Source organism: Bos indicus x Bos taurus, chromosome 4, assembly GCF_003369695.1.
Source record: "Bos indicus x Bos taurus breed Angus x Brahman F1 hybrid chromosome 4, Bos_hybrid_MaternalHap_v2.0, whole genome shotgun sequence".
Taxonomy (NCBI): Eukaryota; Metazoa; Chordata; class Mammalia; order Artiodactyla; family Bovidae; genus Bos; species Bos indicus x Bos taurus.
In genome coordinates this window covers 28,081,102-28,142,049 of record NC_040079.1, presented here as the reverse complement: position 1 = coordinate 28,142,049, position 60,948 = coordinate 28,081,102, and the positions used below count along the sequence as shown (strand labels likewise).

Sequence of the window (60,948 nt, the reverse complement as noted above, 5' to 3'; positions counted from 1 at the left end):
TTCCATGGACTTTATAGTCCATGGGATCACAAAGAGTCAGACACAACAGAGAGACTTTCACTTTCACTAAGCCCTGCAGGGCAGAAAAGCATGTTGGAGGAACCAGCGTGGCTACATCATGGTGGGCAATGAGAGAGAGGAGCACAGATAGGGTTGGAGAGATAGGTAGGGGTCAGATTGTGCAGGACTCTGTGAGTCATGATTAAGGGTTTAGATTTTATCTTACAATTTACTCAATTCAATTGAGGAGTAAGGTCATTGTCACCACTCTATGAAGAATGTATTTAAGTGGGTCATGGGTCATGAGTGAAAGTAGAGACAACAGGTAGGCTGGCTGTCACAATAATCAAGTGAGAACAAACAGTGATTAGATTTAAGTGATGGCACTGAAAATGAAAAGAAGAAGACATTAAAGTACATTTGGGGGACAAAATGGTTGTATTATGCTGGTCTACTTGATGTATGGGAGAGATGAAAAGAATCAAACAGGACACATAGGTTTCTGGCTTGAGAAATTGGTTTTATGGTGACGCTCTTTACTGTAACAGGGGAAACAGGTTTGGGGTGAGAATGAGGAATTAGATTTGGGACATGTTAAGTTTGAAAGATCTGAGTCAATCAAAGGAAGATATTAATTAAGCAAGCAATTAGATATGTGAGTCTAAAACTTAGAGGAAAGATCAAAGTAGGAATCATAAATTTGTAACTTATTAGCATAAAGCCAGTACTTAAGTCCATGGCAATTGATAAGATCCTCCTGGGAAAGAACATAGAAAGAAAAAAGGGACCCAGTGGAGGTTTTAAAAAAACAAAAACCGTCAACATTTCCAAGTTAGGCAGGAGATAGAGCATAACATTAGGAGCAAACAGTGAAGCAGGAAGAAAATCTGGACGGAATAGTCTTGAATATGAAGAGAGAATCTTTAAAGAAGCAGGGAGTGGTCAAGGTGAAGACAGGAAAATATCCTTTTGGATAGGGTAATATGGAAACTCCAGGAGATGGTGAAGGACAGGGAAGCCTGGCTGCTGCAGTCCATAGGGTCACAAAGAGTCAGACATGACTTAACGACTGAACAACAACACGGAGGTGGGTAGTGGCTTTAACTGGGCACTTTCAGGAGTGGGGGTGAGGGTGTCACACTGTGAACGTGAACAGAAGATCAGAAAATGAAGACAATCTATAGGATAATTCCTTAAAGAAGCTTGGTCATGAAGGAGAGCTGAGAAATGGCTAATAGATGGAAAAGATGTGCCTGAGGGAAGGTTTGGTTAAGAATACTGGAGCGTGTTTGCAGGCTCATGAGAATGATTCATTCAAGACAGAAATTGACATCACGGAAGAAAAGGGAACGCCTAAGGAAAAAAGTCCTTGTAAAGGCAAGAAGGGTTGAGATCCAAAGTCCAAGAGGAGGAGGTGGCCTTTGAAACTTCCTCCATAGTCACAAAAAGGAAGTTGGTGGTTACCAAGGCAGCTGGGTTGGGAGTGGAGGGTCTTGTGCTGGGAAGATAGACTTTGTATGTAACATCTATTTTTCAAGGGAAATTTAAAGTAAACAGGGAGGAGGAGATTGGGAAATTCTGAGCAGAGATGAAAAGGTATAAACAGAAGTGGGAAACTGAGGCTATAGTAGGAACAATAGCACCAATCTGAGGTTTGAGATAAAGGATTCAAAGTAAAACTGTGATTTCCTTAAAGAAAATGTCCAGCTGTCGCAGTCAGGCCAATGGAAGGCAGACAGTAGGTTCATTCAGAGTTGAGATTTTACCAGGAAAGTAAACTGAAAAAAATTGAAGTTCAAGACTGCTGAGAGGACTTTATTTCAAGGATGATAATAGTGATGGGTCACAGGATCTAGGCTAGACAAATAAGTGACAAGGGCTGATAAATAGTGGGAAAAATGAAGTTAATGAATTGTCAGTGAACAAGGGATCCAGGCTGATAGGAAGATGGTGATCAGAGTGGAATGACGGATAAGGTGTTAGCTCAGGTCCTCCTTCAGGTCCTCCTAGAAGCTGGGAAAGATTGAGGGCAGGAGGAGAAGGGTGACAGAGGATGAGACGGTTGGATGGCATCACAGACTCAATGGACATGAGTTTGAGCAAACTCTGGGAGATGGTGAAGGACACAGAAGCCTGACATGCTGCAGTCCCTGGGGTCACAGAGAGTCAGACACGACCTGAATAACAACAACCACTTCTAGAAGCAGACACGGAGGCAGGGTTTAACTTAGAAGACTTTTATTGAGGGGACATCTGTGAAGCAAAGAGGGAAAGAATCAGGAGCAGGGCGCAGTCTTCATACCATAACGCAAGTCTGACACCTAGAAAAGGAGAGGGAGGTTGGGCAAGAAGAGCCTTAGGCTCATGTGGCACGGTTCTAAGAAAGTTTCAGTCAGGTTGCTGAGGAGTACGCAGACTGAAGTTGCTCGTTGGAGGAGTCTGGTATCTCACCCGACTCGACTCCGCTCAGTCACAGACTAAGCAGCCCAGGAGACGCACTAACCTCGGTGCAAACCCAGTAGAGGATGCCCTGGGATGGCAAATTAGAACCCGGGAGCAAGGGCTGATTCGGAGAGGAACAAATGGTCATTGGGTATGAAGTTACAAGGAGGGAACTGGAGGTTGGAATTCAAGTTTAACCACAGTATGGGTCACAAGACTCTGGACAGCGCGGGTCACCAGCCTGTGATGATGGGATTTGAGGTGAAGAAGATTAAAATGGGAACTAGGCTTTGAAGAACTAATGATGAAGGGAAATGACTAGGAACTCGACAAATTAGGAGGGAAGAGGATGGTACTCTCCGGTGGCAAGATTCTCAAAGAAGCCGGGATTATGGCAGACGGGATGAGGAAGTCCTCGCACCCGCCAGCCCTAAGGCACACGGTCCTCCTGAGGGGCTGCGTGGGACAGAGGTCGGTAAAGCGCGGGGTGACGGCAGGGCGCCGGCAGCTGAGGCCCCCGGGGAGATCGCCGACGCCCGAGTGGACTTGAGAGCTCCGGCGGGTGCGGCGGGAGGAGAGGCGCGACGGGCGAGGCCTGAGGTACTGGGCTGCGCGGGGCGCGGCGGCGTCCGGGCGCGGCCGGGCGGCGGCGCTCACGGGGCCGCCGGCTTCCCGAGGCCGCGGGCGGCGTGCTGGCGCTCCCGGGCGGCGCCGCCACGGAGCTTGGCGCGGCAGCTGGCGGCGGCCTGGCGCGTGGTGACGGCGCCCGCGGGCGGGCAGCGGCTCCCCGGGGCGGCCGGGCGCAGGGCGGCGGCGCTGCGGGGCGATGGCTTCCCGAGGCTTCGGCCCGCACGGGCGGCAGCGATCCCCAGGGAGAGAGACAAAGACACGCCGGTTAGAAACAGGCCGAACGCGCCGGCGCCTCCCCGTAATACAAGGAGCCGCCAACCCCAACTCAGCGCGATGCCATTTCCGCCCAACAGGTTGTTTGTCGTAGATCACAGGAGATAAACCTGTGCTCATCAGGGGAAGACAGCATCCAACTGAAGTGTCATTAAACATGTTCTTAGCCATTTAGGAAAAGGTATCAAAACCCTTAAATTCTTTTGACCCAGAAAAATGAAAACATGCAAAATTTTCATACGGGGTATTCACTGCAATATCTACAACAGCAAAAAAACAGGCAAAATGAAACAGCAATTTAAAGAAAAACTGGGACTATCCTATAACCAACAGTAAGATTAAAGTCTAAAGAGTTGATTCAGTTCAGTTCAGTCGCTAAGTTGTGTCTGACTCTTTATGACCCCATGAATTGCAGCCCGCCAGGCCTCCCTGTCCATCACCAACTCCCGGAGTTCACTCAAACTCACACCTATCGAGTCGGTGATGCCATCCAGCCATCTCTAAGAGTTGATACTAACCTGTTATTAAAAGAATACCAGGATATACTATCTATTCATATGGAAAGGTATACTAGATAGAATTAAAAAAATAGCTTAATCCTCATTTGTGGGGTGTGGGAATGGGTGTATACATGTGTGTACATGTGGATACATACACGACACACCATGCATGTATAAAATAATGGAAACACTCCAAACTGTTAAGTGGTTATCTTCAGGTGATGAGGCTGCAGGTAATCTTTACATATTTCCCAAATTATATCTTTATAATAAAAAATTCAAGTAACCTAATAAATGGCACTTAGTCTATTCTTATGTACCCATTCTTTCTACCAATTCAAAATTATGTTTTACATTGTGTAGCAAAGTGATGGACATCAAAAATTTTAAGAATGAATGAATGATTTCCACAGAAGTAATTTATCCTCCTCAAAAGTTCTGAGTAAATCACAATATTTCAGAGCAGTTTATGCCTTAAACATTATGCAGTGAATCAAAACCACTGTCTTCTATGAAGTTAGACCTTTATTAAGTATTCCTACTTCAGGTGAAAAAAAAGACTTTCTGAGCTTCTAATGAACCTAATTTGATTTGTAATCTCCACAGACTTGGGAACACAAGGTTTGCTGGAAAAAAAAAAAAGTTACCACACTTTTGGAACAAATGTTTTAGATAATACCAATTTTTAAACAATGTATTCAATAACTTGCTCTTCAACTTGAAGGAACTTAGTGGGAGCAAAACTAAAGTATTACAATAAACTAGTCAAAACCTTATATCTTGGTTTTCCAGTCATAACAAATTTAAGTTTTTAGCTCTTATTAACTAACATCAAGGGAATCTTTTGGGTGATAATAAAATTTTATACCACCATAACAAATGGAAGGAATTATAAGGCTTTGTTATTGAACTGATAGAAGATCCATTAATACATAAATTCCAATGATATTTTAGGCCAAAGGGACCTCAGATTTTTGAGATTTTCCTTAATTTTTCCATAATTTTGGATTTTCATAAATCCAAGCTGTTTATTGGAATGTTGCTTAACCAGAGGATGATCTAATCAACCACACCACCCTGCAAGTTTTTCCTTCCCTCTGTAGGTAGGTATGGGATAAAACAATCATGTCTAGAGACACTCATTTTTGTAGAATTTTAAAAAATTATCAGAAATAAAACATACAGAAAGAACAAATACTAAGTGGCCAAAAATTTGTGTTAACCAACTGCTGAACAAAAAGTGTGTATGAACTTTTTATAAAGCAGTGTCTCTCCAAAATCCTTATTTTACACCAAATGATTTAACATAGCAGGATTAAATGCAGGTAAGACAGAAGAACATTTATTTTTGATGCTATCATCCAACTTTCATCTGGTGTGTTGTACAGCAATTTCAATTCAAAATTTTTGAGTGTCTGTTATGTCTCAAGCACTGTGCTCAGACAAAAAAAAAAAAAAAGATAATTTGAGATTCCTTCCTTTGAAAAGCTCTATCTAGAAAATTACCTTCAGATTATTCAGATAACTCCAACCCTAAGGCTAACCTGAATCCCTAAATCACCCTTCAGTCCTGCCAAAGCTTTTCATCTCATTATTCTTCAGATGAGCTTTCTAATTTCCTGTCATTCCTTTGCTCAGATTCATCCAGAGCATCCCATTGTTTCCACACTAGCCAAGTTATTAGTTCTTAATCTTTCAGGGGAGTCAAAGACTAGTGAGATTCTGATTAGACATGGACTTTGTCTTCCAGAAGCATGCACAGAAATGCATACATACACCATATACTTCACTGCACTAGAAACTGATTTCCTGAACATAAGCAATATAGAAAAAGCAATATTTACAAAGAAAGGAATCCCTCCTTCATCCTTTCTTGCAGGAAAAATAGTGACTTCCTGAAAGAAATTTTTAAATTTTAACAGCTCAATAGTAAATCTCAGTAAAAACCTGGCTTGATTTGAAATTCTAATATGGTCTTTGATATAGTAACACATAGATAACCTTTGATAATCAATTGTAACTTTATTCTCCATGGCCATAAGTGTTGAATTCCTTGACTCACAAAGGTACACAGAACCAAAGCCGAATTCCATAGAATGCTTTGTCAGATTAAGGCAGCCTGTGTACTAGAACACTAAATTCCTCCCAGAGTTTCAAGCCAAAGTCAAGTCCCATTATTTCCTCTGCCTTCAATTTCAATTAAGACCTCTGGAAAGGCAGCAAATTTCTGTCTAGTAGAGAAAAACATCATATTCTGTTCCCATCTCTTGGCAATACATCTTGGAAAGGTGGTAACAGCTGCTGACATGGAAAGTAATGAGGCATGGCTATCCCTTCCAATGACACGTGGCTATCCCCTCCTCATCAGAGAAGGAAAACCATGATGCATGCCTGATGTCACAGGTGCACATCTGACCTCTGAGTGCTATCAAACTTTTTCTGCCATTTGAGTAATTATCAGACAGTAGGGGAGAGAGATTATTTTGAAGATGTTGACAGCCTTTCCAATTTCCAAAGAGTCCTAAAATGAAATTTGTGATGACATGAGAGAGCACATGAAAATGTGAAGCCTGATGTACCAAGAGACTTCAGTAGTTTTATCCAGTTACATGATGAATGGAAATGGCGTGGGGCTCATTTTTTTCCAACTCTGGAGTAAATGATATCATTTGACAAGCAGTGCCCCAATTCACCATGAGGTCACTAGGCATCAGACACGACTGAGCGACTTCACTTTCACTTTTCACTTTCATGCATTGGAGAAGGAAATGGCAACCCACTCCAGCGTTCTTGCCTGGAGAGTCCCAGGGATGGGGAAGCCTGGTGGGCTGCCATCTATGGGGTTGCACAGAGTCAGACACGACTGAAGCAACTTGGCGGCAGCAGCAGCCTCAATTCTCTTTCATGGACCATATTTAACAAACTTCACATCAAACCACTTGACTCTCCACTTCCCTAACATACAATGTTCTCTCCCTCCTCTCATGTATTCAAATGCTCGAGACCCTCAGCCATTGTAATAAGCTTTCCCTGATTAACTGCAGTCTGAAATGACCTCTCCATTTTTTTTAATGAATTCCTGCAATTTTTTCTATTTATGACTGTCCTAAAATGTGTATTATCATGAGACCACCAGTTTCAAAAATGCATTATAATCTGTATTTTTACAAACATTAGAAAGAGCTGTGGCAATTTCTCCAATTTCCCTAAACCTATTTTGCCATTTTTAAAAGAATAACTTATCCCCAGAATGATGGAGAGGAAAAAGCTGACAACAATTGTTGCTGGAGTGACAGATCAACTGACCTCAATTATTCCTTTCTGTACTCATTTTCACACACAAAATTTGATTTTTCAAGTCTGTATTTGCCAGATCCGTAACGTCAATGTTGACTGTTGAGTTTACCGCCATTGTTCCCCTACCCCTAGATTGTCCAACCATGCCTCCCAACTCCCATGGTCATCCTACTATTCTAAGAATTCAGACCACTTTCAAAATAACTTTATGAAAAAGAATTTAAGCAGATCTGAAATGAAGATAAACTGATTAGATGGAAAGGCCTACAACTGACATCACCTATTCAAACAAGATACAAAATTATGCTGAGCAGTAACTTGAAGACTATCTCTTTCAATAGATTCACATTATAAACAGAAGAACTGTGGGGAATGGGGTATTTTGGAATAAGAAACTTAAATTTTAAAAGTAGCAGTATGTCAACAACAAAACGATAGCAGAATCATACAGAGCCAAAAGGGATTGGCCTAATTCATTAGCTCATGGATTCAACACTAATGATAAATGCAATTAAGGAGTTAAAAGAAAAAGAAATTAAACAATGAAAGTAACTTAAAATGTGAAAGATGAGATTAATTAGTAACCCAAAGAAATGGCCCAAAAGATGGTCTTTGACATTAAAAGTATACCAAGGTAACCTGAACTTAACAACAGTTACACTTATTATCGTTTATTGTATGCCAGGCATTGGGCTGTTTGACATAATTAGTGCAATTTTATTAAACTCTGATGCAGAAAAACTTTGCTAAAGGAGAAAGAAATCAAGAAAGCAAAAGCTGGCCATCTGTCTGCATTGTGGTCTACTAGAAATTTGCTCTGAGAATTGATGAATATCTAGTCTGAGTGGCAAGTATATTCCTATGGGAAAACTGAACATATCCTACTACCAGAGCTTACAGATAAGGGTCACTAAGAGCTGATTCAATGTTCTTCATCAAGAAATCTTAAGATTAGTTTTCCATGTACATTTGTCTATTGGGGGAAATTACACTGAACCATAAACAGAAGTCAGTGTCCCTGATATATCTCACGACAAACTTAAAAACTAGTATTTTGGGCTTCCCAGGAGACAAAGGTTCATGTAGTCAAAGCTATGGTTTTTCCAGTAGTCATGTAAGGATGTGAGAGTTGGACCATAAAGAAGGCTGAGCTCCAAAGAATTGAGGCTTTCCAACTGTGGTGCTGGAGAACTCCTGAGAGTCCCTTGGACAGCAAGAAGATCAAAGCAGTCAATGCTAAAGGAAATTAATCCTGAATATTCACTGGAAGGACTGGTGCTGAAGCTCCAATACTTTGGCCACCTGATGCGAAGAGCTAACTCATTGGAAAAGACACTGATACTGGGAAAGAGGGTAAGAGGAGAAGGGGGCAACAGAGGATGAGATAGTTGGATGGCACCAATGAACAGGAGTTTGAGCAAACCCTGAAAGATAGTGAAGGACAAGGAAGCCTGGCCTGCTGCAACCCATGGAGTTGCAAAGAGTCAGACACGACTGAGCAACTGAACAACAAAGGTGGCTCAGTGGTAAAGAACCCACCGGCCAACAAGGAGATAAAGTTTGATCCCTGGGGCAGGAAGATCTCCTGGGGAAGGAAATGGCAACCCACTCCAGTAGTCTTACGTGGGAAATGCCACGGACAGAGGAGCCTGGCAGGCTATAGTATAGGCAGTCACTAAGATATGACTTAGCAACTAAACAACAACATCATTGTGGTATTTATACTTAAATATTTATCTATAAGACTGGCTAGAATGACACAGTCCTTAAGCACCTAGTCATCTTGCTAGTTGAATCAATAATGGCCCTAGATGAACCAATAGGACCAGCTTTAGAAAGCAGTGACCATGTCAAAGGTAAGTGTGAGGTCTAACAGGGAAGCTAGCCTGCCCTCTGTCTTGCTGTTCACCATCTTCAAATTACGATGCCATGTGATTTCAAACACATGCATACAAGAACAATTTAATTCGAAATGGGAATAACGGAAAAAGGAGGAACAAAATATAGCATTGTTTCTCCATGTTCCAGTGAACCTTGTGAATTTAGAGTTTAGTTTCTACAGCAGAGAAGGCTGAAGATTTATTTTTGTTTTTCTGGCACCAATAAGTAACTGTTTCATCTATTAAAAGAACTAGTCACCTAAGCAAAAAGTAAATGTTCAAGAACTTGGACATACAACTTTTACTGAAGAATAAATACCAAAACATTTCTCATGTCCACAAATATATGCAATAGGCAGTTACGTATGGGCTTTGTTCTGTTTGGGGTGTTTTGTCAGTTTTTGTTTCTGATAACATCTCCAGAGGCGAAAGATCTAATAATAAATACAGCCAGGTCCTAACATGACTTATCACAATTTTTGACAAGATGTTCACAGCATCACATCAAGAATTCCAAAGTCAGAATGCAGTTAGGACCCTGTGTCCATGGTCAAGGATAACACACACAGAAGTTGAACCAATGCTGTGAACCTCATGGATACAATTTTATTTGTACTACTACTGAATTTTAACTACTGTGGTATCATTATGAAAATACACTTTTAGTCTGATTAACTTTTTTCCAGTCAATAATGGAGTTATAATTAATACTATTTTCAAACAGCATTAGTGAATGATATGTGGAGAAGTACTGCCATCTTTAGGGAGAACGCAGGATTACTAGTAATCGAATATAAACACTTGGCCTCTGAACCCTATCATGGACACTTGGTATGGTACACTTTTTTTTTCAATGGATTTGTCTTCTGTGATACAGTTTGGTCCAAAGGATCTAAAATCAAGCAGTTTTAACAGGCCCCATTAATGTATGAAAAATAAAGCAATAATTGCACTGACAGATAAGCTAGCCAAAATAAAACCGTGAATGATCAAAATTAAGGATATATTTTTATACAGATGACATATAAACTGTTTTAAGAAACAAATGAAAAACTATATTTCTGTGATTAGCATATGAAGTTAGAGATTTTTAAATTTAGAAAATGAATATTTGTGGTTTAATATTTATAGCACCACTGCTTATCACTGGCACTGAGATATAAAACTGTTTGGAACATACCATACACGTTTTTACACAAGTTTAAAAGTAAATGATTTCCCTGAAAATTTCACCTACCATTTCTTTCTCATATAGAAAAGAAAATATCCCAATAAGCTCTTTTTGGTAACTAGCAGTAATAATTATTATGCACATCTCACTAATTTTTTAACTTTAATATTTATCATAAAATAAATCAATGACCATGATCTCTCTGAAAGAAATGTGAAACACCACATTATGTTGCACATGAGGTACTCAATCTGATATGCTAAAAGTAACGAATAATACTTTGTTCACAGTAACTAAAGTTAGTTGTCTGATAGGCTATATAAGAAAGTTCATGGACCAAGGCATAAAAATATATGGGTTCTACAATTTTCAGACTTAATGCTAAAAAGTGGGGGGAAAAAAAAACCACCAGGAACAGAAAAGTGTGTATAGTATGCTTCCATTTGGTAAAGGTGAATATATACATTTGTATGATTATATACACATAAAACATCATGAAAGCCCAAGAAAACTGGACTGGAAACTAACTTCTTAACTCATGGGAAGAGAATTCGAGAACCAAGAGATAGGGTAGGAAAAAAACTTACCTTTCACAGTACATCTCTTTGTACTGTTTAACTTTGTTAACATGTATACGTTATTATCTACTAAAATCATCTTTAAGAGATGTCTGGTCTCTATTCCTGACTGCTTCATTGACTTCATGCAATCACTTACCTCAGTTTTCTCCATTAAAATGAGGTTAAACTACATCTCTAGAGTTCCCATCTACAATTCAAGAGAATTCTGGCTCAAAAGAAGGTGTATACAAAATGTAAATACCAGATAGCTAAATAAAATAACTATGAGCCTTACTTTGCAGCCTGCTCTGTTCCCATTAGGCTACAAAAGCAGCATAGTAAGGAAGTCTGGGAAGAAAATTTATGTTTGTGAACTTGATAAAAGTTTGTCTTCTTTCTTTTTATTCTGTTCCAAAAGTAAACATCTGGTTAGTCCTGGGAGTTTCTTGATGGCCTAGTGGTTAGGATTCCGGATTTTTTACTGCTGTTGGCTTGGGTTCAATCCCTGGTGAGGGAAATGAGATCCCACAAACTACACCCAACAAATACATAATCTGGCTAGTCCTCCGTTTATAGACATGCACACACACATACTCACAACTCTCAAAACATTTTGATACATGAGTAAACATTTAAAAATAATTATAAAGAGGTAGAATCTTTGTGGAAGCTTTTTAATAGGATTCTGAGGCAGGAAAAAGCTGAAAAATCACCCCTGTATTTCCCTAAAATTGGCCCAAAAACCTCCTAAAAATCCTTCATAATCTTCATAAACACAAGATACCAGCAGACCCAGGATAGCCAAGGGTAGAGCAATAGAAGCTTTAGACCAGTAAAAACAGGACATGAAGAGAGGACACTGACATCTGAAGAACAGAAAATGGGGACAGGCCTGATGATCCATTCATTCATAACCTTACATGCTGCAGAGCAAAACTGTTAGTCTTGAGTCTCAGTAGGTTTAGAGTATAATCATGGGAACCCTGTAGTTAAATAATAATGCACTAATAACAAAGGATAAAGAGGGGGAAAAAAGATAAATGTTGCGAGTTCAACAGAGAAAGAGGTCACCATGGGCTGGAGCTACGAGGAACAGATTCACAGAAGAAAAAGAACTTAAAATCTGTGTGATAAGCAAAATGATGATGGAAACATGAACAAAATAAAGTTAGTTTAGTTTTAGTCATAGTCTGATTTTAAATAGTAACTTGGCAAAAAAAAAATTATGTTGCCACATTTTCTTGATAGAATACTTTACAGGAGTGATGACATGCTAAAGATTTATCAAAAGTGACAAACAGGCTCAAATATAAGATTAATATGCATCTAGATACAATTTTCAACAGGGCAGGGTTCTAAAGTATGAGAAAACCATACCTATTCCAGGACATTTGGCCACCCTCTTCCAGTATTTTCTTGCAAGTAACTGGTATTATTTCCTATCACAACCTTCACACTCAAGAGTCAGCTCCACCCAAAATGCACAAAATGAGGAAGTCAGGTGGTGCCAGTTCTACTTTTCCATTGATTAAAACTGAGTTGGATCTGGGTAATTGAAAGTGATGTGCGCTTTACTACATGAAAAAATGTCAAAACAAAACAAAAACTATCCTCTTAAGAGATTCTGTAACCATATGAACTAAGGAACTAATACAGAACTACATAATAACTTTAGGCAAAATATATAAATTCAAGGTATTATTTATGAATACAGTGTATGTGGCTTCTGCTTGATTTCCTCACCATAAGTCTTACCCTTATCCTGTCTCCAATTTAGTCTCCTCAATGCTATCAGATGCTCCTGGTTTTTAAAATCCTTCAGCAGCTACCCCTAATTTTAAAAGTATGATTCAAACTACTCGGTATGTAAGACCTTTCTTGATTTGGCTGTAATTCCTTTCCTTGGTTTATATGGGGTCTCATGTCCTCTGTACCTACCTGGAAAGTTTGCCTAGCTAACTCTTCCAAACTCAACTTAAAAATGGATGGATGAATTATGAAAAGCCTCACCAATCCCAGTGTGCCTTACAATTCCACTTCTGTGTATCTTATAATGTGTTCTTCTTTCATAGTACTTGAGAAAAGGAACTGCACTTCTTCTCTCTGTAGTCCTAGCACCTAACTCAGTGCCTCACACAAGCAGGAGCTCAAAATGTCTATGAAATGGATACAGTCAGCCTAAGACAGTGAAATCTGAAGAATACTTATGAAATTCTTTGACTTTTGAAACCTGAACAGGCTCCATGGGGAAGGGGAGTTTAATTTGCTTATTGTTTCTGGATATTTTAAAATAATTTTTTCATTTTCCATTCAATAGAAGTTTGCTAAATTAAAATCTTTAGTCTTTAACAGGCAAATAAATACCTCATGTAAAATACAACTAGTCCTTCAAGTAACAAACACTTTAATTAACATGTGGTACAAAGGCCTGAATCACTCAAGAGGCTAAAAAAGAATCTGGGTTAACTCAACTTAGCAAATACCTGTTTGCCTGCATGGCTAGGGCACCACCTATGCATTTATAACAGGTAAACAAAGCTTAGCTGCCACCACCCTACAGTCCCCAAATCAACTATAGTCATATCAGCATTAGCATGAGTGTGGGGTAATGCAACTGTTGACTCATATCCTTAGTGAAATAAATGCAAATGGCAGAAGGGAGAAGCCCATTATTTCAGAAAGGGCAGAACTACAGACCAAGGTCCGGGAAAATGTAGGAAGCTTCTAAAGCTTTTCTGCCTTTGCTATCTCCTGTTTTCCTATACTGATAAGCTATCTATTATTCATCCATTCAACAAAGATTTTTTTAATGTCCCAAGCATTGTGCTAGGCACAGGCTCTATACAACTCTCCCAGTCTCTTACATAAATCTCTCCAGTGGGAAGACACACACTAAACAAACTAATGCACAAATATAAACATAACTAAAAATTGTATTAGCTGACAATATGGGAAGGCATGTAAAACAGAACTACAAGGGACATAATTTTAGACTGTCTTTATTTAGAAATGAAATTTAAGCTGAGACCTGACAATGAGTAACTTAGTTGAGCAGTGAACATATAGTAACAACAGAGCTGTCTGTGTTTTACGAAGATAGTTCTGACAGCAGCGTGGAAGACAGATTAGAGGTCAGTTAAGAGATTACTGCAGCAGTGTAGGTAAGAGATAGGAGTCCTAACTAAACTATTAATACCAAAGGTGGAGATGGCAAGGAAAAGCCAAGTATGAGACACATCCAAAGGCAGGACGGACAGACACTGACCACTAATCAGGTAAAGTATGTAAGAGACAGAAAGAAGTCAAGGTAATTCCTAGGATTCTAATTAGTCCAGGTTACCAGGAAGGTAGGAGTGTAAATAACTGAAACAGGGAACACATAAAGGAGGAACAAGCTTAAAAAGAAGGTAAGTTTGGTTTACTGAGTTTCTGTTGCTTTTAAGTAAGATATGGAGAAATATCCAGGTGGAGATGCCTGACATGTAACTTTGAAAACAAATGGTCTAATTATCAGAATCACTAGACTAGAAAATAGGTCTGGGGTCATCTCCACAGAAGTAATAAGTGATACTTTAGGAGAGAGGAATCAGCAAAGGAGTATTAAAAAAAAAAAAAAAAAAAAAACAAAGAAAAAGGAGTAAGGAAAGTCTGATCATGTTTAAAGGCCTAGAAACAAAATAAAAAGTCAGTACCAAGAGAGGAAGAATCAGAACTCACAGAAGTGTTAGTTCAATAAATATTTATCAGCATCCACCATGTTCCAGGGCTTCCCTGATGGCTCAGATGGTGAAGAAATCTGCCTGCAATGCAAGACACTCAGATTCGATTCCTGGGTCAGGAAGACCCCTTGGAGAAGGGAATGGTTACCCACTCTAGTATTCTTGCCTGGAGAATTCCATGGACAGAGGAGTCTACAGTCCATGATGTTGCAGAGTCAGACACAAATGAGCAACACACACACACACACACACACACACACACACACACACACACACATTCCAGAGTCCTTAAGATGCTTAAAGACACAAATAGATAACTTCAATTTAGTTATATATGGGGCACTATAGGCACACACAAGAGGGACCCAGCCAAACCCAGATCAGGATACACTCAACGAAAAAAACGGTGTCTGAGCTAAAGTTTTAAAATTAAGTGAAATCATGCAAAGAAAACTGGTAAGGACAAAAAAAAAATGAAATCAAGAGAATGCCTCTAGATTTCTGAAATGCTGAACAAGATAAAAGGTTATAGAAAAGAGTAGGAAGAAGCTGAGAGGCTAACGTGAGTAAACTGGTAAGTGATTTAAATTGGTAAGAATAGAGTCATTCTTAGAAAAAAGAGGAGAACCAGATGGTGAAAAAAGTGGACAAGAGATTTTGGTAGGGGGATTCCCTGGTGGTTCAGTGAATAGGAATCCACCTGCTCATGCAGGGGACATGGCTTGATCCCTAGTCCTGGAAGATTCCACAAGCATCTAGCAACTAAAGTGTGGGCGCCACAACCATTGAGCCCAAGTGCTACAACCACTGAAGCCCATGCACCCAGGGCCTGTGCTCCACAATGAGAGAAGCAACTGTGGTGAGAAGTCCAAGCACTGCGATGAAGACCCAGTGCAAGCAAAAATAAATAATAAATAATTTCTAAAAAGAGATTATACCTATATTTTAAAAAAAGGTTTTGGTAGGAAATTTACAGAAGATTTTGGGGCAAATGTTACAGAAGGGAGGTTGAGTGAAGCTGCCAAGCTATATGAGGATTTGGGAAGAGATGGGAGAAAACTTAAATGAAGTCTGCTGAGTTTAATGTAACTGTACCTTTCTATCTTCTTAGAAGATTTCTGTAAAACTGTAAAAGGTTCATCATTTTCCAAAGCTTTGGAAGTCTGTCTGTTTCTTTTGGATGCAATACCATGCTGAGACCAGCCCAAAGTGATCCAGTTATAAGTGACCATGAAAATGTTGGAATCGTAAATTTTTCTAAGCATTAATGGTCATAGGGGCTTTCCTTGTGGCTTAGCTGGTAAAGAATCTGTCTGCAGTGCAGGAGACCTGGGTTTTATCCCTGGGTTGGGGATCCCCTGGAGAGGAGAAAGGCTCCCCACTCCAGTATCCTGGCCTGGAGAATTCCATGAACTATACAGTCCATGGGGTCACAAAGACTCGGACACTATTGAACAACTTTCACTTTTCACAACGGTCATAGAGGGATCAAGTACAACGGGAAGCAAGAAGGCATTAGGTTTAGCATTTATGTGGTCACTGATGCCCTTCAAGTGAACTTTCAACAGAAATGTAGGGGTAGGAAAAAACTACAGATGATTCACACGTGAAGGGTATAGGTATGGCTCAATATTGTCATTCATTCAATAAATATTTGCTGAATGCCTACTATGTACCAGGAACTGCCCTAGGCGCTGGAGAATCAATGATGACCAAGGCACAGGTCTCCTGAGAGTTTGACAGAGAGGGGAGACAACAAAATAGGCAACTACAGTAGTGAAATTAGTGCTAAAGTATTCTGAGAGCCTAATCGAAGTTTAAGAAAACCAAACTACCGGACAACTGCACTCATCTCACACGCTAGTAAAGTAACGCTCAAAATTCTCCAGGCCAGGCTTCAACAGTACGTGAATTGTTAACTTCTAGATGTTCAAGCTAGATTTAGAAAAGGCAGAGGAAAACCAAGAGAGTTCCAGAAAAACATCTACTTCTGCTTACTGACTATGCCAAAGCCTTTGACTGTGTGGATCACAACAAACTGTGGAAAATTCTTCAAGAGATGGAAATACCAGACCACCTGACCTGCTTCTTGAGAAATCTGTACGCAGGTCAAGAAGTAACAGTTAGAACTAGACATGGAACAACAGACTGATTCCAAATCAGGAAAGGAGTATGTCAAGGCTATATATTGTCACCCTGCTTATTTAACTTATATGCAGAGTACATCATTCGAAACACCAGGCTGGATGAAGCACAAGCTGGAATCAAGATTGCTGGGAGAAATATCAATAACTTTAGATATGCAGATGACACCATTGTTATGGCAGAAAGTGAAGAAGAACTAAGGAGCCTCTTGATGAAAGTAAAAGAGGAGAGTGAAAAATTTGGCTTAAAACTCAACATTCAGAAAACTAAGATCATGGCATCCAATCCCATCACTTCATGGAAAATAGATGGGGAAACAATGGAAAGTGGCTGACTTTATTTTTCTGGGCTCTAAAATCACTGCAGATGGTGACTTTAGCCATGAAATTAAAAGATGCTTGCTCCTTGGAAGAAAAGCTATGACCAACATAGATAGCATATTAAAAAGAAGAGACATTGCTTTGCCAACAAAGGTTCGTCTAATCAAAGCTATGGTTTTTCCAGTAGTCACATATGGATGAGTGTTGGGCTCTAAAGAAAGCTGAGTGACAAAGAATTGATGCTTTTGAACTGGTGTTGAGAAAGATACTTTAGAGTCCCTTTTACTGCAAGCAGATCCAACCAGGCAATCCTAAAGGTAATCAGTCCTGAATATTTGTTGAAAGGACTGATGCTGAAGCTGAAACTCTAATACTTTGGCCACCTGATGTGAAGAAATGACTCATTTGAAAAGACTCTGATGCTGGGAAAGATTGAAGGCAGGAGGAGAAGGGGATGACAGAGGATGAGATGGTTGGATAGCATCACCGACTCGAGGGACAGGAGTTTGAGTAAACTCCGGGAGTTGGTGATGGACAGGGAAGCTTGGTGTGCTGCAGTCCATGGGGTTGCAAAGAGTTGGACACGACTGAGAGACTGAACTGAATTTAATGGAAGTTTGACAGTGAAAGTAAAGAGGAACAGATGGCAGTAACTAGACTGAAGATAGTCTGGAGGGGAAGTTCACTTACTGACTAAAAGGGATTTGGGCCATGTTTGTAGGTCAAGGGGGAGAAGTTTGGGGAAAGGAAGATAGAAGTGGAGAGGAGGACAGAGAGAAGGATTGCTGGAGAAAGGTTTGAGGAAGACTGACTGGCAAAGGTAGAAGTGTTAAGTTTGGAAAAGAAGAACACGTCTTCCTTCAAAGAACCAAAGACAGAAGACAAAAAAAAATTGTGATGCCAAAGGGGAGAGTAAAGAAATGTTTCCTACTTTTGCCATGATATAGGCAAGGCTGCCTCTTATTAAGGAAGAAAAATAGGGCTGAAGGCTTTAAGAACAAGGTAAAAGTTCTGAAGAAGAGATGTGAGAATCTGATAACTGAAATAACTAATTCTAATTCCTAAGATAACATAAATAAAAGGAGAGGCGATCAACAACTGTATACTTTGTTTACATTTGGGAGTGGAATCTAAAAGTGAAATGTGAACTGCATTTCACAGAATTCCATAGACATGAATTAAACCAAGGCAAATCTTTAAAAAAATTATCAAAAAGTCACTAAATGTACATCCATACAGTGTGGAATTGATTATAGACCATTTGTTAGGGTACACAGTCAATACAGCACTCCCATGAAACTGAACCTGTCACCATTACTTAGTAGCAACGGCAGAAGTTGCTGCTGCTGCTGCTAAGTCGCTTCAGTCGTGTCCGATTCTGTGCGACCCCATAGACAGCAGCCCATCAGGCTCCCCCATCCCTGGGATTCTTGCTGCTGCTGCTGCTAAGTCGCTTCAGTCGTGTCCGACTCTGTGCGACCCCATAGACAGCAGCCCATCAGGCTCCCCCATCCCTGGGATTCTCCAGGCAAGAATACTGCAGTGGGTTGCCATTTCCTTCTCCAGTGCATGCAAGTGAAAAGTCAAAATGAAGTCGCTTAGTCGTTCCCTACTCTTAGCTACCCCCATGGACTGGAGCCTACCAGGCTTCTCCGTCCATGGGATTTTCCAGGCAAGAGTACTGTAGTGGAGTGCCACTACCTTCTCCGAATAGCAGAAGTTAGGAGGGTCAAATAAAAAAGTCAGGAAACAGAAGCCATCAGTAACAGAAACAAAGAGAAATACACAGGTAGAGAAGCTATACAGATTAGAAGATGAGGTAACAGGAAAATAAACTTATAAGCAAAGACATATTGTGGACTAAAATAAGCCTGAAAATAACTGATGTAATGTTCCTGCTTTCCTTCTTTCCTTCCTTCAACATTCTCTTAGCACCAATTATATGCCAGGCACACTGGGAGGCATCAGTGAATCAAAGACAAGATGTAATTCTTACTTGTAAACTCAGAATATGTTCTTGTACCCATAGCCTAATGTTTACAATAAATAATAAAACTGAAAGCTGTTCTGAGTTTTGCTACTAAAAATTATGCTTTGTTCTATAAGATATTAATCACAAAGAAGCAAAATTATATCAAAAAGTTTAACAATTTCTTGAACAATTAGCAAAAGGTGCTGCCAAAAATAAGCCACCCATAAAATAATATGCTCTAACTTAATAAACCGCTGTCCATCTTGACTTTATCACAGATTTTACATCTGACTTTTTCTTAAACGGTTGGATTAATACCAACGAAAAGGCAACAAATATCAAATGGCAAAGCAAGATAACAGGAACTATTTGCCAAGTGCTGGAAAGTATTTTGGCAGCCAACTCACAGCAATTGTAGTGATCACTGTAACCGAATTAACATATATTTATTGAACTCATGAGCCAGGCATTGTGCTAAGTATACTACATACATCATTAAACTTTTATAAATTCCCACAACAAACCTATATATACTATAGTTTCTAATACCGTCATTTTACAGACAAAAAAACTGAAGCTTAGGAAAACTAAGTAACTTGCCCAAACTACAGTTAGTAAGCAAAGGAGACATGGCTTGAACTCCAGTATGCCTGATTCTTGAAAATCCATGCTTTAACCACTGTGCGATTCTGTTTTCCCAGAAGGAAATGGTGCCAGACACATGATGACACTCAGTAGTGCCTGTCGTTGAAGGAATGAATGAGACGATATAAAGCAGCTATTGCAGAGTATGCCCAAATGTGGAAAATACAAGAGCAGAAGCAGTACTTTAAGGATTCACTAAATCACCAACTCAAATTGTGCAGCATAATTGTGGGTGTCTGGAAAATCACAGCAACTGACAGAACGGCCTAATATGCTGTTACAGGAAATGGAATGGCTCTTTTTGAGTGGAAACTCCAGGCTGTCTCTGAATCCACAAAGCCAAAGATGGCAACAGCACCAGTTCAGGAAAGGAACTGCAGGTGCTGATCAGAGAACTCTTCTCACATTTTTCTCACATTTTTCTCAGCATGGAAAGGATTGTTGATGCTATATTAACAAATCATCAAGCCCACAGGTTACCTTTAATTCTATAACCTTTAAAGTGGAAGAAAATCACGTAGACTGGAAAGGTTATAACATTCCGAAAGTGAAATACTGATCCCTCTTTTAGAAGACTGGCACCAAAAACTCCCCTTTACTGGGTCCAGGGCCATGTTTTATGGCACTGACTCTGCTATCACAATCACCATCAGCAGGACCAATGTTCCCAGGAACAGCAAAAGTATGGCCAGCAACCCACAAAGAGGCCTGGCATGGGAGATCTGCCCAACAAAAATGCAGCTAATGGAACCAGATCGTCTCTTTTAGCAGGCTAAATTCAAGCTATATGGAGAGGGAAAGTAGCTGAAAAACAGAGAAGACAAGCAGCAGAAGTAATGAGGCAGTTATGTACTACACTAAGATACCAAATGAGGTAAAAGGTTTTTTTTTTTTTTTTAAGGTAAAAGCAGAGTCTGAGAAGGGCTAATAGCAGCCGAGAAGCCATACTCCTGCTGCTAAGAGGGTAACACCCAGTCATTAGAGTTGCATTACTTTTTCCTGGTTTCTCTAGTACTTAGTTGAAATCTACATGGTGAAGCCAGTCTATACGATTATTCCTAGACTCTCTTAAGGCCGAGCCATTTCTCTCTTATCCCCACAATGCTCTCAAAGAAACCTCTCTTTACCAGCTATGGATCAATTTTAAAACTCTGTGCTTGCAACAATAAAAAGAGTAGCATGATGCTTTATAAAGGGTCACACATGTGCAATCAGATGACCTGGCAAATTGAGTGGTGGCTGGGTCTCACTTCCATCTTGCAGAATCTGTGGTTTGAAGACATTGTGTTCTTTAGCTCCAGTTAACTGTCTCCGAAAGAAATGACCTTCAAAGAAGTATCTTAAACCTTACAAATTAACAATTCATATCATTATAATTATACACTTAGAACCGAAGAGATTCAGGGCAGATAAAGGCAACAAAACCATCTCCTTTAAAAGTTTCTTCCTCTGGTGTATTTTTTTATGTATCCAAATTTCAAGGCAAATAAGTGATTTTGTCCACTTACAATCATAAGGAACAACAGGTAGCTAGTCAGGCAAAGAAAGGATAGGCAGGCAAAGAAAGGATAAATTGGAAAATCATGAAAACGTGGTGAGGAAAGTTTAACTTGGGGATATAAATATCGAAGATGACTCACAAATTTCACTAAGTGAGTTCGTGCGTAACTCTATGACAATCCCATTAGCCTATCTTATGTCCTCAGAGCTTGCCCATTCAAAGGAAAGGAGAATGAAGCTCAAAAGTCTCAAACATCTACAACTGTCCAAATGTTGGATTCCAAGGAACTCAGTAAATAATCTAATGAGCAAAAGGCATGAAAATGGCATGGCCACTCTCCTACAGAAGCTTATACAGAATGATCCCAACAATTTATATGTCAAAAACCCAAGAACACTACAAACAACTCTTCTCCCCGAAAGTTATTTTCTTCATATAATTCAATCACTTGTACACACAATGTTTCTAGTATTTAGCTTTTTTTTTTTTTTCTTAGAAGTATTCCTCACTTTTTCTTCTCATCCAAAATAAAAACTACCAGACACAACCAGGTACTTTGGAATTTAGGTCTACCAAAGCATCCGTATAGCCAAGAAGAGTCTCAACTTTTTAAAAATATTTTTGCACAGCTTAGAAAGAAACTCTGTCTAAAAGCCACAGTTCCATTTCTCAGAGCTAATTTCTTTTCAAGATAATTCCACAGATAGAAGGAATTAACTAATATTCAAAACCTGAGTTATAGTTCTATGCATTTAGGCTTCACCCTGGTAATTTCTCCTCTGAAAATAACATTAGTACACACTCTTACACAGAAAGTGTTACCAGATTAATATAGAGCAGGACACCCAGATAGGCTGCAAGTTATTCAAGCATTCAAAGTGGGATTATTCGTTTGTTTGGGTTTGGCTATTTTTTTCAACCACATCATTCTATTGCTTAAACATTACAATGTTTTGTATATCAGGAATATGCTCAGATACCTGACGTAAGAATTTGACTGTCAGAGTCATGAAGCCAGACAACCCAAGAATGGTAACCCTAGCACTTGATCTGCAGTTCAAGATATAAGAGTTTATCCAAACTGAGGGACAAAGGTTCTCTGGTATTGCAATTATCCCCATACACAAACATTTCTAAAATTGTCATTTTATGGTTAAAAAATCCATGATCAGTAACAGGCAGGTATGCCACTGAAATCTCTCAGCAGATAATATAACACTTCTTGGGCCTCAGGTGAAACGTGGAATACTGCCACTAATGACTACCACTGGCAAGACCTGTGAAAAGTACCGTTACTTTTCTCTTCACGACACATTCACCAAAGCAATTCCCGACCTGGCCCAAATCATGCTCTCCTGAAGAATCCACTTTCTACAACTAAATACTTGCTTTTAAATAATTAGTTCATAGTCTTTCAACTATGTTACTCAATATTTGCTCCATGTCAGTACTTCACACATGCCCAAAACCAAAATATTGTGTGATATAACAGATATTAATGAGAATTTTAGGACAGATGGGTTGTTATAAAAACAAGCCTAACTTACAATGAATGTGTTTAAGACTACCAATACCTTTTTCAAGATAAATGAAAAACATAGAAGTAGGAATGATAAGCCAATAACATCAGATTAGAAAAAAACTGGTAACAAGTAATAATATAGTTGGTCGTCATTTCCCAATTAAACACAAAAGCGGCAGCTAAAATCTAATATACAGCAATGAACTCTCTTCTAAGGAAACATTTTCATTTAAACTTAACTTTACAAGGTGATGAAAAAAATCCCACATTTATACTATGAAATCTCACATTATAGCAATCATATCTAACAATTACTGTAACATGACAAGGACCTTCTCTAAGCTTCTATTTTTCTGTTCTGTAAAGTGATGTTAATAAAGGAACAGTTCTTACTTCATAGAGTTGTTGGTGGATTACAGGCATCAGGCATGTAAAAGATTAACAAAGTACTTGGTATATAGTAAGCACTCCATGAATGCTAATTACTATTGGCTAATACTAAGAAATTCTCCTTATTACTATGAACTCTCATTTTAGTGCTGGTGGCACTTTCTAAAATAAATTAAATCTATCAATACTGAGATAACAGAAGTTTAGGAGATTAAGACTCAAACATCTCAAAGTATATGACAGCACAATTTAGATGGAAAAGGTTTTACTACTACTAAAAAGTAGTAACTTATTGTAACATCAAACATGTACTTATAGTGCCTGGGTATATATATAAAACATACAAGACACTAAACAAAATTATCAAGATGTAGTTAAAAATACACAATCAAGCAAATTAATTCTGCTGAGTGTGCACAGGCAGTAAAACCTCCAAGTCTGAAGCAGATGCACCTTCGGTATTCAATAAATTCCCCTCCGTTTGCAGCATGACAGTGGTGATTATATGCAGATAAAGAAGCTTGAAAAATAATAAACCTGACAAATTGAGTATAGATTGATAAAAACTCCGGAAGAAATGAGCTCTCTTTCCACCCTCTTACCTTCTTAAAAAAATGTTTTAGCGATCTTAGTACTAATGATCTGTTAATTAACCAGAAGAGAAAAAAGAAAAGAGCTAGAAGCTCAGCTCAGTCTATACCCCGACCAGTAATGCTGAAAAAGCTGAACAGTTATATGAAGACCTACAAGACCTTCTAGGACTAACACCCCAAAAAGATGCCTTTCTCATTATAGGGGATTAGAATGCAAAAGTACGAAGTCAAGAAATACTTGGAGTAACAGGCAAATTTGGCCTTGGAGTACAGAATGAAGTAGGAAAGGCTAATAGAGTTTTGCCAAGAGAATGCACTGGTCGTAGCAAACACCGTCTTCCAACAACGTAAGAAAAGACTCTACACATGGACATCACCAGATGGTCAACACCAAAATCAGACTGATTATATTCTTTGCAGCCAAAGATGGAGATGCTCCATACAATCAGCAAAAACAAGATCAGGAGCAGACTGTGGCTCAGATCATGAACTCCTTATTGCCAAATTCAGATTTAAATTGAAGAAAGTAGAGAAAATCACTAGACCATTCAGGTATGACCTAAATCAAATCCCTTATGATAATACAGTGGAAGTGAAAAACAGATTCAAGGGATTAGATCTGATAGAGCGCCTGAAGAACTGCGGACAGAGGTTCGAACATAGTTTAGGAGGCAGTGATCAAGACCATCCCCAAGCAAAAGAAATGCAAAATGGCAAAACAGTTGTCTGAGGAGGCCTTACAAATAGCTAAAAGAGAAGCTAAAGGCAAAGGGGAAAAGGAAAGATATACCCATTTGAATGCAGAGTTCCAAAGAATAGCAAGGAGAGATAAAGAAAGCCTTCCTCAGTGTTCAATGCAAAGAAATAGAGGAAAACAATAGAATGAGAAAGACTAGAGATCTCTTCAAGAATATTAGAGATACAAACGGAAAACTTCATGCAAAGATGGGCACAATAAAGGACAGAAATGGCATGGACCTAACAGAAGCAGAAGATATTAAGAGGTGGCAAGAATACACAGAAGAACTATACAAAAAAGATCTTCATGACCCAGATAACCATGATCGTGTGATCACTCACCTAGAGCCAGACATCCTGGAATGCAAAGCCAAGTGGGCCTTAGGAAGCGTCACTATGAACAAAGCTAGTGGAGGTGATGGAATTCCAGTTGAGCTATTTCAAATCCTAAAAGATGATGCTGTGAAAGTGTTGCACTCAATATGCAAGCAAATTTGGAAAATTCAGTAGTGGCCATAGGACTGGAAAAGGTCAGTTTTCATTCCAATCCCAAAGAAAGGCAATGCCAAAGAATGCTCAAACTACCACACAATTGCACTCATCTCACACACTAGCAAAGTAATACTCAAAATTCTCCAAACCAGGCATCAACAGTACATGAACCACAAATTTCCAGATGTTCAAGCTGGATTTAGAAAAGGCAGAGGAACTAGAGATCAAATTGCCAACATCTGCTGGATCATCAAAAAAGCAAGAGAGTTTCAGAAAACCATCTGCTGCTGCTGCTGCTAAGTCACTTCAGTTGTGTCCGACTCTGTGCGACCCCATAGACGGCAGCCTACCAGGCTCCCCCATCTTCTCCAGGCAAGAACACTGGAGTGGGTTGCCATTTCTTTCTCCAGTGCATGAAAGTGAAAAGTCAAAGTGAAGTCACTCAGTTGTGTCTGACCCTCAGCCTTCCAGGCTCCTCCGTCCATGAGATTTTCCAGGCAAGAGTACTGGAGTGGGGTGCCATTGCCTTCTCCAAGAAAACCGTCTACTTCTGCTTTATTGACTATGCCAAAGCCTTTAACTGTGTGGATCACAACAAACTATGGAAAATTCTTCAAGAGATGGGAATACCAGACCAACTGACCTGCCTCCTGAGAAATCTGTATGCAGGTCAAGAAAAAAGTTAGAACTGGAAATGGAACCAAAGACCGGTTCCAAACTGGGAAAGGAGTACGTCAAGGCTGTATTTTGTCACCCTGCTTATTTAACTTATATGCAGAGTACATCATGTGAAATGCCAGGCTGGATGAAGCATAACCTGGAATCAGACTGCCGGGAGAAATATCATTAACTTCAGATATGCAGATGACACCACCCTTATGGCAGAAAGCGAACAAGAACTAAAGAGCCTCTTGATGAAGGTAAAAGAAGAGTGAAAAAGTTGGCTTAAAACTCAACATTCAAAAAACAAAGATCATGGCATCTGATCCCATCACTTCATGGGAAACAGTGTCAGACTTTTATTTTTCATGTGGAAACAGTGTCAGACTTTATTTTTGGGGGCTCCAAAATCACTGCAGATGGTAACTCCACCCATGAAATTAAAAGATGTTTCCTCCTTCGAAGAAAAGTTATGACCAACGTAGACAGCATTAAAAAGCAGAGACATTACTTGGCCGACGAAGGTCCATCTAAGTCAAGGCTATGGTTTTTCCAACAGTCTCGTATGAACGTGAGAGTTGAACTCTATAAAGAAAACTCAACACCGAAGAATGGATGCTTTTAAACTGTGGTGTTGGAGAAGACTCTTGAAAGTCCCTTGGAATGCAAGGAGATCCAACCAATCCATTCTAAAGGAGATTAATCCTGAATATTCATTGGAAGGACTGATGTTGAAGCTGAAACTCCCATACTTTGGCCACCTGATGCAAAGAACTGACTCACTGGAAAAGACCCTGATGCTGGGGAAGATTGAAGGTGGGAGGAGAAGGGGACGACAGAGGATGATATGGTTGCATGGCATCACTGATGCGATGGATATGAGTTTGAGTAGGTTCTGGGAGTCGGTGATGGAAAACAGGGAAACCTGGCGTGCTGCAGTAGTTCATGGGGTTGCAAAGAGTTGGACACGACTGAGCAACTGAACTCAACTGAACTGAGAAGCTCACAAGAGGTCAAAGGAAAAGAGTGCAGAAACAAATTATAAGGGAGAAGAGGAAAGAATCTGGAAGTTAGAAAAGCCGAAGTTCTTGTTTAGTTGCTAAGTCATGTCCAACTCTTTGTGACTCCACAGACTGTAGCCCACCAGGTCTCTGTCCATGGATTTCCCAGGCAAGAATACTGCTGGGTTTGTAATTTCCTCCTCCAATCTCTGGCACTGGCAGGTAGATACTTTACTGCTGAGACACCAGGGAAGCCCAGTTTAAATGAAACATTTTTTCCTACAATTCTGTCATGGGCCAAATGCCTTAGAAACGAAACAACTACTAGCCAATCTTAAGACTGCTGATACTTACTCCTCTTCCATCTTGAGGTTTCCATTAGCTTTTAAAGTCAGAGAAGAGGGAAAGAATACCACAGAATAGAAAAGGATTTTGCCTAACAGCACAGCCAACTTTATGCTGCCCATATCTTACAGCTCAGCAAGAGGTCAACTATAAGACCCTGTCTGAATCATAATCCTGGTAATCTAAAGATTCCGCTAGAAAAGTAAATTCTAGAATTCCTAAGGATCTAGATTATTTCTCTAGGCCACTACAGGAAATCTGGAGACCTAATTTCTGCAGTTACAGAAGCATTTCAAATTTTTCTCAGTGGTCATGCCATTTGAAGACATCTTTTGTAACTTCACAGGAGGAAATGATACTTACTTGGGCCTGTATCTCCATATCTACTTGCCGTAACAACTACCGGGAAAGTTCTCTCTCTATACCCACAAGTTCAAACCCATAGCAAAACCATAAAACTTCCCCACTACTGCATCCATGGAGAAGGAAATGGCAATCCACTCCAGTGCTAATGCCTGGAAAATCCCATGGACAGAGGAGCTTGGTAGGCTACAGTCCATGGGGTCACAAAGAGTCAGACACGACTGAGCGACTTCACTTCAATTCACTGCATCCATAGGCTCTCTAAAGCAAACTGAATAGAACAGCCTACTGACCATAAAGCAATGTAACAAATACACATTCCTAAAGTGAAGGTACTTTTCAACAATACAAGCAAGGTGTCAATTGAAAATTTGGTGTGTGTATATATACATAAGCCAAATTTTATATATATGGGGGTATATATATATGAGCCAAAATTTATATACATGTCTGTGTGTGTGTGTGTGTGTGTATATATATGAGCAAAATCCTATCTTTATGTGTGTATATAAATAAAACTAGGCTAAAAATTAAGGATGGATAATTTATTATTATTTAAGAATGTACACACTGTTTAAAAAGGTTTTGTTCTTGAAGCAGGGAGAAAGGGTGGGGGTGGCGGGGGGAGGGACATGAACCGCAAAAATGGTTACTGTGCATTCAAAGTGTATCTGCAATGTTAAACAATCAACACCTGCTTAGGGAATTCCACAGCAGTCTAATGGTTAGGACTCCACACTCTCACTGCTAAGGGCCCAGGTTTGAAACCTGGTCAGGGAACTAAAATCCCACAGGTAGCACATCATGGTCAAATAAAAAAATAAACAAAAAAACCACCTGCTTAGTGTCAGCCATACTCATCCAGTTCTCACTTGCACTATACAAACTTAAAAAGTTGAAGTGCAAGCCATACCTTTTATTGTTTTTCCTCTTCCACCAATAGAATTTAGGAGTAAAAGATATCTTCAGGGAAGAAGTAAGTTGAATTCTATAGAAAAACTGTTGATCAAACAGCAGCAAAGGTAGATAATTTGTACCCAGAGATAGATCTTAAAGTAAGGCATTCTTGATAGTTCTTTACCTGATTAACCACTACTCCCCCTCACTCCACAACAAAAAGTGCCACAAATACTTGCTTATACAGCCTACATGCAAAAAGCTTCCGGCACAAATTTCTTAGGCCTTTTCTCAAAAGCCTCAAGCCTGATCCTCTTGAGATGACAAAGCCCAAGAGTCAAAATAAAATCAAAAAGTTAAGGATGAAGACCAGAAAGGAATACGAAGAACAAAGAATTTCTAATCACTTCTTACATGTTCATTCTACTCTTCTTAACTGGTCTGAGTTCTCTAACTCCTATGTCGCCCATGATCCATTAATTTAGCTACTATGATAAAATATTCTTAATCTCTCCAGGCCCTTCTAATTTGGACAAGTCCTGACATAGTGGTGTTTTGTTTTGTTTTGTTTTAACTCTATGACCCAGATGAAATCTTTTTATAGTCCTTGGAACCCTTGATGCTCCCTCCTAAATTCCTGCTCTGTGGCCCTAATGTTATGACTGAGGAGACAAACTATGTGAATGGTCCTGTGAAAACAAGTGAGTGGAGGAAGGGAATTGCTGCAATTGGGCTCCACAAGCATCAGGCTATTTCTCTTTCTTCCCTACAGGATTTAACAAGTAAAGTAGAAAGGAAAAGGCTGGCATACACATGGGAAGCTGCAGCAAAGAGCTACCCCAAGGTTTTTAGGAATCCTCATTATCTTTCCGTTTGTTATAGGCAGTTAAGTCTGGAAAAATATCTTTGGAATATGTCTTGTGTGTGTAGGAATGCATAAAAGATAACACCTTGCAAAAGTCAAACATACAGGTTTAATAATGTGCCACTAATGAAGATGGTTTATAAATGAAATAACACCTACACATTTAGTTCCCTAAATATATTATGCTATTAATCATTAAAGTTAGACCTATAAGTACAAGTTTTCCATATGTGGAAAAGTAAATCTGTTTTTAAATTAAAGAGAAATTATCACTCTAACTCTTAAAAATAAAACGATCAGGATAAATTTCAAGTGTAGCCGCTCAGTCACTGAATAAATTTAAATTTGATAATAAAACATTTAAGTTTCAACCAATGCACCTTCGCTGAAGCACATTTAGCTGAAATAACTTCGAGTCTTGTTTATTTCCATCACATATAGTACATTTTTCCAACAAGAGCACGTGTACATTCAATATAGAACATTTCCAGCAAGTTACAGTCTTTCTACTTTCCTTTCACAGTATATTTTAGTGCAAAGCACTGGGAAGGGTAAATGCTTTTCTAGCTATAAAATCATTTTATTATGACCTTGTGGATCTTCAACATTTTAAATTTTATATAAAAAGTATATAGATGGACAGGGTCCCTCCTAAGTTCACATGTGAACCTATATAAAAACATGGTATATTCTCCTGCTGTACCTTTTAAAATTATAATTTGACAAAAATTATTTAAAAATAAAGTATTCCCTAAAAAATACAGAATATTGATACACAAAAACCTGCCCAATATTTCATTAAAGATAGATGTACTTCTGTTTTCCCTAAAATCTTGATTACAAAAATGGACAAAAATTTATTATTTTTTAAATTTTTCAGTAGGAATCAAATATTATCTAAAGTAGTCATCTAAGATTTTACTTGGGAGAGGGGGAAAAAGCAGGGTTTACACCCCAATCTTCCTTTTTTAGCAGTATTTAAAGAAATAAACTAATATTGTAAGAAGTGGTTGTGCAGGGATTGTCTGCATCCATAAAATTTCAGTAAGCTATTTACTACTGCCTTCATATTAACATCAGTAAATGTGCGGTCTTTAAAAAAAAAAACTGAAAATTTAAGTTGCATCTATCATTAAAGTGCTTTGAACGAAATTTAAAGAAATACAGGGGAATGTTTAATTTTCATAAAAACCTCAGATGTTTACAAATGAAGAATGTGATGATCCATGGGTGAAAATGAGCTGCAACTTTCCTGTAGTATAAATTTTAGAATGAAACTTGCAAACATTTAAGTGCTGTAGAACAAGTTAGAAATAAATGGATGTAAAAATAATTACAAATATTTAGCAGGCTAAATATTTATAATGTGCTGATATTAATTTATCTTTTGGTCCTAACATACACTCACTAGGAAATTATGTATCTGTACAATCCAGATAAAAATTCTGCCAAATGAAGTGGAACAAAACTAAAATCACTAAGATAAAGTCTTTGTTAATTAAAAATCACCAGTGGTGATATTTTGTTCAGGTTGTTGATCCCTTTAATCAACAAACTGTTGGAAAACAAAATTTGCACCATTTGTGTAGAAAATGTAGACCAAATGCACAAGGGTGGTTAGTTGATGGATTGTGATGACAGTACTTAATGTCACAGCTACTTGAAAGTGCTGGAAGAGGCAGTGCCTTAGAAACAAGTGGTTAGATGGTTATTATTTTAGTCAGAAACAGCAGTTACAGTCATATATTTATCAAAACTTTTTCTTTTTTTCCTCATAGTACCATCTGAAGATGTTTAGTGGTTCTAACACCAATTTAAAGTCTTTCCACAAAAATGAACTCCAAACCTTTTCGTACATCACTTGAAGTTATCTGAGGAGAAATGGGAATAAATGAACACTTTTGAGTTTACCGATAAAACCTTATTTTTAGAATTTTACAATAAATGACTTCTAAAGAATGGTTTCGTCTCAAGTTTTCCACACAAAAAAAATGTGTGATAGTCAAACCACAACATTTAACCTACTCAGCACTCAAACTAAGTATACTGCTTTAGAACCTGAATCCAAAACTACCTTAATACTAATTAAATATATTAAATGCCTTAATACGAGGGACACAGGTACTAAAGGTAAACTTTAAAAATACAGGGAGATTTACAAAAACAAGTACAGGGAGTCTACGCCTTATTTTATATTGCTTTTTAAAAATCTACATTTGTTCCAAAACCCTCTAAAAAAGTAATATTATTTTCTTTTTTCCCAATAGGGATTTTACTTTTCAACACAAAACCATAAAAAAAAAGAAAAAAAACCTACTTAATAATATTAACTATGCTGAAATGATCACCAAAAGTTTATTTAAACAAAAAGGTAAAAATAAAGAGGATCTGGGACCTAAACAATCACTTTCCATAGATCAAAACTAAAACACGGTAACTAATACATACTTCCAAGGAAAAGGAAAAATAATCCAAACTTTTGTTTATCGAGTTTTCCCCTTTGCCTGGAAGCACTATGTTAAACGTAAATAATAAATGCTAATTGTTCTAAATTCAATTTGGGGGTTGTATTTTTTCTGAGTGCAGCACTTTATTTAGCCATCACAGATTAATTTTTACAATAATTACAGTGCCTCAAAAGACGTTTTTCCTATAATTATCGCCTTCACAAATTCATTCTAATATACTTAACTTTCCCACAATGTATTAATTAGTAGACTAAGTCACTGAATCAAATTAAACCTGTGCAAAGTTAGTTAAACAGAAGACTTCTATTGTAAACATAAGCCAATATTAATGTATATATTTTACAACATTGAGAGGAAATCACTGACCCTGTGCCATCTATCTATAACTATATTGCATTGTCCTGTGGAAGATTAAGTTCTGAAGTTAACTTTTGTTCCCAAGCCATTGGAATAAAGGTCACTGAAGAGGTAAATGCAATATGCACATTACTCTTGCAGTTCCCATTGCCATAAGATATATGGAAGCAAACGTGTTAAAATGGAACCAGCTATAAATTATGGTCAAATGATTGTTTTAGTTCGATGGGGGGAAATAAAGCAAAACTCTGTTAACTGTTCCTCACCAGACAAGAGCCTTAGATCTTGTACTTCGGCCTTTGGTTTTGTTTCCTTCAGGTGAATTGGAAGCATTTGCCTTATGAGTTTTCTTATGATGCTCAAGATAAGTCTTTTTGGCAAATGCCTTTCCACATTTATTGCATCTGTGAAGAGAGAAGTTTTTTGTGACTTTTACTTCAATACCAACATCAGCTACTTCGTACTTTTTACTAGGAGAGTTAGAAGTGCCATCATGTTTTGCATCACTATGTTTTGCTTCGTCTCTCGAAGGGCCTCTTTTTGTCACTTTATTTAGAACAAAATCAATGGGCTTTTTTATAGCTCTGATCTCTAAACTGGCTGTTATTTTCCCAAGATAACGGGATGACTTTTTATGAACCACAGTTATATGTCGTATCACATCACGCTTCCGACGAGTTTCATAAGTGCAAAGAGGACACTTGTAGAATTTAACATAAATGTTATTCCCATCTGTGTGCAATTCAATGTGTTTAGTCAAGTTCTGTTTCGAAGTAAACTGACGTTTACAAAGTTTACAGTAAAGTTGCTTAAAATCAAAGCCAGCTGAAAGTTTTGGTTTCCTGGTTTTTTGCTGGCCACCTGCAGCAGACAGACTAGTTGATTTAGGGCTTTCAGAGTCTTGTTTAACTTTATTTTTCTGTGCTGCCGGTGTGTTCTTTTTTTCATTTGAATGATTTGTTCCCTTTAATTCATTCTGTGGAGAATGGGTAATGGAAGGGGGTGAAGATTCTACAGAATCTGCTGGTTCAACTTTAACTTTTATTTCTGAACTGCTGGCAGTATTATTGGGGCCTTTCTCTCTTTTAGAGTTTGTTCCAGAAAGAGTTATCTTGTGGACAATTTGCATATGTCTTTTAAGCATTATTTGTGAACTATATTTCCTCTTGCAAAGAAGGCATTTGCATGCAGTTAAATTGTATTCAGCCTTTGAAGACGACTTTTGTTTTCGAGTCTTAAAAGATTTTTTAGGAGAAACAGAATCCAGGAACAAAGGTTGCCCAGGCTTTGTTGCTATATCAGGAGTAATTGAATCCCTCCTTAGTCCTCTATGAACTTCATCAAAATGCCTCCTTACATTCGCTTTTGTAGCAAATGATTTATAACATACTGGACAACTCCTACTTAATGGAACTAGAACATTCTTACTGCGTCCTTTAGTGGACTGGTTTGGATTCTTTCGTGTTTCAATGTACTTTTTTAGTTCTTCCATCTTTTTCTTGTGTACTTTTCGAATGTGACGACGAACACCTCGTCTGGAATTGAAATCTTTTCTACAAAGACAACATATCAACTGGTGACCAAAATCAGAATTGTCAGAAGTTTCCAAGTCAGCCTGTGATTCCTGCGGTTGTTCATCAGATGGAGGTGCAACGTCATCTGCAACAATTTCAACAGGAGGGGGCTCTACAGTTTCCACCTCTGTGTCTGTAACTGGAACTGTTTTAGACTGTTCAGTGCTAGTTTCCTGTATTTGAACTTCAGGCTGTTCAGGAGTACTGCTTGACTCTGTGACTTCAGTGGGATTATCGGTCCTTGAAATATATTGAAACACTGCATTCTGATTAGTTTCTATAGGTTCTAGCTTAATAATGTATTCTCGCTTGTCCACACTTGGATATATGGCTTCTAGGAGGTCGTTTATGGCTTGGCTTTGTTTATCATTTACATCAGGAAGGTCTGTTAAGGAAAAAACAACATTTTAATCTGAAATAATTAGCCTGCTCTAGTCCTCCAATATTTTTACATGTATTATTAACCTGTCTTAAAATTTATTATTAATTTGTATTTATTTTTACAAGAGTATTATCTACTTCTCAGTATTTTATGAGGCTAAAAAACTAGTACTGATTAAATTAAAATTTGCTTTAATTTAAAATCTCATCATGGTACACAAATGTTAAGGAATAGATACAATCTGAAGAGCTACTTCTAATATAATTTTATATTAAGGGCCCTTAATATAAAATATTTAAGCAGATGGGTATCCCAAACAATAAAAATAATACTTCATATTTTTAGGCTAGCAAAGGAAAGTCAAAAGTTCTCATAACCCAAGATGGATAAAATACCATGAAGTATGTTAGTATAAAAATCATTTTTTTTTTTTAGAAAACATAACAGCATTCCTATTAACTTAATCCATAATAATCTAATCTAATTGTATGGGGACATTTGAACATCTTATGGAAAATGAAAAAGATTTTATAGGAAAAGTTAGAAACATAAATGATGATGTATAGAAGTGTTTGTTAAATTCAGTCCTATTACATGTCTTAACATGGCACAATTCTATTAAACCAATGATTAAAAACTACAAATTAATTCCAAAAACAGAGCTAGTTTTATTTTATTGTGCAATATAATTACTCTGTCTGTAGGCAACCTAACATTTCTACTGTAACAGAGTTGACTAATATTGGTTATGTTCCTACATACAATGCTAAAATCTAGCTACAAATACAGTATCAAATCTGATAACCACTTAGAAATCAAAAAATGACTTATCATTCTTCTAGTCTACTAATCTTTCTTTTTAAAATGGATAAAGTAGTGTCTGTAAGAAGAATACTTTCACAGAAGTATTTCTAGAATAAGTATTACAGAAGAATATACAGTAATCAGCAAATCCATTTATCTATTTCCCTCTAAAATTCAACTAAACTTTAGTCCACACCAAAGACTAACACAGAATAACTACCAGAAAGTTAATTAAATTCCTACTAGTTCCTTAATTGCAAGGTTAGATTTGAAACTAATTTCTAGACTGCCTTTTCATTTACATCTCAAGGATAAAAGAAGTATAGTAAAATCTAACAGGGGCAAGAAAAACTTCAAGACAAATATGAAATTTTTGTTTCATCTATTTCCTATATTTTAAATCACTTCATGCTAATAATTAAAGTGGTACTTTTGCTATTTGCAGTTTTGCACTCCATTCCCATCCCCAAAAGGTAAAGTTGAAAAATGCACAAAGTCCACAATGTAACTGAAATATCAAACTGACAAAATAACTTCTATGTTTTGTTAAGTCCACAAGAGTTAAATCCCTGAACAAAAAACAATGAAAGTAATCTATGACTTAATAAAATACTTTACGGAATTTATGTTAGCTCTTTAAAGCAAGAAAATAGTATCATTACATATACTGCAACTTAATCATACACAGACAATATACTTAACTCAACAAACACTTGGTTACACAAAAACTTCATTAGCGTACTACCTGCCTTCATTACATAAAGCTATTTCAGATTTCAGGTTAGCTTGCAACACAATCCAATTTCTGATAAAATGACATATCAAGTCAATTTCACTGAGAATAAAACTGATCTTCAAGACCCAGAAAACATTAGAAAGATTATCAAATATTTTTAGTGCTCTCCACAATACCCCAAAAATCAATTTATTTACTCATTCTTTGCTCTATTTTCAACCTTCTCATTTACTTAAGAAGAATCTAAGTAAACAGTGAGTCATATCTGGTAACAAGCTGCTAAGAAGTAAAAATACAAACACCCCTATCAAGCATCAATATTTTAATTTACAAAAATCCTGAATATAAACGGTGTAATTCACATAAACATTCAAAAACAATACCCAATGTTTTAATACAAATAAACGTAGTAAAAACCTAACTTCATTTGTCTTTAGCAAAATCCAAATGACAGATATTAAAAACTAGATATTAAATTATCTCTAAGAAACCAAATATATGACACTGAATCAAGTATTTTATTTTGTTCACCATCACTAAGTCATCTGTAACCAGGTACTGATACCATTCTAATTTGAATGTGCAGCTACAGTGTAAGAACAAACAGTAAACGCATAAAGGAACATATGAATACAACTTACTGTCATCCATCTGCAGACTTGGTGGGCAGTAGAATTTTTTATGGGTAATTAAATTTGGCAATCCTCTGAAGAGACTGCGGCATAGTTTACATTCAAAAATAGTGTCCACGTCTTTTAATAAAATATGCTTAAGTTGTTTAGTTCCTGAGGAAAAAAAGAGAACACAAAGGTAACTTTAAAATGTACTTTTAAACTGGAAAATCACTGCTGACAATCCAAAAGTGTGGTTTTACACCTTAAAAACAAAATGCAGGCACTGCCAGTTATCTACCACACTATACTCAAAAATAAGTTATAAACTACATTCTTTTTTTTTTAATAAATTTATTCATTTTAATTGGAGGCTAATTACTGTACAATAGTGTATTGGTTTTGCCAACCATCAATATGAATCCTCCACGAGTGTACACATGTTCCCCATCTTGAACCCCCCTCCCACTTCCCTCCCCTTACCATCCCTCTGGGTCATCCAAGTGCACTAGCCCCAAGCTCCCTGTATCATGCATCGAACCTGGACTGGTGATCCATTTCACATATGGTAAAATACGTGTTTTAATGCCATTCTCCCAAATCATCCCACCCTCGCCCTCTCCCACAGAGTCCAAAAGACTGTTCTATACGTCTGTGTCCCTTTTGCTTAAGGCTGGGTAATATCCCACTGTATATATGCACATCTTTATCTGCTCATCTGTCGATGGACATTTAGGTTGCTTTCATGTCTTGGCTGTAGTAAATAGTGCTGTGATGAACATAGGGGTTCATGCATTCTATTTCTTTCTTATGCCTTCACATAAGAATAATAATTTATATTAGACAGTCTGTCTTTTCTCCTCTCATATTCTAGCGTTTAATGTTGCAGATGAGAAATTCAATAATGTATGACCCTTTTTTTTTTATTTTGAAACTAGAACACTTTCTAACACCATACACAAAAATAAACTCAAAATGGATTAAAGATCTAAACGTAAGACCAGAAACTATAAAACTCCTAGAGGAGAACATAGGCAAAACACTCTCCGACATACATCACAGCAGGATCCTCTATGACCCACCTCCCAGAATATTGGAAATAAAAGCAAAAATAAACAAATGGGACCTAATTAACCTTAAAAGCTTCTGCACATCAAAGGAAACTATTAGCAAGGTGAAAAGGCAGCCTTCAGAATGGGAGAAAATAATAGCAAATGAAGCAACTGACAAACAACTAATCTCAAAAGTATACAAGCAACTCCTACAGCTCAACTCCAGAAAAATAAATGACCCAATCAAAAAATGGGCCAAAGAACTAAATAGACATTTCTCCAAAGAAGACATACAGATGGCTAACAAACACATGAAAAGACGCTCAACATCACTCATTATCAGAGAAATGCAAATCAAAACCACTATGAGGTACCATTTCACGCCAGTCAGAATGGCTGTGATCCAAAAGTCTACAAGTAATAAATGCTGGAGAGGGTGTGGAGAAAAGGGAACCCTCTTACACTGTTGGTGGGAATGCAAACTAGTACAGCCACTATGGAGAACAGTGTGGAGATTCCTTAAAAAACTGGAAATAGAACTGCCTTATGACCCAGCAATCCCACTGCTGGGCATCACACTGAGGAAACCAGAAGGGAAAGAGACACGTGTACCCCAATGTTCATCGCAGCACTGTTTATAATAGCCAGGACATGGAAGCAACCTAGATGCCATTCAACAGATGAATGGATAAGAAAGCTGTGGTACATATACACAATGGAGTATTACTCAGCCATTAAAAAGAATACATTGGAATCAGTTCTAATGAGGTGGATGAAACTGGAGCCTATTATACAGAGTGAAGTAAGCCAGAAAGAAAAATACCAATACAGTATACTAACGCATATATATGGAATTTAGAAAGATGGTAACAACAACCCTGTGTACGAGACAGCAAAAGAGACACCGATGTATAGAACAGTCTTATGGACTCTGTGGGAGAGGGAGAGGGTGGGAAGATTTGGGAGAATGGCATTGAAACATGTAAAATATCATGTATGAAACGAGTTGCCAGTCCAGGTTAAATGCACGATACTGGATGCTTGGGGCTAGTGCACTGGGACGACCCAGAGGGATGGTATGGGGAGGGAGGAGGGTTCAGGATGGGGAACACATGTATACCTGTGGCGGATTCATTTTGATATTTGGCAAAACTAATACAATTTGTAAAGTTTAAAAATAAAATAAAATTTAAAAAAAAACTTAAAAATATAAACTACATTCTAAGCAAAATTTTATCACTTGGATGTTAGGACACCTGAAACTGATGGTCTTTTTCTAATTCAGCAGCCAATCAACTCCTGGGATGTCTTGACAATGGTTCTAATATCTGCTTGATCATCACAATGACCTGGTAATAAAAATGTACATGACCCACTCCTGGAGATTCTGATGCAACAGACCTGGAGTGGTACAGAAGAATTAAATGCCACCTCAACCCAAGTTTTTGGCTGGTTCTTCCAGCTCTCTTTTGTACTACGAAGCAAACATGAAGTAACACATTTCCCCCTGATTACTTAAAGAAGGTCAAAACTGTCTCACAAGATTGTCTGTGCCTTTCTTTTTAAATTCAGCTCAAACTACTTGCGGTTCTGGGCCAACATGGGATTATGATCATTTAGTGGACAGTAAAGAATCTTTGGTCCATGGTTTTGAATTTTGCTTAGGTGTCTTAATACTACTAGAAATTTATCCAAAGCCTTTCTCCCTCAAATACTCACCCTAATTGCAATTAATTAAATATTCACAGAACTACTAAAGCCTGTCTTCCACTAGACTATAAATTCCAAAGTGGCCAAGACCAAGCCTGTCTTATTACAGTTACAAAGTTCTCAGCTCTAATAACACTGAATAAATATTCATTGAAGAAAACCACTTATCTACAGAATCTAACCATTATGACCGAAGATCAAAAGGCAGGCAGAAAATAAACAGCAACAAGCACTCCTGAAGTATTTAAAATAAAACACAAATAGAACCTCTTTTGTCACTACTTCCTACTGGTCTTTGACACAGGCAAATGGACAAAATTGATTTCTGTTCACTAATTAATGAGCCTTCAGTTTCTTCAAAAAAAAAAAAAAAGGATAAAAATATTGAATTAAATAGGAAAAAAGCAGAAGAGTCCTGAAAAATACCATGAAGACTATCCAGGTGCACAGTGACTATTAAGCTTTGGGACTACTAGAGAATAAACACAATCTCAGTAGCATAATTAATACTGTAGGATCCATAAAAGTTAAGCATTTCTGATTCAATCTTTTGCAATTTGTTTACCTTTAATTTTTAATTTTCATCATGTTGCATTTTATCATCATTTTGAAGACGTTAGCCTTCAAATTTTTATTGCAAAAAGATTACCACATTATCATAACTTTACTAAGTCTTTAGAGATTCCAATTCTGATATCATCTAGCTGTGTGACCTTAAAGCTGTGTGCACTTTGGTTTATTCATCTTATGAAACAAACCAAACCTATCTCGGAGAATATGAAAGAAAATATGAACCTAAATTCCAGAAGAATTAAATTATAAATCCAGATTTCTACTGAGGAAAAAATATATATATAATGAAATAATTTCTACCACTTCCTAAATCCAATTCAAAGTTTATTTCACCACATCATACTACCACAAAACCAGAAAACATATATTTTAAAAGATTCAGAAGATAACTGTGTTATTATTCATTGTGTAAAAGTAAGTTCACACACACACGTACACTTCTCTAGTCTATTTCACATTACAAAATATATTGGCAATAAACTGCTAATATATTTAGTTCATAGTTAACCTTATAAGTGACGGACAAACTATGAGAGGTAGGCTGATGATAAAAAACACTTTAGATAAACTTGTATAACTGATCTACATATAATTCTTAGTAAGTATAGGTGAGTGTATTACCAGACAGAAGAAAACATAGGAAAATTTTGCATATTTTAATCCTAAATTAAAAAACCAGCTAGACCCATACTACAAATTCAATTCTGCCTTTAAAGATACTAAACTGTTTAAAAGGATTGAAGGACACAGAAACAATCTGAACGAGGTTTAGCTATGACTAGAAAGTACAACATGAAATTATACATAAAAAACGTTACTTGTGAAAACTTAAGACTGCATCCCTAAATCAGGTATCATCTACCAGGTTATCTCAATCAACCGTAAGAAAAAAAAAAGGTATTTGATTCTAACCTTGACTAATTAATCTTAATTATCAGATCACAAAAAATACTCTACCACCCTCACACCACTTATGCACACACACACACACACACACACAGTTGTGCTGATCCAAGCAAACCAAATTTCTTTCAGGTCCTTGGATTCACCAAATTCTCTCACTGTTCACGCCTTCTATGTTTCTTTCTCTCTGCCTATGACATTCTCCCTATTTCCCTGGTCTGGCCCACTTCTAATAATCCTTCAGATTCCAGGTTAGGTGTCATTTCATCCAGGAAGCCTTCTCAGACCCCTCCTGTTTCCTGTTAAGAATTCTTCCCCTATACTCCTGGAGTACCCTGTACACCTATACTATATTATCTCACTATTTTGTGATTAGTTACTTTTATCTCCATTAAACTGGAAACTCTAAGAGGGCAGAAAAGATACCTTTGGTGTTCACCACTGTATTCACAGCTTTCAGGACCACGCCTGATGGGCATTTGTTAGACATACTTGTGAGCTCTCTCTAGGTTTAAGAAAATCTTCCCTATAAATTTTTTTAAAAGTCTGTATAAAGTTAACCAGAAAGTCAAAAATGCGACCTGAGTGATTTTCCAATTCTGCTTATATGTATTACAAATGAGAAAAATAAGATGTGCCCTCATTTCATAAACACAGGTAAAAGTTATTCCTTAAGTTGGTTTCAGTTACCATTTAAGGTTTTGTTGGTTTCCCATGGGGACATAATGGCTTTATTCTAATCAGCTACCATTTTCTGATTGCTTTGCTCACTAACAGTTTGACACAGCCAACCAACTGTGCCTCTGCCAATAGTTAAAACCTACTATAACCTGAAAAAAGAGACAAGACAGCAACCAAAGTTCACCCAGACAGCAACAAAAATTCCTCCACAACTCTTAATCCTGAGAGAAAGAGAGCCGTGCTGCCTTACTGCTAATTATTCCTTTTCCTATATTGATAACTCTCTTTCTCACCTTAGGTTTTTAAATCATCTTAGAAATCACTACATACTACTTACAAACCGTTTACGTAGATCATCAATTCAGTATCTTTTGAGAAACCAGCCCTCCAAAGAGAAGGCTTTTGAAGCCTGTAACTAATTAATGAACATTTCAGATTCTCACACATAATGGGCGCTCAATAAAATTTAAACCTCATCGAAGGTTTAATCCTGTGCTAGCAATTAAAGTAAAATACACTGTATATACTGATATAAACGTTTAAAAAAATTTTTTTCAAAAAGAATCAGTATTCAATTTCACATTAGGTTATATGTCAGATGCTTGACGTAACATAATATTAATTCTAACTCTTCTGTGCTAAGAGACAATCCTCTGAAGAGGCTGTAGCATAGTTTACATTCAAAAATAGTATCCACATGTTTTAATAAAATATAAGTTGTTTAGTTAAGACAAAATGAAAGTGAAGTCTCTCAGTCCAGCCTCTTTGTGACCCCATGGACTGTAGCCTACCAGGCTCCTCTGTCCGTGGGAATTTCCAGGCAAGAGTACTGGAGTGGGTTGCCATTTCCTTCTCCAGGGGATCTTCCCAAGCCAGGGATTGAACCTGGGTGTCCCACACTGGAGGCAGATGTTTTACCATCAGAGCCAGCTCATCAGGGAAGCCCAAACAAAGAGAAGTTTTCCTCTTCTCCCTTAATATACTGATATGTTGGTCATTCAATGAACAACATATCAGTTGCAGCAATAACGGTTTTAAGTTGCATCAGTAACAGTTTTTAAATAGTATACTGTATGCTTTATTGTTGATTCACACATGAACTCAGTTTCTTTAGGATGACTGTTGAACCACAATATCATTCCCAGCACTGCAAGCAAATCTGTAATTCCTGTCACACCTGCTGAATTCCAAGACCAGTATGAAGGGAATTTCTAACTGATCATCCATCCTTAATATAAGAAAACTTCAAAATTGTTCTCTTAAAACCACTACCTACAAGGGTTGGTTAAAAAAAAATTACTAAGTTAATTATGAACACTGCAACATGCTACAATAAATTTATAAGCAGAATGAAATTATTTTAGTGCCTATCTGGTGAAACATTTGTTTAGTCTAACACACATTTATTGAACACCTATTAAATACCAGGTATAATGTTATTCACTGAAGACATGAAAGTGAAGGATATGATCTATGCCCTTGAGAAATTCCCAAACCAACACGAATGGCTGCTCTCCTAGGAACACAGCCTCAGGTGAGATGCTTTGAAGATGAATGTAATAACAAATAAAATAAAGCTACATTTTTCTTATCTATCCCCAAAATATGCAATCTGATTTTAAATTTCCTACAATTGCTATGTATCAACTAAAAGCAAAAAAATCCATCATGTAATACAGCAGATATGTACCTCTGATAAGTCATACTTTGATCCCAAGCTTTTGCTTACAGAATCAGGACTTGGGCATCACCATCCAGTCACAGTTTACATTAACTCAGAGAAATGTCACTTTAGCAGTAAAAAACAAACAAAATCTCTAAGAAACTAAAGACCAAACTTAAAATTTAGTTAGATAACGACAATAGCAAACATCACACAAAGCCAATTCTCACTTTTCACTATAATTTACTCCTCCCTAAGATTCAAAAAAGACACTGTTTCTTGCACATCGTAGTAGTGTATTCTATAGGTAGTGTCTTTTTCTATAATACAGTTGACCTTTGAAGGAATGCAGGAGTTAGGGATGCCAACTCTCCATGCAGTCAAAAATCCACATATAACTTACAGTCCTCCTTATACTCCCTTTCTTCATATCTTCAGTTCTGCATCCTGGGATTCAACCCAATCAACCAAGGATCATCTGGTACTGTAATATTTACTACCGAAAAAAATGCACAAAAAGTGGACCTATGCAGTTCACACCTATGCTGTTCAAGTCAATTGTATAATATTGTAAAAAGAGATATATTTCAAAAACTCAAAAAAAAGATGCCAACTTCATATTAAGGGCCAGTTTTGAATACTGAACAAAATGATTATCCTCCCCTCTTCCCATTTTTCTGTCTCTAACCTTACGGCATACCACAGCTTCTTTGCCTCTACCAGAAGACTATGAGACGAAGAAAGAATATTAATTTCAATTAAATCAATTTTTATATATGTTATGGAAATACATCTTTTTGTTATTTAAAATTTTGTTTTAGTTTGGGCAGAGAGGATGGGAAAAGAAGGAAGCTAAAATAAAAGTTAACAGAGGGAGGAATGGATTTGGAGTTCGGGACTAGCAGATACAAACTATTATATAAAGAATGGATAAACAAGATCCTATTGTATAGCACAGGGAATTATATTCAATATCCTATAATAAATCAAACTGGAAAGGAATATGATAAAGAATGAATATACATATATACACATATATATAACTGAATCACTTTGCTGTATACCAGAAACTAACATAACAATATAAATCAACTATATTTCACCTTCAATTTTTTTTTTTTTAAAGTTAATAGAAAGGAGGGAAAATTGGAAGACAAAAAGTCACTGACATGATCCTAGAAGTACTGACAGAACTACAGAAAAGCTCAAGCAAAAGGCAGGGAATAGTCCAGGTAGTACCTGAATCCTGGCTTCAGAGCAAACAGCCTGTCTCAAGTCACCCAAGCATCAGAGATTTCAGAGTAGAAAAGCTGTAGGTAGGTGCAAAACAGACAGCCTTCTAAAAAATATAGGATATTTATATATGAACAGATGTCAAAACAACAGTAGAATGTACTGTTTAAAGCCAAAGATACCTAAATACCCAGTCAGCTACCACTTGTATCAGGAAGAAAGTTAAGGGATATATTCTCATATATGGGTAGAGGGTCTCTGGAAGAAGACACAAACCATGTTATTAGTACTATCTGAGCAAAGATACTTATTTCTATATTTCTGTATATCCTTTCATATCTCTGTATTATTATTTTTAAGCCACAGGTATATATTACATAGGACTTCCCAGGTGGTTCAGTTGGCAGAGTCTGCCTGCAATGCAGGAGACACTGGTTCGATTCTTGGATCGGAAGATCCCCTGAAATAGGAAATGGCAACCCACTCCAGTATTCTTGCCTGGGAAATTCTATGCACAGAGCCTGGTGGGCTATAGTCCATAGGGTTGCAAAGAATTGGACATGACTAAAGCCACTTAGCACGCACACATACATATATTACCTAGTCCAAAAAGAAGTCTATTCAGATTAACTTTTAAGTCAAGCAGATAAAAGTAGAGATTACAAGTCAAGAAGTATTTGTAATTTAAAGCCAGAGAAAGAGTCCAAAGCAAAAGCTGAAGTAGGAAGCAAAGAAAATGAGTCAAAACTGGTCAAGCAGTCAGTACAACCAATCAGTACAGCACACATGAGGCTGGTGGACCTAAAAAGTTAAGTCAACTCCTTCCTCAGCCTTTTATGAACTTCCAGCTTAGGTAGGAATACATACCAGGTCACAGAGAGCCCGGTATAGGCAGGAGACCACAAATCCCTTAAACAGAGCTGATACAGGAGTTGAAGACAACTATCTGAGCTTGAAGATTAAGAGATATCCTAACACATCATTACTGCACAACCTGGCTGAGCTTCTGAATGTTAACAAGAGCAAAAGCATGACTTCAAAGTTCTATCTTCAATTATCTGCCAGATACAAAACACCACTATAGCTCTTTAAATGAAATGTGTGTAACCAAGCCATTATGGAAACAGCCTAGAAAGAGATTAGTCACTGAGGGGCTGCTTGGGAGAAACCTACAAGTCTCAAAATGACAAGGTATCTTAGACCCTGTCATGTGGTCCAAACTTCTACCTCATCCTCCCAAGGTTTCAGTCAGCAGAGGCTTAAATACCTCTGTGCTAAAGAAGAGCTACCTTAGGAGACCTGAGATTATCCAGATATGTAAGAGATTACTATCCTCAGGAAATCAGAATTACTTAGCTATGAGATACACTAGTGAAGTAAAACAGTCTTTTTTAATCCAAAATTAGTTTCTTTGTACCATTTAGCGTATTTCTAAACCATCTCTAATTTAAATAATTGAGTACTTAGAATTTATAGTATTTTCAAAATTTGTTAAAAAAAAAAGCTCAGAAGGCAAATTTGCCAGAGACATTTTAGAAAGAGCACATTATCCATTTCACAGTCCCTTCCTTAATCTTAGTAAAGAAATGGCAAACACAGAAAACCAATACAACCACAGCGCAGTGAGAAAACAAATAATTTCATTTTTAAATATTCACCTTCCAAGGTTAAAAAATATATATATTTGGGGTACAAGATCTTGTTGAAAAGGAATTTTTTTTCAAGATAAAGCACAAATAAATGAAACAATTTTAACTTCTTAATCAAATAACATTGTAATAAACTGATATAGTAAAATTTCAAATTGCAAATTTTTAAAAAAGAAACCTAAGGCGAAGAATATAACTAAGTGTGAAGTTATTATCTTCATTTCCATGATATGAGAAAGAACAAAAAGAATTTTTATCTCTGTACTAAAAGTAGCTAACAGAAACTCTTACTGCAATTAAAAACTAACCATTTTCCTGTTATGCCAGAAACATACTTAAATGTTGCCTCTAATTAGTAAAATTTTAACTGTATTTACCATAGGAGAATTTGACCTATTAGTTATTTCCATTAACCAAGGGCAATTATCAAAAGTAAAAGGCAATAAAAAAACACAATAAAATATGTTATACCACCATCCAGCATGAGCACAGGTATCTGTTATAGCATACATGAAATACTGATTTAAATACATAAAAGCAACGCCATGAGGATTACAGATGAAAAGTGTTAAGAAATGACTCTCAAGAGTCAGAAATTAACTTAAAGGAACAATCTATTTTTTAGAATCCTAAAATAAATCAAATGTATACTATTTCTCTTTAAAATGATTTAAAAATAAATATCTTAAAAAATTTCTCATCAATACAAGTGGCTTCATATAAATTCTCTGAATCTCAGAATTTTTTCATTAAGATATAGTAACCTTTAAAATAATAACAAAAGGTATTCTAATCCTTAAACTTAGGATATCCGTCACTTAGGTGTCCATCAGTCATGTGCGTTTGCTAGTTCATACTTTATTTAATACCCTATAATGTCAAAGAAGCCAAATCCACAAGTGGTGGACAAGCGGATATAAGAATCACAACAACCTAAGACCTTACTGGTAGGACTTCTAATAGTTCTCAACCACTTATACTTAGTGAGCAATACCTATTTTAGAGTGCTGGATTGTAACTGCACAAATATACTTATTATATATCCATTATTATAGTAATATAATGGAAAGAAAAGCTAAACAAATATATGTGAAGATATCAGGGCTAGAGTAAGTCTTTTTTCTATCACATGCTCTACTAAAGACAGTGAAACTCCAGGGTTAGGTAGGAGATGGTGAGTTACATAAACAGAGATGATAAAGTAATTAATCTAGAACAAGAGACATCTCAGACATTCCGAGTAAATAATCTACCCTGCCAAAGCTCATAAAGACCTCGTATAATTTAGTACTGTCTTCTGAGAGTTTATAAAGAACATGCCAAAAAATAACAATGAATCTTTAAGAGACACTTTACCAGTAAATATACCACATATTTCTTTAAATCATTCTGAACACTTTTTAAATTAGTATATAATAATATAGTACTGAAAAAGAATTTCTAATCAAGCAATATTTACTCGTCCACTTTTTTAAAATGACAAAAGTATATTATAAAGAAAATCAATGTATATATTTCATTTTTTAAAAATTATTTCTAAGGATTTCTAGGTAATTTTAAGGTGAAGATTGAAAATACATCCTAAAACATTCATACCTGATCGAAAGCACTCAATTATTTGCTGAATACCAGATTTGGATGTCTGTAGTGGTTGCTGTAACAAAGGAGCATCTCCAGGTTCCAGGATATAAACTACATGGAAGACAAATACCCACCCCAATCCCCACAAAAAAGGGTTATTCAAATCATTTACTATTGAAGTAAAACAATGGTTTGCTATAATCATGTTAAATGACAATCACACTTTTTTGTACGTATTTCACCATTAGCTTTAAGGCAAAATAAAATAATGGTAAACATATAACTACAATTTTTCTCAATTCAAGGTAAAACTAAGCCTCCTATGCATTAAGTTCAACTGCAAAGATCTATTTTGGTGTTATTTAGTACATATTAGTCATATTTGCCTTTTTATTCCCCTTGAAGAAGAGCTACTACATTTAACCAAAATTCTAGGGCAATAATAGCCTTGCCACCCCTCATAAACCATTTCAAAACTCTCCAGACAATCTAGTACAGCTCTCTGGCAATTATGAGAGCAAAACTCAAAAACTACTGCCTAAGGAAAGAACTGGTCAAGTGCACAACTACAGATGTATAAGAATGTTCACTGCAGCACTCTGCAGCACTATAAATAATTGAGAAAAATTTCAAACAACTTAGAAGTCGCTCAGAAGGAACCAGACTAAATAAACTATGAAATATCCATACAACAGAATCTCTCACGGCTATTACACAGCATGAGCAAGACCTACATGTACTGACAACAAAGGATGTCAATAATACATTGTTAAGCAACACAAGCAGGTTATAAAATACGATATCAAATTTACTAATATATATTTCAATAGCTACAGAAATAAATTTAATGTATATGTGTGTTTATGTATAAATGCTAATATAAACACAAAATGTCTGGTGGGACAGTGGGATACCAAGAAAACTTAACAAAGGTTCTTTCTGTTGGATCAGGTTTATAGAGGTGATTTTCACTTTCTGCCTCACACTTCACTAGCCCAGGCTTTTGGAAGTATGCATTTTAGAAAGAATGCATTTCTTATAGTAAGTAAAAATAATATTCCCATTGTAAATATACAGAGGTCTACATCATCCCTGCTTGCCAACACTCAGATTATTAGTATAAATATATAATAAGTAAGGTTATAGTAATAAGAAACAAGGTAACTGAAAAAGAAAACTGAGTTTTCCATTAGACATCAGGTAGAGACAGTTGTGGTGGAGAAAAAGCAGTCATTTTAACCACTTCTTTTTTCAGTATGTTATAATGTTTTACCATCTTTACCCAGATGATGTTTTACCATCATCTGCTCAGTGCTGAGAAGATAAGGAGGGTTACTTCAGTAATGGGTGCTGCTACTGCTTCAGGGCCTGGGCCTGGAAAGCTCTTAACTGTCTGATAAGGGGGATAAAGCCTGCTGTGCTATGTGTATAGACACACCCTTAGATTCTCTTCTAGGCTTCAACTCTTAAGTTCAGTGTACACAAACAGGAAAAACTGTGTCTCAGGAACAAATCATTCCATTAAGCAAAATTTTCCCAATTTTAAGAGACACTTTGGGGGTATTTTAAAAAACATACACACAAATACAACTCATTTTGAGAACATCTAACATTGGCACTAACCGCAGTGGTTAAGGAAAGATTCCAGACCTGGACTGACTGTGCTGAACTCTTTTTTGCCATTTACTAGATACAGCTAGGGTAAATTACACTCTTTGATTTCTCTATTCTTATCTCCAAAATGTGAATATTAAAAGTATCTAAATCATAGAGTTGTGTGAGGATTATATTAGCTAATGCAGGTTCCTGGTTAAATCAGAGCCTGGAATACAGTAAAGACTCAATAAATGTTTTATCACCATTAACATCATCTACAAGTCAACTGCTTTCCTGACACCAAAAATGAAAAATCTTTTTCAAAATCTAAGAGAAGTAGAATTCAACCCCTTAGAGAAACAGCAGCAAATGTTTGTAAATAGAGTGATGATATCATTTGGATTTGATGAATCTCTTTCTAGTATTTGTACATTCTAATAACCAATAACTGATTACAAAAACTAATAAAAGATAGGATGGCAATTACACAATTTTAAAAAGTCCCAAGGTCTGACTCTCCAACTGGCAAGAATTCTGTAAAGCAAGAATGAAAAAAGAGTAATAAATAAGGGAGAAATATGAGAAAAAAATGGAAACTTCTCTTCAGCAATCCCTTTCCTCATTTAGGTACATGCTCCAGAAACCTTCCACTAATTTCCACTTCCACATGACAACACCATTTTAAAGCTAGAGCAAAATTTTGTTACCCACCACCATCACTGGTACCACCAGAATACATACACATCCTGAGACACCATTCAAAATAACCCCAGGGTTAGTTTTGTTATGAGTGGACATATCCACCTGGTATACACATCTGTGTAGGTCCCATTTCTTTCTTCATTTGAAAACATAATCTCAATCCTAAAAAAACTTTGTATGTCAATATTTTATAAAATTTCTTGCATATCCTATCATGCCTCCCAAGAGCAGGTCACATGACCATTAAGGAAAAAAAACAGCACCTCCCTCCAGCCAAAAACCCCAATGTCTCAGAGGTTAACATCTTTCTTTACATCCTTCCAAGAACACACTTCCCAGAATCACCTACTTGCATTAAGAGTCTCTCCTCCCTTAAAACAAGCCTCTTAAGATATTCTTCAACCTAAGATGTCTGAGATTTGCTTACAACTAATAGTGAGTGGGGAAGCAGTTGGAGGATAGAGAAGGGAACTGTGGTGAGGGGAGAATACAGATCAAAAGCAACTGTCCACGTACTCACATACTGATAACTGATGGAGCTGTGTGTTGGTTACGTAAGGTTCCTAAAGCATTCTACCTTTGAATGTTTGAAAATTTCTCTAACAGAAAAACTTTCTTAAAGCATAACTAAGAATATACTTTACATACACTGATAGGCTTATAACACCACCACTCACTACAAATTGATCCAGCGTACTAAGACCTCCCCAGAAACACACTGCTCTCTCTCATTCAGGAACTCACCTACTATTCATAATTCAAAAGGACAGATTTCTCCGCAGAGTTCATTAAAAGAACTTCATAAACATAACTTCACCTTCTTCCCTCCATCTGAGAGCAACCTCTTTTAAAAGTACCATTCCTATTCCTCTCAATACTGGAAACATCCTCTCACTTGGTCCATTATCTTCCTGTGAAATAATGACAATTAAAACTACCTCATAAGTTACACTTCTACCTTTCCAACGAACTAAACCCTCAGAAAGTGCTTACTTCTAACTAAGAAAGCAAAGAAATACCAACCACTTTTGACCTAACAGTCTGAAAAATAAACTGCATGGGAAAAGTTTCTGGCAAAATAAAGCTGAATTTTTAAAATTAAAGCGACTTATCTGACTTTGTGTTAATGAGGGAGGAGAAGAAGCACAAGTTTCAACACAAATTTAAAAGTTCATCTCTGTGAAGACCAGTTAAGTAACTCCTAATACTATATTAAAATAATAAATACTATGTCACCCCTTTCCCCCCCCAACACCCCACACCCCACCCCACCCCCCCCCCCCAAAAAAAAAAAAAAGTTCATCTCTGGAAAATATCTTTAAAGTATCTAGAAAACTTTATCAGAATACACTAAATAAGGTATGGTCACAAATTACTTTATCCATCCATCTCTTTCCACTCAAAGGTTCCGTGAAGGAGTGCGCTTATCTGTTGTGTTCACCACTTATATCCCCGTTGTCTTGAACAGTGCCTAGCACCTAACTGGTGCTCAATAAAGACTTGTCAAAGAAAGAAATGAATGACAAAATACATTTCTTCCTAAGCAACAAGCTTTAATATGATTTAATTAACTAATTCAACTTAAACGACTTCTCAAAAAAAATGGAATAAAAAGATGGGGGCGGGGGGGCAAGAGTGGAAGTATAAGAAGTCATTCACAGTTTTCTACTTCAAAACTAGCAAAATCCATTCAACAATTGGTAAAACATAAGGGATATATATTCACTTCAAATAAAATGTGCAGCAGAAAGGAGGATGAAAGGTAGGCAGATCAGGGAGCAATTGAATAAACACTGGATTCCACTCTGGGATTGCCTGTTTTATTAGCAGAGGGTGTTATTTTCAGCAAATTGGTGGGGATAGGATTATAATACAAATTTTATTCTAACATGTACGAAAGTTTCCAGAAAATAGAAGTTCTTCCCCTTTAACACCACCATTTTTTCCCCACTAATCAAAATGTACTCTAAATGAACCTCACTGTGACAAAACCAAGTACTGGGTGCAGTTAAAATACTCCAACAAGAAACAAGCAAAAGTACTAAAAAGTCTTGGAACTTTTATATCAAAAATAATGCTCAACAACTGCCTTTGAACTTAACAGAACAGCCTTTAGTTGGTTTAGTGACAGTGTGTATTCAAGGATTCTCTTTTTAAGCTGTACCTCTAAATGTTTGTAATAATGCACAAACTTCTAATAAGCAGAAAAACTATCAATAGTTTATATATCACGTTTTCTTAGTGTTCTAATACTCCTTGTGAGATTCCCAAAACACCTTTTTAGTTTCATAGTCAAAAAATATCCCTTTAAACAATATCCTAAAAATATTTATCTTAAATAATCAGATTTTGCAATCCTGTGTTCTGTCCATGATCTTTAAGAGGTCGCACTTCGACAAACTTTCCTTAGCCCAAACTAATGAGCTTAAACCTCATTCTTAGGTTTAAGCATTATTCTCTTTCAACACTATTTAAGCAGAAGAAATTTCTAGTTTTTAAAAGTTTCATAAAAATAAATGCTAGTATTCTAATACTACCTATTTTTTCCTTTCTCTTCAGTTTTAACCATTCACAGAGCATGAGGGTATACTACTAGCTACAAACTACCTTGAAAGGGAAGGAAAAGGGATTGAGTAATTGATCTTGTGGAAAAGATTTAAGGTGACACCTGCAGTACTTTTTTGAAGGGATCAAGCAAGGGAGACCTCTTGTTTGTACAAGCTTTTAGCTTCATAACTGGTTTTATGCTGGGGGAAATTATAGCCTGTTTAGTTAGGAATGACTTCTTGGGGAGGAAGAAAAGAAAACAGAGAGCAGAGTGGCTCTGATGGAGACCGAAGACACTGGAGAAGAAAGGGGTATACCTGGTTCACAGCATCCGTGATGATGGTGGTCAGTCTGACAGTATTTGTCCCTTAAAGGCATTTTCAGTGGGCGCGACCTACTTTCCTTTCACTGTAAGAAGCTCTTCATTGCGGCTTGGCTGTTGAAAGAAGCACAAACCCGTCACTCGCCCTGAACTTCCTGGGGGGGCTCTCGCTGCATTTTCCAGAAACGTTCCCTTCACCCACCCTTCGCTTCCCCTTCAGCGCCCTGTACCTTCCTCTCCAACCGAAAAATAAAAACGCACGAAGGCTTCACCAGCCCGAACTCCCGCACAGGTTCATCGCCCTACCCGGAAACGCAGCCCCGGGCGCGCAGCGCAGGGCGAGGGCCTGGCCGGCTGCGCGGGCGGCGGCGGCGGCCTCGCCTTCCCGGGCGGGCGCGCGCGGAGATGGAGGCGCGGTGCGCAGCGGGCACGGCCAGCGCCGGGGCCCGCGGGGCGGGGGGCGCGGCGGCAGCCGAGGGGTAGCTCCCGCCGGCGCCCGGCCCACACCGGCCCTCCCGCTACGCACGTGCGCTGGGGTCTCCCTGGCAAAGCCCCGGTCCCCCAACCAAGTGCGCCCAACTTACTGAACTCCTGGGGCGGGCCGGCGGGCGGGCGGAAGGAAGGAGAGCAGGCCGGGCGGCCGCGGGGACAGCCTGGCGTGGGAGGCGGCTTCGGGCCCCACCTGGCGCAGCCTTGGCGAACCGCGCGAAGGGACCGGGGTTCGGGCCCGACGCGCTCCCAAAGAGTCCCCGCCGGCGCTGACGCGGAAGCGCCACAGCTCACCACGTCCCTCCGCGGCCCGAGGCGACGCGGCGGCTCACGGCGTCCCTCCGCGCTGTGGAACTGGGCGGGCGGGCGGCGCGCGGGCGCAGGCAGTTGACAGGAGGAACCGCCCCGCAGCCGCTGCTGCCGCCACCGAAGGAGCTGGAACCGAAGAGGGCAGGAGCTGAGGCGCCCCTCGCCCGGGCAACGGCTGCCGCCGGAGCCCGGCTCCCCCCAGCGTCGCTCCACCTGCAACGGTCCCTCAGGCTTTTGGAGAGGGGCGGGGAAGGATGGGGGTTTCCCCCCACCTTGGGCCCTTGTTGGTAGTAGTTGTTGTTTCAGGAAACTTTATTAAGTCAGTCTCTCGCTTTCTCGGTCTCCCCCTCCCCAAAGAGCCTGAGCTACCGCCGCGGAGCGAGTAGGAAGGGGGAAGCAGAGACTCTCCGGCAGCGACAGGGAGCGAGTGACTGACCCCGGACGGAGATGGGGCGAGGGCAGGAAGTGACAAGCTCTCGGAGTGGGTGGGGGGAGTGTGGCCGGCACGCCCGGGAGCGTCGCGCGCATGCGCCCGGCCCGGCGCCCCCGCCGGTGGAGAGGCGACGCGCGGCGGCTGGGCAAGGAGAGGGAGACCGGGCTGGTGGCGGGGGGCCGACAGCCGGGTGTCTCCGACCCGCGGCTCTCTCAAACGTCTCCGGCGGACGGGGAGCCGAAGTCCTGGGCTTCGCCGGCCAGGAGGTGCGAGGCCACTGGTGCAGTGGTTGGGCCCGGGAGACGGGCTGCTGGGCAACCAAACTGTTGCTATCGCTTTTCTTTCTTCGGTGGAACCGAAACCGGGAGGCTTGGAAAAGAAGGGGAAAGAACTGTAGGAAGAGGTTTCGCAAATGCGTAAGCCGTAAATCGTGGTGATTCCGAAAAAGTTGTCAGCTCATTTATAAAGGGTACAAGTGGAACTTTTTTTTTTTTTTCCCCTAACCCAGCAATTACCGAAGTGTGCCTCTCAGAGCTTTATCAGGTCTTTGGGAGGAAAACAGTCTAGTCCGGGAAGATCGGTATTGATCGCAGCTGCGCTCGGCGTCTGGCATCTGAAGGTGAAGTTGGGTCACGTGGGCAGTACTCACTTTTTCTTCTCTTCGGCGCTTATCCTGCTTGGAAAACCCCCCAGGATCGCAGTGGGCTGTCAAATTCTGCAACCCGGTGTGCGGGTGCTCGGGGGTGGGAGAGCCAACTCCCCCGCCTTCTCCCCGGCTCCAGAAACAAAAATGAAAATTTTAAGAAAGAAAAAGTCCATTTAAAAAATCACCCGCCCTCCCCCACGATCCACTGAAAACTTTCATGATTAAGTTGCTGGTTTTCGGATCCGTGAAAACGTTTAGTAGACAGGTTCTGATGTATTTTGGAAGAACAATCGAGTGACTGAAATCTATTTTCAAAATTCAGAGTTTGTATTAGGTCCAGTAATAAATGTGTTACTGTAAATACACTGAATGGAGCATTTGCATAGGTCTGAGTGATTTTAGCAGCCTAATAATACGGGTGACAGGAAAATGATACAAAAATGATCTTTTTAAAAAGGAATTCCACCTGTTCATTCTGCACACTTAACTGGTCACTTTAGTATGTTTGATCATTTTTATCTGTCCCATTGTCAAGCAATACAAAACATCAAACTAAAATGAAATGCATCTAGGTGTTGGTGAGGGCGGTCCAAGAGGGGATATGTGGGTATATATATATATATATATATATATATATACACACACACACAGCTGATTCACTTGGTTGTTATATGGCAGAAGCTAACACAACATTGTAAAGCAACTATTATCCCAATTAAAAATGAAATGCCACAATTTCTAAAAGTAAAATAAGCTGCACCCACATGATAGTGTTTGTCATACAACCAATAAAATATTTTTCTAATATTTTCATGCTAAGTCTCTTCAGTTCATTTCAGTCACTCAGTCGTGTCCGACTCTTGCGACCCCATGAATTGCAGCATGCCAGGCCTCCCTGTCCATCACCAACTCCCAGAGTTCACTCAAACTCATGTCCATTGAGTCGGTGATGCCATCCAGCCATCTCATCCTCTGTCGTCCCCTCCTCCTGCCCCCAATCCCTCCCAGCATCAGAGTGTTTTCCAATGAGTCAACTCTTCGCATGAGGTGGCCAAAGTACTGGAGTTTCAGCTTTAGCATCATTCCTTCCAAAGAAATTCCAGGGCTGATCTCCTTTAGAATGGGCTGGTTGGATGTCCTTGCAGTCCAAGGGACTCTCAAGAGTCTTCTCCAACACCACAGTTCAAAAGCATCAATTCTTGGGCACTCAGCTTTCTTCACAGTCCAACTCTTGCATCCATACGTGACCACTGGAAAAACCATAGCCTTGACTAGATGGACCTTTGTTGGCAAAGTAACGTCTCTGCTTTTTAACATGCTATCTAGGTTGGTCAGTCCTGTCCAATTCTTTGCAACCCAAGGAACTGTTTCCCACAAAGCTCCTCTGTCCATGGGATTCTCTAGGCAAGAATACTGGAGCAGGTTGCCATGGCCTCCTCCAATCTTCCTGACCCAAGAAGGGAATCTGCATCTCCTGCAGCTCTGGCACTGCAGGTGATTTCTTTACCACTGAGCCACAGAGGAATATGCTTATGCAAAACAATAGAAAAAAATTTATAATGTGACCCTTAACAGTGGAATTTTTGTTTTATTTAACACGAGATCTTTGGTAAAATTTGAGGTGAAATATTTTAATTTTGGGAGATCTACTTTAATAAGCAAATTTATCATGGGCTTAAAAATGAATATACAATTCTACATTTTCATAAACATGAAAAGGCATTACTTCAGATATGTGAAAGTTACAAATGTTTGCTGACCAGATGTGAATTAAAGATGTTTATATTTCAAAATGGTCATCACTAGAGAGTCCTCAAAATTGTTTGCTAATAGAATAAGTTTTAAATATTCTGAAAAATTAGAATTATAGACAAAATTGGAATGTGCATATGGGTAAAACAAATATTGAACACACTGAATCATAGAATTTTAAAGATGAAGCCATGGAAATTATCTAGTAACATTCCTTACTTTATAGATAGAAAACTGAAACCCAGAGAGGTTAACTGATTTTCTGAAGGTCACATAGTAACAGAACTGAGTCTAGAACCTAGATCATTCCCTTTATAAAATAACAATATTAGTATCTGATATGTTTTGAGTAATTAATGTTTTAGGCTCAGGCATGAGGTCATTTAATTGTATCAACAATCCAATGAGATTTTGTTATCCTCCATTCTTCAGGGGGAGAAACTGAGGCACAGAATGGTTCAGTTCAGTTGCTCAGTCATGTTGGACTCTTAGACCCCATGGACTGCAGCATGCCAGGCTTCCCTGTCCATCACCAACTCCCGGAGTATACTCAAACTCATGTCCATCGAGTCGATGATGCTATCCAACCACCTCATCCTCTGTCATCCCCTTCTCCTCCCACTTTCAATCTTTCCCAACATCAGGGTCTTTTCAAATGAGTCACTTCTTCACAATGAGTCAGGTGGTCAAAGGATTGGAGTTTCAGCTTCAGCATCAGTCCTTCCGGTGGATATTATTCAGGACTGATTTCCCTAAGAATGGACTGGTTGGATCTCCTTGCAGTCCAAGGGACTCTCAAGAGTCTTCTCCAACACCACAGTTCAAAAGCATCGATTCTTCGGCGCTCAACTTTCTTTAGAGTCCCAACTCTCACATCCATACATGACTACCGGAAAAACCATAGCTTTGACTAGATGGACCTTTGTTGGCAAAGTAATGTCGCTGCTTTTTAATATGCTGTCTAGGTTGGTCATAGTTTTTCTTCTAAGGAGCAAGCGTCTTTTAACTTAATGGCTGCAATCACCATCTGCAGTGATTTTGGAGCCCAAAAAAATAAAGTCAGCCACTTTGTCCACTGTTTCCCCATCTATTTCCCATGAAGTGATGGGACCGGATGCCATGATCTTCATTTTTTGAATGTTGAGCTTTAAGCCAACTTTTTCACTCTCCTCTTTCATTTTCATCAAGAGGCTCTTCAGTTTTTCACGTTCTGCCATAAGGGTGGTATCATCTGCATATCCGAGGTTTTTGATATTTCTGGCAATCTTGATTCCAGCTTGTGCTTCATGTAGCCCAGCATTTCACATAATGTACTCTGCATATAAGTTAAATAAGCAAGGTGACAATATACAGCCTTGATGTACTCCTCACCCAAGTTTGGAACCAGTCTGTTGTTCCATGTCCAGTTCTAACTGATACTTCTTAACCTGCATATAGATTTCTCAGGAGACAGGTCAGGTGGTCTGGTATTTCCATCTCTTGAAGAATTTTCCACAGTTTGCTGTATCCACATAGTCAAAGGCTTTGGCATAGTCAATAAAGCAGAAGTAGATGTTTTTCTGGAACTCTCTTGGTTTTCCAGTGATCCAATGGATGTTGGCAATTTGATCTCTGGTTCCTCTGCCTTTTCTAAATCTGGCTTTAACATCTGGAATTTCATGGTTCACATACTGATGAAGCCTGGCTTGGAGGATTTTGAGCATTACTTTGCTGCATGTGAAATGAGTGCAATTGTGTGGTAGTTTCAACATTCTTTGGCATTGCCTTTCTTTGGGACTGGAATGAAAACTTTTCCTTTTCCAGAATGGTTAGATAACTCATCAAGGTTACAGCTGAAAGGCAGCTGAAGCAGCATTCTAACCCAAACGGTGTGGCTCTGAAACTCATGACCTTAGCCACTGTGTTCTATTGGCTATATTGTGTTGCCTACACTGTACCATAGCTGTTTTGGATCATATCATATGTGAAAGATGAGTGAGTAGATCCTGTCATTTGTGAGAGGTATTAAAATGTCATGTGTAAGCTCATGAAGTGAGAATGGAATTGCTAGAATCACAAGAATTTAATTGAATTTCACAAAAAGACTTTGAACATCACCTAGAATTTCACCCTATCTCTAAAAACACTGCACAAACCATCACAGAAAAATCATTTGTCTCCCTTTCGTTGTTCACTGCAGCAACCTAGGTGACACATCATTACAGCTTTAAGGAACTTTTTTATACTTAAAGTCTGGAAGTGCATATCTAATGATTAACATATCACCTTCAAGTCTGGAGAATACACACACACATACATATACATACACACACACATGCATGTATATACACATATATTATTGCGGCACAGCAAACCACCCTAGAATCAGTGCCCTAAAGTCATTTTAGTCTGGCCTTGTCTGGGATCATGCATGTAGCTGCTACAGTCATCTGGCAGCTTGACTGGGTGCTCTCATGGCTGGCAGTTGGTGTTGACTATTGGCTGGACCTCTCTCTTCTCTTGTAGATTTTCATCCTCAATATTATCCTGGGCTTTTTCATATAATGGCAGCATGCCAAGCAAATAGAGTGGGAACTGAAGGAACTTGACACCACTTCCACCACATTCTATTGGTAAAAGAAAGTCAGAAGGCCAGCACATATTCAGAAATTGGGAAGATAAATTTCCCTTCTTTTTAAAACTTTTTAAATTGAAGTACAGTTGACTTACAGTGTTGTGCCAATCTCTGCTGTACACCAAAGTGACTCAGTTTTATGTGTGTATATATATATATATATATATATATATATATATATATATATATATCAGAGAAGGCAATGGCACTCCACTCCAGTACTCTTGCCTGGAAAATCCCATGGACGGAGGAGCCTGGTAGGCTGCAGTCCATGGGGTCGCAAAGAGTCGGACACAACTGAGCGACTTCACTTTCACTTTTCACTTTCATGCATTGGAGAAGGAAATGGCAACCCACTCCAGTGTTCTTGCCTGGAGAATCCCAGGGACAGAGGAGCCTGGTGGGCTGCCGTCTATGGGGTCACACAGAGTCAGACATGACTGAAGCGACTTAGCAGCAGCATATATATATATATATACGTATATATACGTATATATATATATACACACACACACACACACACATATACGTATATATTCTTTACTATTTTTTTCCATTGTGTTTTATCCCAAGAGACTGGATATAGTTCCCTGTGCTATACTGTAGGATCTTGTTGTTCATCCATTCTGAATGTAATGTTGTAGTTTGCATTTGCCAACCCCAAATGCCGAGTCCCTCTTCCTCCCTTCCTCCTTGGTGACAAGTCTGATAACTATGTCTGTGAGTTCGTTTCTATTTTGTGAATAGGTTCATTGGTGCCATATTTTAAATTTCTCTTCTTGATGGGAGGAGTAGCCAAGTCACATTTCAAAGGGATATGCATATAAGAATGGAAGGAATTATTGTGATGATCTTTGCATGAAATCTATCACAATATATAATTATTTCAAGAATAATACTAGCTAATTAAAGCTGCTGGTTTGCTTTTTTTTTTTTTTAATGATTGATGATGCCTGTAAGAATAGCAAAACAAGGAAAAAGTAGTCAGACCAATTCTTTAAACTGACTAAGTGGGTCACTTTGCTGGCACTGTATAGATACTTTGGTGATTCCTTAACTTTTTTTCATAATTTTGTTTCTTTCTTGAAGATTTTCACATCTGTTCTAAACAAATCTCTCTAAAACACAGTATAAACACCTAACAACAAGTAGAACCAATTATGGGACATATATATTCAGGTCCAGATTTTGCTAGCTTTGATTATGATGTGGCATTTTACAACACATATTCATAACTTTTTTAAATAAAATTATGGACCAAAACAGAGGCTGAAAGTTTAGAAAGGGTCATGGAAAAATTGATTTCAAAGGACAAATAGTAAACTGTTGACCTATTATCAATTACAGAACTTAACACGTAAGGACTGCGCAAGCAACAGGATACAAAAAAAAAAAATGATAATGCTTTATTTTAAGGACACTAGGGAGTAGGTTGTAACCTACTAGCAACTCCACTAGGGAGTGGGTTGCTGCCCTGGAGATACGTTGCCTACTAGGACCCCGATATAGACTTACAGTTTCCATTCCTGATGCTAAAGGCACACTTAGGTCTTGCTGACCAGGTGGTACAGTGCATGTACCATGCTGCCATGTTGGCACCAAACCATGCCTTACAGGTCTTCCATTCAAATGCATTTCAGATAGCATTTAGATGAATTCCATTTTTAAAAATTACTTGTTATAATGGAGTTTGTTCATAAATTAGTCTGTACTATAAGAATAGCTTGGCTTTCCAGGTGGCACTAGTGGTAAAGAACCCACCTGCCAATGCCAGAGACATAAGAGATGTGGGTTTGATCCCTGGGTCAGGAAGATCCCCTGGAGGAGGGCATGGCAATCCACTCCACTATCATTGTCTGGAGAATTCCATGAACACAGGAACCTGGAGGGCTACAGTCTGACAGGCACGATTGAAGTGATTTAGCACATACACATATAGTAATAGCTAAAGATGATTTTGTCACTTATTGAATTCAGATAAAGTGCTAAGTGCTTTCTAGGTTTTCACTGAATCCTTACTAAGATCCTAGGTTAAATGTTATCCCATTTTACAAAGTCAGTTCAGTTCAGTCACTCAGTCGTGTCTGACTCTTTACGACCTCATGAACCGCAGCACGCCAGGCCTCCCTGTCCAACACCAACCCCCGGAGTCTACCCAGACTCATGTGTACCGAGTTGGTGATGCCATCCAGCCATCTCATCCTCTATCGTCCCCTTCTCCTCCTGCCCTCAATCTTTCCCAGCATCAGGGTCTTTTCAAATGAGTCAGCTCTTCGCATCAGGTGGCCAAAGTATTGGAGTTTCAGCTTCAACATCAGTCCTTCCAATGAACACCCAGGACTGATCTCCCCCAAGATGGACTGGTTGGATCTCCTTGCAGTCCAAGGGACTCGAAAGAGTCTTCTCCAACACCACAGTTCAAAAGTATCAATTCTTTGGTGTTCAGCCCTCTTTATAGTTCAACTCTCACATGCATACATGACCACTGGAAAAACCATAGCCTTGACTAGATGGACCTTTCTTGGCAAAATAATGTCTCTGTTTTTTAATATTCTGTCTAGGCTGGTCATAACTTTCCTTCCAAGGAGTAAGCATATTTTAATTTCATGGCTGCAATCACCATCTGCAGTGATTTTGGAG

The 60,948-nt window shown here is 38.4% G+C and overlaps 1 protein-coding gene across 3 annotated transcripts; it reads right to left on the bottom strand.

Annotated features, from left to right (window-relative positions):
- Positions 1–2,216: 2,216 nt before the first annotated feature.
- On the bottom strand, positions 2,217–53,323 carry ZNF800 (zinc finger protein 800). 3 transcript variants are annotated; one of them, XM_027539086.1, is made up of 6 exons: positions 52,650–53,323; positions 52,061–52,179; positions 46,914–47,009; positions 35,884–36,027; positions 32,013–33,705; positions 2,217–3,282 (listed from the first exon to the last, which is right to left on the bottom strand). In XM_027539086.1, exons 2-6 carry the CDS (start codon positions 52,119–52,121, stop codon positions 3,096–3,098), a joined length of 2,181 nt encoding a protein of 726 aa, XP_027394887.1. In that variant the 5' UTR covers positions 52,122–52,179; positions 52,650–53,323; the 3' UTR covers positions 2,217–3,095. The 3 variants fall into 3 exon arrangements, with proteins under 3 accessions (XP_027394887.1, XP_027394888.1, XP_027394889.1); XM_027539087.1 differs by lacking the exon at positions 52,650–53,323 and adding an exon at positions 52,296–52,312; XM_027539088.1 differs by lacking the exon at positions 2,217–3,282 and adding an exon at positions 29,012–30,792 and having other exon boundaries at positions 52,650–53,322.
- Between the last annotated feature and the right edge of the window lie 7,625 nt (positions 53,324–60,948).

What these genes read in the sequence shown, in the direction of transcription:
- ZNF800 (XM_027539086.1), bottom strand. Translation starts at nt 52,121, where the DNA reads ATGCCTTTAAGGGACAAATACTGTCAGACTGACCACCATCATCACGGA. An exon ending in AATTGAGTGCTTTCGATCAG is followed by an intron (nt 36,028 to 46,913) that starts GTATGAATGTTT and finishes TTTTTTCCTCAG; the next exon opens with GAACTAAACAACTTAAGCAT. An exon ending in AGATCTAAGGCTCTTGTCTG is followed by an intron (nt 3,283 to 32,012) that starts GTGAGGAACAGT and finishes TGCGGGCCGAAG; the next exon opens with CCTCGGGAAGCCATCGCCCC.